Source organism: Phodopus roborovskii, unplaced genomic scaffold (genome assembly GCF_943737965.1).
Source record: "Phodopus roborovskii unplaced genomic scaffold, PHOROB, whole genome shotgun sequence".
Taxonomy (NCBI): Eukaryota; Metazoa; Chordata; class Mammalia; order Rodentia; family Cricetidae; genus Phodopus; species Phodopus roborovskii.
In genome coordinates, this window is record NW_026126407.1 from 30128949 (window position 1) to 30199800 (window position 70852).

At 48.8% G+C, this 70852-nt stretch overlaps 2 protein-coding genes across 2 annotated transcripts; both read right to left on the bottom strand.

Annotated features, from left to right (window-relative positions):
• Nucleotides 1–1770: 1770 nt before the first annotated feature.
• Nucleotides 1771–3288, bottom strand: Scgb3a1 (secretoglobin family 3A member 1). The gene is made up of 3 exons (XM_051180842.1): nt 3234–3288; nt 2359–2594; nt 1771–2015 (listed from the first exon to the last, which is right to left on the bottom strand). The coding sequence occupies exons 1-3, from the start codon at nt 3286–3288 to the stop codon at nt 1992–1994; spliced, it is 315 nt and encodes a 104-aa protein (XP_051036799.1). The 3' UTR covers nt 1771–1991.
• Nucleotides 3289–13774: 10486 nt separating this feature from the next.
• Flt4 (fms related receptor tyrosine kinase 4) lies at nt 13775–56892 on the bottom strand. The gene is made up of 30 exons (XM_051180834.1): nt 56735–56892; nt 41815–41911; nt 41086–41330; nt 40734–40846; nt 40480–40642; nt 40077–40216; nt 39617–39785; nt 39217–39334; nt 35787–35941; nt 35531–35693; nt 34231–34357; nt 33121–33229; nt 31951–32313; nt 31508–31654; nt 31276–31407; nt 31022–31128; nt 30586–30721; nt 30002–30106; nt 29572–29685; nt 29291–29379; nt 29015–29165; nt 28494–28588; nt 28021–28143; nt 26566–26677; nt 25367–25466; nt 24176–24281; nt 23293–23441; nt 21840–21960; nt 20187–20272; nt 13775–15596 (listed from the first exon to the last, which is right to left on the bottom strand). The coding sequence occupies exons 1-30, from the start codon at nt 56790–56792 to the stop codon at nt 15398–15400; spliced, it is 4092 nt and encodes a 1363-aa protein (XP_051036791.1). The 5' UTR covers nt 56793–56892; the 3' UTR covers nt 13775–15397.
• Between the last annotated feature and the right edge of the window lie 13960 nt (nt 56893–70852).

The window sequence follows — 70852 nt, forward strand, 5'->3', positions numbered from 1 at the left end:
ACTTCTATAATACTCTCATGGTTACAATGGCAAATTAGCAATGTAAAGTTTACTTAAGAAAATAAAGCTTTATAGATCTTTGTTTCTGATTGAGTTCAGTAGGTTCCCATTTTAGCCTGTGTTTTGGTTTATTTTAACAGAGACGCCTTTCTTAAACCTGTGTCATGGTGAGTTTTCTGAGACACAGGTTTGTGTGCAAGACTTCTGTTGGAGAAGATGAAATGGTGTAACCTTTGAAAGATGAAAATTGGAAGCTGGAAAGATATATGGTTAAGAGTGTTTGCTGATATTCAGTTCCCAGCATCCAGGTCAGGCAGCTTATAATCGCCTGTAACTCCAGCTCTAAAGAATCAGATGTCTCCTGCCCTCCTTGGACTGTCACATCTGTGATTGTATACGTACTCATATAAACAAACCATTTTTAAGGAAAAAGGGAAAGATGAAATTCAGGCATTAGGTTACAGATGACACCCATGTGAATGGGGAGCCATTCTCCAGAACATGTTATTAAAAATTCTGTGGTGGTATGGAGAAAATGAAGGAATTAATATTGGGTGAAGGGGAAGCTGTGAGATAACAGAATCATGAAGTCCTCAGAGGATTCCACGAGGAAGACCCTGGTCCTGTGAAGACCCTTCAGGTTTGTTCCCTCTCGAAGCCAAGGCTTCAGGTCTTTATGACCTACACCAAAAAGCTGGCAACACAGAAATAAGTAGATCCCACATCAACCAGAATGCAGACTTCCTCTGGATCAGATAGTGACCTTGCAGTTCTTTGAGGGCAGTTCTCAGAAAGCAATTAAGCTAGGTGCTGTCAGTGCCAACACTCAAGAGCTATGGAAAGGACCTCTTGAAGGGGAAACTGGGTGACATGTTGCATTCAATATAGCTCACCCCTTTGCACTCTCCACACTTCTCAAATAACAGATTTGAGGACTAGGATTGTGCTGGTCTAATTTCCCCAGGGATTTGCAGGAGCTGATCTTGGGCTTTTAGTCTTAAGGTCCTGTAAGCATTTCTCTCTCTCATCCCAGAGGAGAACCCACAAGTTAAGGAGGGTAGCAGATCTGGCTCAGAATGGCTCTTTTATCTGGCACACGCCTGCCCACTCTCAGTTCTAGTGAGCTTCTGGGTGTACAGTATTCCCATGTAACTCAGGGCATAGTTATCAGACAATCTACAGAGTCTGGACACGTTATTGTAATGCAGGGACATGTCAGGGTGTCCCCACCCCTTTCACCAGAGAGGAAAACCAATTCGTTTTGTTACCATTGGTAATTATTCAGACCATTGTCTTCCACAAAGATCCATACCCCTTGATAGTCGTAGGGACAAGGTATTGAAAATGAGATTCAAACCTCATCTGAGTCCAGATGGCTTTTCCCTCTATTTTGTGAGTGCACCCCCCCCCCAAAAAAATTGGAAAGTTTAAATTCCTGATTATTCTTATCATAATAGGAATGGAAAAATCCAAGCCCTATGTTTTAGTGTTAAAAAAAAAAAAAAAATCCAAGTAGCTTCAATTTGTAGGTAGTCAAATGAGTGAAGCCCTTCCCAGAAAGCATAATGCAGTTTTTAATGAAGTTTACTGATGCACTTCCCTTGATGTGGGTATCAGTGTCCGAATTCTATGGGGCCTTTCCATGGACGTTAGGGTCAGACCATCATGGTTCTCTTTGGTAGAACAGAGAATGGAAGGAATTAAGATATCTGAGCAAAGACACCAGAAACCACAGAAGGCAAAAACATTCTCTCTCTCTCTCTCTCTCTCTCTCTCTCTCTCTCTCTCTCTCTCTCTCTCTCTCTCTCTCTGACACACACACACACACGATGCTTTTGACTTCCTATAGGGATTGACTTTGAAGCAAGAAGACGTCAACTGCAAAGCTGTTCTAGCCATGTTTATTAAGGTAGAGGAAAGTTGCAAGCTCTAGGGTTTCCATCTCTCACCAAGGAGTACATCTTGTCAGGCAGAGTCATTCCAGATTCACCTCAACCAAATGCTGTCAGGGTCCCCTGGGAAAGAAAAGCCAAGCTTGAGAGTGCCCTTACTGCTACCAAGGATTGCTGAGGAGAGGACCTGGGCACCTGAGGTACTCAAGACAGGCATGGCTGCTGGTTCTGTGGAGGGGGCCCTAGGACAAGTATCATGGCCTACTGGCAGCCACTTATGAAAGGTGTACCCCAATAAACTCCTTGGGCTCTTCACAGGTTGGTTAGGATATGGCTTGCTGGAGCAGAACAGGAAGCGAGGGTTCCCTGAAGCTCCCTGGGTTACCTCCTATACAATTATGAAGGTGACTGGGGAGGGCTACCCACACAGGGAGGGAGAGCCATGCAGGGAAGATGCCCATATTACCAGTAGTGTCTTCACAGCCCCTACAGCTTCAGGGCCCAGCTCAGTGACACACTTCCTGGAACCTTCTATGAGGGGATCCACTGGAATGCCCAGGCTGGCCAGGATGAGCCTCAGGATGCTAAAGCGGCTTAATGGTAGACTAGGTACAGCCCCGGCCACAGCCTCTGCAGCTGGGGCAAGGTCAGCCACGGGTTCTGCTACAGATTTGGCCGCTGAATTTACGAAGAAAGCAGTACCTGCAAACACAAACAGAGAACCTAGGGCTTTTCAAGGATCCTGAAGACCTAACTCCTCCAGGGAACGGTACCCAAGGCAGACTTCATAGCCACCCACCTACTTCCTGATTGGTGACTGCTATATGTCCAAGAAGACACCAACAGAAGTGATAAGAGGTGGCCTTGTAGAGGACCCAAGGAGGAGAAGGCTACAGAGAGAGTCATAGGAGATGGGTAGGGTTTCAGAGTTGGGTCCATTCTTACTGTGCCATGATGAATAAGGGGACATTAATCAGGTTTAGAACAGATGGGATGGGCATTCTCAAGCCAGGGCTGGCCTTTGACTCAGTCATCAGGCTGGTGAGTGAAGAGAAGAAGCCAAAGGTTGAGTAGGCATGTGAGAGGCAGCTGGAAAGCTCAGGTGGGCTTGACAGCATAAGGCTTTGAAGACCACAGGAGAGAGAGGGAACCCTTGAAGGGGCAAGTGGAGGAGTATCTGGCTTCCTCTGGAGGCATTTCTGTTAGAAAAACTACTTTCAGCAGCCTAGTGCACAAGAGTGGGAGGCTATAGGGCCAAAGGCAGCTAGAGTAGGAATCAGGAAAGAGCAGATAGTGATAGCAGGTCCTCCATTGGGGATGCCAAGGCCCAGGGGAACTCACCAGAGTCACTAAGCAGAGCCATACAGAACACTAAGAAGGTGGCGGTAAGCTTCATGGCGGAATGAAACCCAGAAGATGCTCCTAAGACACTCTTCCTGGAGCCTGACCCTGAGGGTCTCATATATCCATCGGTGGAACCTCACCCTCCTGAGAAATGTCTTGTTTGCTCAACTAATAGGCAGAACTTCAGCCAACTTCCTCCTCTGGGCAGTAGACCCTAGGAGGACTGCACATCCCACCTCTGTCCTGGGGATTTCCTCTTGGCAGTGTCTCCTGAACTCAAGTGCTGGGCCTTTTTTCCTGAGAGCAGGAACTAGGGATGTGCTTTGTCTCCCATAGAACCCACCCAGGCCTACACCTAGATACTGTGGTCTGACTCCACCTCAGCGTCATCACAGCCCAGGTCTGGGGCCCATGCTTGATGGGAACGGGCTCCCCATAGGTGTGAGAGGGCTGAACCATTATGCAGGCTCTGGGGCTGGAAGCCTGAAGAGCACAGTGTGAATCAGCAGGTCCCCAGGACCCCAGATCTTTCAATGACTTATTGGCCCCCCAGTTCCAGACTATGGAAATGTCACAGTGGCTATGTTCCCAGCTCCTGCTGGTCTGGGAGTGTTTGAGGCAGAAAGCAAAGCCCTGTAGCCTGGCAGGGTGACCATTCCTTACTCTTGATTAGTTGGGCCACAGGTAGCTGATAATGTGAAAATAAGCGGGGGGTGGGGGGACTGCTGGGACATTTCTCTGTCTTTGAAATCACTCCCAAAGGCGGCAGATGAGCTTGGTGTATTTAGAGTTTCTCTAAAAGCCCCTTCTTCTCTGCTGCCTGCAGAAGTGTAGCAGAGAACAAAGCATTGATAGCCCTCCAGTAGGCTCATTAACAGTGAGATCTGACTTCCAGGATTTTCAAATGCCTCTACCACAGCTGATGAGGCATGCCTTGGCCTTCGTAGCTGGAGAGGAAGCGTCTCCAGCTGCCCTCTGAGCTGATGTGACGACCCACGGTGGGCAAATCCCACCTGTTTTCAGCCCATGGCTCCTTGACACGGGCCACACTCAGGTTGGCCCTGCTCATGCCTTACATCTTTCCTTGCTGTTTAATCCAGGAAGCTTTTATTAGTCATCGTAGATGGAATTGCAGTGGGAAGCGAGTCTTGAACTTGTGAGGTTGCACCTCCTTTTGGTGGGTTTCCTGGGAGGAATGCTTGCGAGACAGTCAAGAGCATCTGTGTTACTGTGATAGTAGGTCCCACTGCCACCCCCGGAATACCCTGAACCTCTTCCTCAGAGGGACACATCTGGGAAACAGACACTGTTCTGACCAGCCACCTTCCTGAAAAGCCAAGCCCAACTGGCTTGGCAGCAGTGTCTACCTTAACCACGGCTTCACTTGCTCTGATAATTATAGTCTGAGAAAATTACACAGAGAATTCCATGAGTAACAATTCTCAACTCTTTTAGGATTTTTGTCAGGTGAACCTGCCTTCCTTTCTTCTTTTTTAATCTTTAAATTTATAATTCTAAATACAGGTTGTCATATTGGTGGGTTTCAATGTGACATTTCCATGTAGCATGTATAATAATGCATTGGCCAAAACTCTTCCAATGCTCCTCCATGCCCTCCCTCCTCTGCCCAGCCCCCTTGCTACCCTACTATTGCCTCTTCTGCTTCCAGCTCTGTGTGTTGTAATTCTGGATTCCATGTATGAGAGAAAACATGCAAAGCAAAACAAGCAAAACATGAAAAAGCACATTACTTAGTCTGTGTGTATATTTTTTGTTATGTCTCTTGCTGTTGGTTTCTGATTTTAGTCCATTATGATCTATCTGATCAGATGCAAGAGATTATTTAAATTATTTTGTATTTGTTAGGACTTGCCTTAGAGTGTAAAAGACCTATTTTGGAAAACGTTTCAGGAGCTGAAAAAAAAAAATGCAACATGTATGTTCCTGATGCTAGATGGAATATTCTGTAATATCTGTTAGATCTAGTTAATCTAATACAGTGGTTCTCAACCTGTGGGTCGTGGCCCCTTTGAGGGTTGAATGACCCTTCACAGAGATCGAATACAAGATATCCTGCATATCGGATATTTACATTACAATTCACAACAACATTACAGTTATGAAGTAACAATGAAAATAATTTTATGGTTAGGGGTCACCACAACAAGAGAACTATACTAAAGAGTCACAGCATTAGGAAGGTTGAGAACAACATCTTTCATATACTGTATTGTCCTCCTTAATTCCCTAGACTAATCATAGTCATAATCACTTGTTTTTTTTTTTTAATACATGGATCACTTAAAAATATTCTGAGTTCATTCTTTGTCCAACATTTCATCCGCTTTGGTATCTTTTGATTCTTAGTTACCAGAAAGCAATGAATTTTTGGGAGAGACATGTTAGCCCCCACACCAGTTTCTTGTGTTTCTGTGCTGAGATTTGTGCATATGTTGGGGTGGATAATGTCCACTTTTTAGTGGAGGTCTCAGTGACTAGCTTCCTGGAGAACTCCGTCCCCAGTACTGTCCAAAGAGGAAGAAGTGGCAACAACAACCCATTAAAAACAAATCAAAGGGCTGGAGAGATGGCTCATTGGTTAAGAGCACTGGCTGCTCTTCCAGAAGACCCTGGTTCAATTCCCAGCACTCACATGGCAGCTCACAACTGTCTGTAACTCCAAGATCTGACACAGACCTACATGTAGGCGAGACACCAATGCACACAAAGATACAAGTAAAAATTATTTAAAAATCATATAAAGTGATATACTTTCAAAGTTAAAAAACTACTTTTCCACTGCTAATATTAAAGAAAGGCAACAAAATGTATAATAAATGAAAAATTAAAGTGATACAAAGTTGTTACTAATGAAGAAAAATGTTAGGGGGGGAAGAAAATAAGGAAGAAGCAAAATTGTAAACAGGAATAAAATTGAAAAAGAGAAGAGTTAAAGGAAAAGTAAAAGATCCTTCCTAATTTTGTGCAGCCACAGAGAGAGGTGAAATCATGTTTCAGGAACTGGATGCAGCTAGAAATCACTGTGTTAAGTGAAATAAGCATATAGAAAAAAAAAAAAACTTCACGTTTACTCTCATATGCAGATCCTAGCTGTAAATCTGTGTCCCGGTGTGTGGTGTGTGGTGTGTGGTGTGTGTGTGTGTGGTGTGTGGTGTGTGGTGTGTGTGTGTGTGTGTATTGGGGAAGGGTGGCTGTGGTTGTCAGTAAACTAGAAAATGGATATCTTGAGAGGTGAGCAGAGTGTAATAGATTACAGGTAATAAAGCAAAGGGAAACATAATGGGGTGAAAGCAAACAGCTGGAGGGGGAAAGGACGGGTGTGAGGTAGCACATATGTATAAAGATGCCATATGTATAATTACTCTGGGTGCTAATCTAAAAATTAAGTTTAAAAACTACCACGGATCTAATTCACATCACATAGATATCTGTGAATGCCCTTACATGACTTTTGAAGGCATGACTCCAACCACAGTCCCCACCTCTCTCTAGAACCCTTCATCTTACAAAGCTGAAACCTGTGCCTCCTCTTCCTCTCTTCTTCTTGGTCCTTGAAAATCACCATCCTGTCCTTGTCCCTAGGTAGCTCTAGATCCTGCTATAACATGATGGATCATGATTCCAGGTAAGCAGGGGCTGCTGTAGGTAGGAGTGGGGTCGTTGGATCATCCCGATTGTCAGTTTTGAAAAATCACCAATCTTTTCCACAGTAGCTGTTCCATTTTGCATTTCCACAATCGGTGCACATATATTCTCATTGGCACTCTGCATTCTCTTCCGGCAGGATCCCAGTGGTCCAAGTGATCAGAGTGAACTTGGCTCACCTTTTCACTATGCTGGCTTAGAATCAAGTTCAGGCAAAGCCCTGAATGACCTAAGAGGCCAAGAGGAGGTGTAGGCCTGCCATCCTTAAGGCTCCAAAGGCTTGTGGACTCCTGGTGTCAGTCCAATGGCCTCCCTGCACACCCTTCCTGGCATTCTTTATCTTTAAAACAGCCTTCCAGCAGGATGTGGTGTTGCATGCTTGGGCTTCATAATAGTACCTCGTGTAAAACAAAACAAAACAGAACGGAACAAAACAAAACAAACCAAACCTTCCTGGGGCTGAACGGTAGCTTACTGGCCTCACAAGAGGAAGGCCCTGGATCAGAGCTCCAATGCTGAAAAATGACAAAAAACAAAACAAAACAAAGCAAAACCAGTAACTTCCCAGCCCCCTCAAACTCCTTCCACTTTCCTGATTCAATAGGTTGAGTGATCTCTTCCTGACTTCCCATGAGCCTTCAGTGTGACCACAGGCCTTCTTCACATGACCAGCCAAATACATCCTCACAGTATGTCTGCCATTATAGCCCCCTCCTACACACTTTCTCCAGTTGCAATCATCAAAGCCAGGACTTAGCCCAATCAGGCCCAATCCTTCACCTACCACTGGCTTTTAGAACTGCCCTTGCAACTACCCTCAGCACTAGCCCATGGGGATAGTTGAGATCTGCCTGCATCATGTGGCCAGATGAAGTGCCTCTGAATTATATGGAGGCTGCTGTCAACACCTTCCGGTGGCTGAAGATAGTACACAGTTACTTGCTCACTTTTCTGGAGGCCAGAAGTCGAGTCTCACGGGGGTGAAAGCCAAGTGTTTTCAGGACTGCATTCCCTCAGGGGCTCTATGGGAAGATCCATTCCTAGCTTCTCCTAGCTCCTGGCATTCCTTGGCTCTGGCTACATCCTTCTAATGTCTGCCTCTGCCATCAGATTGTGTGTGTGTGTGTGTGTGTGTGTGAGAGAGAGAGAGAGAGAGAGAGAGAGAGAGAGAGAGATATCTCTTTGCCACTCTATTATGACTACATGTGATTACACTTAGGACTGACCCAGATAATCCAGGAGGATTGCCTTGTCTCAAAATAATGAACTTAGCTGTATTGCCAACCCTGGCATTCAAAAGATTTGGCGATTCGTTTTACCGTGTACCTTGTCCTTCAACATCTGTGTTGTTTTCTCACAGGCCAGTAGAGTGTCTCCAGTGGGTATTAAAGCCTACCTGGCGTGGGGACAGGGAGGGCGATGAACAGGGTGGTCACTATCCACTCTGGCCCTTCTCCACCCAGTTCCTGTATTCCTGTCCCCTGGTGGCAGAGTGCTGGCTATGATACTGAGGAAGTGCTTGGCACTTCTTCAGATAACAGGGTCAGCTTGTCCCAGGACATGTTTGCAGGACATCCTATGGGCCAAAACAAACATTCATGCCTTGCCTATCCTCTGGGAATTCAGGAAGTGCTAGATGTAAACAGTGACTTTGAAGGCTCTGAGCCTTCAATGAGCCAAATATCCACTTTGGATCTGTGGAAGGACCTTGAAGACCTCAAAGCTGGGTGCTCAGCCAATGGGGTGCTCCAGCAGATGGGGCCTTCATCCTGGTTCCTGGCTTCAAGAAGCATCAAGGAGAGGTTGTCCAGGCAGGGTGCTCAGTGCTGTGCCCCAGGAAACGAAGACAGCAGGTTTCAGGGACTGAGCCTGTGACAACAACAGAGGCAGAGGCTTTTCTTCTCCTTCAAGGTCTATCAACAGTCCCCATGTCTGAAAATCCCCTAGGCCCAAGCATTCTTTCCTCCATGCTCAGATTCCTATCCCAGGCCCAACCCAATGCCCAATCTGGCTCCAGGGTCTGCTTGGTCCATGCTTGGTCCATGCATAGTGTGCAACCATTCTCGTGTACACACCTGGGCCCAAAGTGTGGCTGCCATGGGCATGCAGAAATGGAGCTTAGATGTGGGCTGAGACTGCCAGCAAAGCAGCTCCCTGAGAAGAAGGTCTCTTCTTATTTTTTCTACTTTCCTTTTTTGCTAGTCACTTTTTTGCTAGTCACTAAATCTTGCCACTCTGGAGGCATCTCTGATACCCAAGCTTAGTACATTATTAGCCAAACAATAGACCCAATTCCATCTCTCAAGAGTATGGTAGAACAGCTTCTTTGACCTTTAGGCCAGGCATCTTGATCATTACTCATCATGGGAGTTGTCTGGGGGTGTGTGTGAGACTTCCATGATGACCTTTTTACTTTTTACCACGACTCATTGCCATGTTACCTTGCTGTGGACTAGTTAGGTGAGACCTCTGTTTTGTGATTATTATGCACTGTAAGATTGGTCTTATAGAAATCACTCCCATCGCTGTGTAAAACTGAAGCTTACAAATGGGCTGTGTTGAGTTTCTCTTTATTCCTTCTCCATTCTTTTCCCATCAGAAGGAGGATGGACAGCCTCTGAGGTGAGCCAGTGTGTAGCCTCTTCCCAAGGTCTTGGGCCCCTTCTTAAGTCTATGTAGATGTCTGATCCCAGGTTCCCTTCAGGGATGTCATCATCCTGGGTCGTGGTAGTTGTATGGCCAAGGGTTGGATCCTTCTATCTTTTTCTTGTTTGAATAATCACAAGGCCAGGTGGGCACATCCAGGATGTCCTGGCAGCTAAGATGAGGCCACCACAGCAGAGCCCTGGACTCTGTTTAACACCAGGTAAAGGCAGCTTGAGGAAGATCCCAGAATCTATCTGGTATGGCTGGGACCACTAGTGGGAATCCCTGGCTCACCACCAGGTATATAGATGTGCTGTGCCCTCCTTGAGGGCCACTCATGAATCTCTGCCAGCGTGCCCTCCTCATTGGCCTCCTTCCTCCTTCCTCATAGTTCAGCCACTTGGGCCGTGGGGTTCACAGCCTTGTCTGTAATGTGTCTTGTTGGCACTTGGACCGATGCCTTCACTTTGGTCAATATTGATCTGGCTCTTTCAAGCACTTCAATTTTCTTCTTCCTTTCCCAAGGCCCCCTACATAGTGGAGAGGGTGGGACGATACTGTCAGCATGGTTCTCACTGGGAGGGCTCAGGGCATTGTTGAAGGTGGCAGAAATACTGACCCACATGCAATAAGCAGTGACTGAAATTCCAAGGAAGGATCTGCCACTGATCCAAGCTCAGCTGATGGCAACAGGACCTTGCATTTCTCAGCTCTTTGTCCCTGCTTTTCAGTTTGTCCTTCCTGGGGTGACAAGTCAACAGCCAGGAGATGCCAAACAAGAGGCAGTGATTTGAACTCAGGAAAACAAGACCTCCTTCTGTCTTCAGGGCCCTCCCTGGAGGTGTCAGTGGCTCTCACTGCTCTGAAGGGCTGTGTATTATTTTTGCGTGGGCTAGGATGAAGTCCTACTGAGTTCCTGGACTGAATGTAGAGCTCACAGTGAGCTAGGATGAAGTCTACTAAGTTCATGGGATGGAGGTAGGGCTCACAGTGGCTCCTTAACTGGCATGGGGAGTGGTGAGGAGCAAGTGTGCTTACCTTACTATGTACATGAAAGCACAGCAAACATCAGTGAGTTGCCTGAGGTTCTCTGAACAGGGTCTGCATCAGGGCTAAGCTTGCCTCATGCCCAGTACCCTCATAGGGCAGGAAGGGGCCCCATCAGCTAGTGCCCTCTGCTGCCTCCACACGCTAGGACCTACAGCCATATGAACTAGTGCATTAGGTAGCTGGGGAAATCCCATCCCAAACCCTAGCCCAATGTCCTGCTCACACCCAAGATGGAGTGACTGCTGTCCCAAAGTGAGAATGATATAAGAGCTAGAATGTAATAGCTCAGTAGCAGCTCTTTGGTTACTCTCATATCTTATTGGACACAGATAGAAGGGGTAGAATGTGCAAGTTCCAGTGGTCCCCAAGCCCAAAGCTGCTATATCCTATGCCCAGGTGTGCGAGTACACACAAGAGGCTCTCAGGAGGCTTCCAACCATGCCTCAGCAGCCAGACAGGATCCCAGGAGCCACATCTACCTAGCTACCTGTCCCCTCATTTGCAGAGGGTCTGTCTGGCTTTTAGAAAACTCATCCAGCTCTAACTGGAAAGTAGAGTGTTCTGCATCCTTCTGTACCTGTGACCAGTGGCAAGGTGGTGGAGATATTTTGGTCGAGGACAGGAAGTAAGTTGCCCCCCCCCCCACTTTGGTGGCAGCAGTCACTCAACTCTAAATTTTTCTAGGTTAGAGCCAGTGACTGCAGGGCTCCTGGTTTTGTGTAACAGGAGGGCTACAGGTCCTTCTTTTAATATCAGTTTCACCCCCAAGCTTCTAACCCAGGCTTCCTGCCCCTCCCTGCAAGACCCTCTGTTGCTCTCAGTGGCTGCAGCCTCCAGAGGTCTCTCTGTGATCACTTGGAGGGTTGTTGTGGGGGAGAAGAGAATCCCATTTACTCTGATGCAGGAGGGTAGTGACTCATTTGGGTTTGCTGTAACACATGACCATGGACTTGGCTTAAACACAACACTCATTCATTGTTTGCAGTTCTGGAGGCTGAAAGGTCCAAGATCAAGAAACAGGAATGAGTATGCATCTGGTGAGGGCTCCTTTTTGATTTGTGGATGTGTCTTCATATGATGGGAAGAGGGTGAAGGAACTCTGTGGCATGGTGTGTGTGTGTGTGTGTGTGTGTGTGTGTGTGTGTGTGTGTGTGTAGATGTAAGAAGTCACCCTTGAATGCTGTTCTTCAGGTGTCATCCACCTTGATTTTTGAGACAGGGTCTTTCCTGGTCTAGGGCTTGTCAAGTATGCTAGGCTGGTTGGTTAGCAATCCACAGAGACTGTCTGCCTGTCTCCCAGGGCTCAGATTATAAATGCATGCAGCTTCACCTGACATCTTCACAATGGGTTCTGGAGATTTAACTTGGCCCCTGAGCTTGCAAGGCAAGCCATTTATTGATTGACCTATCTCTTCATTCCTTGGTGTAGTAGGCTCAAAATTCGAATCAGTGCAACTGTTTGGGAGGGATTAGGAAGTGTGGCTTGGTTGGAGGAGGTGTATCACTGGGGAGAGTCTTTGAGGATTCAAAGGTCCATGCAATTTCTGGTTTTCTGTCTCGGTCTCTCTGCCTCATATTTGTAAATCAGATGTAAGCTCTCAGCTGCTACTCTAGTGTCATGTCTGCCTACCTGCAGCCATGCTCCTTACCATGATGGTCCTGGGTTCTAACATTCTGGAACTGTGAGCTGGAATTAAATGCTTCTTATGGTGTCTTCCCACAGCAAAAGGAACTAAGACACTTGGCTTCTAATGGGGGGAAAAAACATTCCCTAGGGCTCCACATTTTGGCCTGATTCCTTCCCAAAGGCTCTGTCTCTCTTAAAATAAGGGTCTTGAGGGGGTCACAATGGTTCAGCCCATTGCTGATGTCTACAGAGATGAGTGTGTATGTGATGGATAATCTTATCAACTTGATTGGAATGATGTCTACAACATCAGTAAAACACACCTCTGTAGGTTCTAGGATGGTTTTGTCTAGAGAGAATTAACTAAAAGGAGAGATTTATGTTGACTGTGGATGGCATCTTCCAGAAGGCTAGGGTCAAGATGTAACAAAAGGGAAAGAGGGATGGGACCTACCTACCAGCGTACATGACTTGGTGGGACAGGAGCATCCTCTATGATGTGGTCATTTCCACCACCACTGTTTTAACCAGAGCTCTCAAGATGGCAAAGCTTGGTGGGACACTGATGGGCACTGAAGCACCCAGGCTCACCCAGCTCCCAAGAGCCACATATGGTCACTTGCCTTCCATTCTCAGCCTTGCACAATCCCACTGTCCAGCCTTGCCTGGCCTTTCTGGCCAGTGAGAGAGGCGATCTAGTTCTGGGGACAGGCTTCTGTCTCCGATTCGGTGACCAAATGCAATTGATTATAACGCTACAATAAGTGTCAAAAATATTTGTGTTTAGTGTGGATGTTTTTTTCCTGTTCAGATTTAGATCTATTATAGAAGCCATGACAAAACAAAGCACTCCTACCACCAGCAGGTGCCTCTGTGGGAGGGGCCTTTCCCACCAGAAGGATGAAAACCAGGGTACAACAGGAATCATGGTGCAGACCCAGCATGTGCAGCTGGCTCACCAAGGTATTGACCTTGTCTCTGGCCTTTGCTGGGCTCGTTTCTGTTCCCTTGGGCGAGGGGCCCATCCGACTGTGCTGTTTGCCTGTTCTTGGGTGTTTAAGTCCACCTCAGCCTGGTCTAGCTGACAGGCATAGCTGGCTTTCCCTCCTGGGCCCCTGTGACATCTGGCCTGGAGACAGCCTCAGAAGTGTGCTGGACCTGCTTCCCCAGTGAGATCGGAAGAGGACATAGAGAGCAGCTGCAGAGGACTTGGCTGGAGCTGAGCCATCCGTGTCTGCCACTGCTGGTGCTCAGGGGACTACATGAGACTTTGGTAGATGGCAAGAAAGTGCTACTTTACATTATAGATGAAGTAGGTATTAGGAGAACATGTGTGTAGCAAGCTGGTGAAGACAGACCAGATGAAAGCTTAGCAGGCACCCTGACGCCTCCTCTGCGCCCTCTGCTGACATGTTCGAGGAATGTGAGCTGAATTAGGGATGGATGGGATTAAGGCTCAACAACCTTGTCAAGGGGACCATGCCATGTTTCCTTTGAGCCCAGAGGTCTTCTTGGACTGTACAGTTAGGACCAGAATTTGACAGAGATCTTATTTATAATCCATTCATTATACCTCAAAGACTGGCATCAAATTTATTATTATCTTTCGTTAAATACCTTAGATCATTTCAGAGAACACTGCCTAAAAGGGTAGAGTATGCTTGTCTTCCCCAGTACATTTTGTATGTGTGTAGTTACAAGTCAGGAGAGGTGACACAGACAGGTGATACACACGTGGGGGAGGTTGAGGAGGGCTCTGCGCCCCCATTGCAGCCTTTGGTCCTCCGCGAGAACAGTTTCTCTGCTTCTACGAGGGGAGCTTGAGACTCAGTCCCACAGTCAGGTTAGATGCGGAGGAATGGGGGTGGTGGAGGGCCACAGGGAACAAAGAGGACTAGAGTCATACATGCATTCAACGTATCATAGAAGAACAATACACTTAGTGGGGTGGGTCTGCTGAGCAAGCCCCTGCTTGCTGTCTGGTCGCCTGTCCTGCAAGCGTTCTTGTTGAGGGGTGGGGCTGGGGGGTTGATGGGACTCATCTTTGTGCAGCTTTCTTCTGATAGTGATGGTTGGGCATTGTGACCTGGGCTGGAGAGGTTCTGGGCAGGAAGGCCCCAGCTTCCATGGAGCGGTCTCTCAGGACAAAGGTTTAATTTATTCAGGTGTCAGTTTCAGGTATAAGTATAGGGTTAGCAGAAAGCAGGGGCTTCCAAGCAGCCTGTGGACACAGAATGATGGATGAATGACCCCAGGCCGTATGTCCTCTGTACCAGCCCCAGAAGCCTTCTCTTGACAGAATCCACAGATCCTGGCTCTCGAGGAAATTCCCAAGCAAGGAAGGACCAGAACACCAGCTGGTTTCTCAGGTTCTAGGCCATGCATGCGGAGCCTGGGAGCCTTCAAGAGAGAGACCTGGGGCTTTAGTGGCTGGTGTGCTGTGACCACCCTTCAGATGTTGGGGAATGAGATTCAGAAGGGCTGTCCTTGGGCTTCTTTCCCACTGACTCTGATGAGCAAATTCTTCACAGCAGTGCCTAATCTTTTGGTAAAAAATGGATCTTCTCAACACCTGGGGAGGAGCTGCTTCACCGTGATTTGTTGTTGCATACAAACAGCTGCCAGGAGCTAGTTAGGTGTTTAGAGGACCCCCCTCCTCCATTCCCACTTCCGGGCTTTGAGACAGATGCAGAAAGACCTCTCTTTCTTCAGCCCCAGAGGGCCAGGAGAAAGAGGCAGGAAGACAGAAGTGGGGGACTTCAAGTGGATGGGATTGTGTTTGGGAAGGACATGGAGGCTGTGGGCTAACTTTACCTGTCACCCACTAGGGTGACAAGAGTAGGTGCTGGAGAAGGGCTCTCTGCCAGGGTGCTTATTTGAGGTCCAGCATCTGTGAACGCTATTACCAGGCAACTGAATGTGAGGGTGAGGATGACTGCCAGATGAAGGGCACAGGAACAGTGCAGACAGAGTGCAAGGGAGCCCTTCCGTCCAAGTTTGACTCCTTCTGGCTAGGGAGGCTGTGGAGGGGAATGGAAAACTCCTCCAGGGCTGCAGCCAGAGATGAATTCCCAGCCCCGGCCTCCAGCCTTGCCCTGATGAGGGTGTCCTTCCTGCCCAGCTGTCAGAGCTTGGTTTCAGCAAGGGGTAGGAGGCCTTGCCGAGTGTTTCCTTAGTAGCTGCTGTCTGTGAAGAAGGGGGAGCCAGCAGACGGGGAGCAGTCGCCTTCTTTACATGGCTGGGAAACCTCCCCATACTCGCTGTTGTAAAACACCTTGCCTCCTTGCGCCCCTTGGGTGGGTCGCCGACGCCTCCCCTGGGGGTCAGAGTGTCCTCTGGGAATATCCATGTGCTGGCCAGGACCTTTACAGCTGCCAAGACAAGGAGGATGGTCTTAATAAGCAAAGTGAGAAGACCCTGGGTCTGATTGGAATCACCAGACACAAGCAGAGCATGACGCATGCACAGAGGCTCTGAGATGCAAACAGATTTGACATTAGCCACACAGCTGACTGATCTGTTGTGACAGGAGCAACTTTGCTGCCGCAAACCTGGACGCAGACTCTTGGAAATGGCCAACTTCACCCCCTCAACCCTGCTTCTTTAGACCAAGTGAATCTACTTGCCCTGGGCAGGTGGGCCTGATGCGTTCATCTTCTGAAGGGTTTTAGGAAAACCAGTATAGAGAATAGCGCCCTCTGCTGCTACCTATAGGGAGGTTCAGGGTCCTTGGTAAAAAGGATATATATATCCTCTTTGAAATTTTGATACTCGCTTCCTTAGGATTCTTATTTTCCCTCCACTTTTGTCTTACCTCACCACAAAGCACTTAAGGTGTAGCACAGCCTTCCCGCTCACGGCCCACTCTGAAGCGGTGGGCTCCCAAGATAGCTGTCGGCTGCGTTATCCATCTCAACAAAGGGTGTCAGTGTTCTCTCTAGCTCCTGCCAAGTACCTGGCCCGTGGACCTTGATTGTCCTCAGTTTTCATATCCAGTCCATACAGAGGCCCTCTATTTTAACTGAAAATTACCTCCACTGTCACCCGTATACCCCCAGACCCCTACTCCAGGGTAAGCGTCACTGTCTACTCAGCGGTAATTCCCCTGGCGTATGTCCCTACATCAATTCCCACTTCCCTCCTGGAAGGTATTCAGAGACATTGGGGTTTCCTCCTGCCACCACCTCCAAGGGTCACTCTTGGGATGAAATCCTAGCTTTGGGGCCCGGGGAAGGGCTCAGTAGATAAGTGCTTGCTGTGCAAGCATGAGGACCAGGGTTTGGATCCCCAGCACTCCTGTAAAAGGAAATCTTGATATCTTTTCTTCATCATAGTAACTTGGTCTCTATTTTTTACATTTATTTGTTTAGTGTGTGTATGTATGCATGTGTGTGTGTGTGTGTGTGAGAGAGAGAGAAAGAGACATATAGACAGACAGACACACACACACACACACTCACGGATATTAGAGGACAGCCCGTGGTTCTCTCCTTCCATGTGGGTCTTGAGGGTGGAACTCAGGTCTTTGGGCCTATTGTCCTTGTGTTGACTAAAGCCATCTCCTGGCCCCAGAATATTTATCTTTAAAACCACATTGTTCTAATAGGAAATACCTCAGAGTTTACTCTTCTAGGTAAACTTATTTAGGTACACTTAATTTTTAAATTAAAAATTTAAATTTGTGTGTAGTGCATGTATATGTGCGTTTATGTGTGCTAAGTGTGTGTATGCCTTCAGAGTTCAGAAGCGAGCATCAGAGTCGCTGGACCTGGAGTTACAGAAGTTATGAGCTGCCAGACGTGGGTGCCAGGAACAGAACTCAGGTCCTTTGGAAGAACAGTAAGGATGCTGCACTCCTGAGCCATCTCTCCAGCCCCCAGGCACACTTCTAATATGTAGATTCATGTCTTCTTTCATTTATATAAAATGAAAAGTTGTTCTTGGCTTGCAAGTTTAAGACATATTAATTTATTCACACTGCCCACAGTTTCTTTAGGAGGCTCCAATTTTACATATACCACACGTCTGCTCATCTTCTACACCTATTTTTTTCTGATTCTTTTATCTCTTTATGTGGTTTAGTTTAATTTTATTGGTTCTTTTTTTCTTTGAGGTAGGGTTTTTCCTGTGTGGGCTTGGATCTCCTGGAACTCTCTCTGTAGACCAGGCTGGCCTCAAACTCATGGAGATTCGCCTGCCTCTGCCTCTGCCTCCTGAGTGCTGGGATTGAAAGCTTTTCCATTACACATCTGGTCATTTATATTGTCCTGGAGTGCCTAGGTCTGTACTTTAAGAGGATTTTTATCTCTCACTTTCTTTCCTGTGTTACCCATTTGTATTCTGAGCTATAGAATTTCTGATTCTTGGTGCAGTGTTTGCTTCTTTACATATTTCATTCTCATTGACATATTGTGTTTGATTTACTCCTTTAAGATTTTTTTATTTTATTTAATGTGTATGAGTGTTTTTCCTGTATGTATGTGTATACTGTGTATGTGAAGTGCCCATAGAGGCCAGAAGAGAGTGTCAGATTCTCTGGTACTAGATTTACAGATGGCTGTGAGCCACCATGTGGGTGCTGGGAACCACACCTGGGTCCCCTGCAAGAGCAGAAAAAGCTCTTAACCACTGAGCTATCTGTCTGTCTGGCCTCAGCATTCATTTCTTAATGAAGATCCTACTGTGTTCCTGTTTTAGTTTTTGCAGTAACTTCATATGGAATGTGTGTGTGTGTGTGTGTGTGTGTGTGTGTGTGTGTGTGTGTGTTTTGTGATTAGTCATGCTGGAATTTCCTACATCAGAAGTAGCAGGTTTACCCCTTGCAAGGGTTATGAATTCAAAAAAATCCTCCACAGTTCCTCAGCTAGGGAGTCAGTCCTCAGTGAAACCATGTGGCAAGGTGATTAGGTTCATGTAATGAATTAATATCATAAAAACAGTCCTTTCCACCCTGTTCTAACCATTGCTGCGAGGTCATGCTCCAAGACCCCGGCACCTTACTTTCAGACTTCTCAGCCGTGAAGGACATGAGTCAGCTGCTCTTGCTCACTGTCACCCAGGCTCAGGCTTGTCATCACAGCAGCAGAAGGCAAACTAATGCTGGCGGCTTCCTAGATTTCCTCATCCAAAAGTGTCATTTCAGGCACACATCTTTGCTGTCACCTCAGGTCCCCTTAATCACATCCTTTCCAAAGCCTCTCCCCCATCCTGCTTTAGACCAGCACCCACAGCCAGCCTGTCACTTTTCCTGCAGTCATGCTGTCCAATCCGAACCTACATTGTTCAAGAACTCCTTCCACACATAGGCTGGAAGAGCATGCCTCTGCAGAGTGTGGGGGTCTGCATCCTGAATGGTTGCTTGAAAAAAAAATGATATAATTGGAATTTGATGTCCCAAGGGAAGAGTGTGGTCCAAGGGTTAAAAGAGGAGGGAAGGACCTGGGCAAGTCAACTCCCTCTTCCTCCCTGTAGACTCTGCCCACCCACAGCCTGTCATTCATCAGCACCTGCCCCATGATTTGACCTTCCTTTCAATGGCTTATCATGATGCATTTCCAGGGAAACCTGTGCAAACAGCAGCACCCCCTGCTGCTGTCCTGGTGAGGTGCGGTTTCTGCAATGAACAAATGCTTTCCCCTTCTCCTTCTCTTCTAGCCTCTTCCTCTCCCTAGCTTTCTCTGAAGTATGGACATTATCTTACTTCTGTAGGGTCATCATTATCTTTTCTTCATCACCAAACAGCAACCCCTTCCAGCTGACCACCCTATCAGAAGCAACGCTTTTCCAAGATAGCTGCCTCTGGATCCTCAGACTTGTGCCAGGGTCTTTGCTCTTCTCTGTTAAGCTTAGCTTTCTCCATTGTTTACTGACTGTGTGGCACATTGCTTTCATGAGATAATCCCTAGCTAATCCTTCCACTGTGGCTTAGGCTTGGTTCTGCTCAGCATGATATGTCAAGAACACGCACGCGCGCGCGCACACACACAGATACACACACACACACAGATACACAGACACACAGACACACACACACATACACACACACTCCCTCAGGTGCATCAGATACACAGACAGAGACAGACACACAGAGACACAGAGACACAGAGACATACACAGACACACACAGAGACATACATACACACATACAGGCACACACACACAGACACACACACAGACAAACACACAGACACACACACAGACAGACAGGTACACACACACAGACACACACACACACACAGACAGACACAGACACACACAGACAAACACAGAGACAGACAGGTACACACACACAGACACACACACAGACACACACACACAGATACACACAGAGACATACATACACACATACAGGCACACACACACAGACACACACACACACACAGACACACACACAGACAGACAGACAGATACATACATACATACACACACACACAGACACACACACACAGACAGACACAGAGACATACATACACACATACAGGCACACACACACAGACACACACATAGACACACACACACACAGACAGACAGACAGATACATACATACATACATACACACACACACACAGAGACAGGTACACACACACAGACACACACACACAGACAGACAGACAGACACACACACAGACAGACAGACAGATACACACACACACACACACACACACTCCCTCAGGTGCATCACAGGCATTAGCTGAGTGTCTCCATTCTAGCTCCTCAAGGAACTATTTTTTAAGGAAGAGTGGAGATTTGGATTTCCACATCGGTCATCATTCATGGTGGTGCATGGTGGGTGGTGGGGAGGGGTGGAGCACTGGGTGGAGAAGCTCACTTTGAACACACAGAAAAAATAGGAAGGCACAAACTCTTCTGAGAGCCAGAGCACTGCCAGGCCCTGGCTGCATCAGCAGGCTCCCGCTCAGGGCCCTCCCGAGGATGGCGAGCCCACTTCTGGAGGCCCTTACCTGAAGCTGCCTTCTTGTCTATGGCTGCTCTCTATCTGCTCAAACTCCTCCGAGGCCAGCACCATCCCACTGTCTGTCTGGTTATCCTGTGGGGAGAGAACCAGCCAAGCTGTGGGTCACATGTGAGGCTCTTCTGCAGGGCAGCTGAGTCCCAGCCTGGCCAGGTGTTGAGGAACCTGAGCCTTGCTGGTCTTATACCCATGGAGACCGAGTTAGGGGAATGGGTTCCAGCCCAACAGAATATGCAGAGGGCCACATCTCTGGCACAAACGGAGAAAGTATGGCCTGATGAAACTATGGTCTGGAGAGGAGGAACTGTGTCTGGCCTATGGGACACACCAGACTGGAGGGCAATAGGATCTGAGATTCCAGTTCCTGAAGGTTTTCATTGAGTGCGGGGGACATAAATCTAGGTATCTGTGGTCTGCCCAAGGGTCCTGCCCTGATGGCCTTATCACTCGCCCTCTTTGGGCCACAACTCACTGACTGAGTCGAGGATCCCTGCCCCCTATTGGATGAACTTAGATCTGAAGCTATAGCATTGATTCTAAGCCACTGGCCACCTGAGCTCTTTCTAGCCTGGGGAGCCAGTCTCATCACTCACAGACACACTTGCTAAGCTTCACTGAGCTTCACTATGTGTGACCTGACCTGAGGACCCCTGCGAGCTTCCTGTTCCCCACACACATCCTAACCTCTTTCAGTGACACTCGTAGCTCTCCGGGTTGGTGATGCCAACCACCACCCACGGGGTCTTTCACATACACACATTCATATATATATATATATATATATATATATATATATATATGGATATATGTGAATGTCACATGTGTGCTGGAGGTCAGAGAACAACTTGGACTCAACCCCTTCCACCATGTGGAAGGGAAGGGATTGAACTCAGTTTGTAAACTTATCCACTGAGCTCTCTCACAGGCTCCAAGTTCTCTCTCTCTCTCTCCATCTTTTTCCTTAAGAGCTATGGTTTCTACCCAGCTGGGGTAAAATGGGCAGGAAGGCCAAGTGTGAGAATGACCAGCTGCTGAGAGAGGATAGCTTGGCATGACCACTAAGATGCAAAGGAGCTTAGGGTGTTCCGTGGAATGTGATATTTTCAAGGGCTTTCCCAAGGAGACACCTCAAGCCTGTGTCTTATGGCCTGACTCACAGTAGGTGAATAACTACCAGCCTAGGTGCCGGCAACAGAGGATGGGACAGGAAAATGTGGTGAATGCACACAATGGGGTTTTATTCGGCTGCAGAGAAGAAAAAAAAACAAAACAAAACACTGTTTTGAAGGGAATGTATGGAACGGGAGGATACCACATTAAGTGAAATAAGCCACATGGAAGGGTGATTATGGTATGCTCTGTCATGTGGAAGCTAAAAAAATAGTTGCCTGGAAGTAGAACAGCCATTAGTAGAGGTTGGGAAAGGGGAGAGGAAGTGAATAAAGGGAGGCTGGATTTTACTGGTGCATCCTAGATGCATGTCTTGAGATATCATTACATCTGTTAATTTGTACAATTTATACATCAATACAAATTAAATGAAATACTTTAGAAGTTTTGCTTGCTTTTCTGTTACTTGTGTTGGAATACCCGAGACTGTCCCCCACCTCTTAGCTTCCCTCCTCCCTCCACCTTCTCTTACCACGGAGGCTTTGTAGGTTGTAGGGGTCATGGGGAATTCTTCAAATGTCTTCATCCTGGAGGAACCTGGAGTCTGAGTCCCTCTGGTCAGGCACCCGGGAAAGGACACACAATTGTAATATCTGTGGGGAGGACACAGAAGGTTCTGATTAATTCATCCTAGCCTCCCCCACCTCTCAGGCTGCTTCTCTTCCTGATTAGAAAGGCCTTCCAGCTGGGGGCAGAGTATGGGTGGGTCCATGGTCTGGACTGGTCCTCAGATCCCATACTGGTGTCCATCACACAGCTCAGCTGACCTCGGTATGCCCCTCCTTGCTTCTTCCCTTCACTGCATAAGAGAACTACAAACCACTGCTGCAGTAGAAGGAGAGTGGGTAGCCATCCCCGGTCTGAGCATGGTGTGGGGCATGGACCAGAGTGGCAGGTATGACCTTCTCCTCAGGATGGGCCACTGGGACAAGGCTGGCCATTTTCCTGCTATTAACCACTGACTGGCCTGCCCGCATATGCACAAGTGTCAGTGTGCACAGTGTGTTGAGGGCTTGGTGAAAGCAGCAAGGACCAGTTAGCTGTTCTGTCCCAGGCATGTCACTGCCCTGAGCACATGGGACAGGAGATGCACACGGGACAGGAGCCCTGGAGCTCCAGCCTCTCTGTCATGCTGGTGAGCATGTGGATGGTTTAACATATTAGATGTGTAAACTGCCAAGGGTAAGAGCCCTGGATCCAGAATTCTAGAAACAGGCTGTTTCACTCCTGAATGCAGTGAGTGTGTGGTTTTCACTGCTCTTAGGGCCTTGCCTGTGGTCCTGGGGACATGCTCTGGAGGGGAAACAGCGATTGACCCCAGCCCACTCAGTTTGTGTCCCCTAAGGAAAAACGCTAAGGATGGGTACTGCCTTGAAAATGGGGTGAAGGAGAGAGAAGCAGAGATTTGCGGGAGGCCAATTGCTGTGGTCTGGTATGGTAGGAGTGTGCCACCAAGGTCCATGTGCTAGAAACTTCATCCTTCTGGTGGGGACACTAAGCTGAGGCTTAGCGGATATGAACATCAGTCTCAGAATGGACAAATGACCCTGGTTGGTTCTCAAGAGACTGATTGTAAGAAGAGTAGTGAGGGCCTCTGGCTTCCTCTGGCTTCCGTTCTCACCATATACTTTCTTCTTCCTGTGCTTCTGCTGTCACAATGCCACCTGCCACAATACTCTCCCCAGAGATAAGCGAATGCTGAAGCCATGTTCTTGAAGCTCCATTGATGTGAACTGAATGGACCTCTTTTCTTTGTAAAGCTCTCAGCCCCAGGTATTTTGTTACAACAATGGGCTAAGACACTCATGGGAAGAGATCTCTCAAGTCACTGTAAGTTGCTTTTCCCCAGGACTCATAAAAGATGCTATCTCCAAACTGCTGTCACCACTAGACCTGTGCCCAGCCCTGGGGAGAGGGAGACTGACCTGGCTGCCAGGCTGTGGCAATGCACACTGGGTGGGCTACTCTCAGCGTCAGCTTCGGTGATATGCAGCGCTGTGGTGGACGTCTGCATGAAGCCACCCTCCTCTGAGCTCTGAGAGCTGTGCAGGGCCATGCGCTCCTCTTCCTCCTCCTGGAAGGAATGGGAGAAGCTTCCAGAGTCAGAGGCTACCACATGCCCACCTTCAGTCTTAATGCTGCACTCAGGACCACTGTGGTCCTGACCCTGGTGATAGGTCAGGATGGGTTGTATGTGATTGAGTACTCTGAGAATTTAGTGGGCCCACTTTAATGCTTACAGCAGGCCAAGCATGGAGGGTGCTAAATGCCTGCTGGCCTGGCCTTGTTCAGCTCTTCTAACTGCCCCACCAGGTCCTGGCAAGTGGGACAGGAAAGGTCTCAGCTGAGCATCCTCAATTCAGGTCCTTGAGCATGAAGTATTAGCCCCAAGTTGTTACCCTCAGGAAGAACCTCTGGGAAGGGAGACATGGAGGATACACAAGTCCAGTGCTTTTGTTCTCAGCAGTGCTGGAAGGTAAAGGAATTTACTGCCATCGTGTCTGATGACAGCATTGCCTTGCAGGCTCTGCGTGGGCTAGCCTGGGACTCCTTGTGGGTAGAGATGACCTTTGACCATCTGTGTGGCAGCTAGAGTAGACTTTGGTGGTGTTTGCCCAGCTTCATATTGAGTGAGATGGGGCTCTGGGCAGTGGGTGGATAGGCTCTTGGGCCAGGAGTCAGACATGTGTGACCCTTGCTTGGTAGCTGACAGGTGAGCAGTGCTTAGAGGGGCTTGGAAGGACAGACAAGGCAGGAACCCAGGATTGGGCCGTGGGTTGCAGCAGCAAGGGCAAAGATGGAGCTCACCTGCCAGCCTCCACCCTGAAGCAGGTCTCCCAGGATCTCCACTAGCTCAGAGAAAGCAGGCCTCGCTTTAGGGTCTCCAGACCAGCAACTCTGCATGACGTGGCGTCTGTGGGGTGCAGCTGGCTGTTTACCTTCAGCCTGAGTGCACCATGACCCTCCCACCAGCTGACCCCATCACTCCTGTATCTCCTGGATCACTATGGCAGTTTGGCTAGGCAGTGTGTTCCCTAAGGTTCATGTGATGGAAGCTTGGTCCCTAGAGTGGTTGAGGGGATGGACCTGTCAGAGATGGGGTCCATGGACAGGTCAAGGGGGCTTATGACTGGGTTAATGCTGATCCTGAGGGTGGAATCTCCTGAGAGGAGGTCGTTGTATATAAATCCCTTGTTTCCTGTCTCACTATGTGTTCCTTTCATGGGTTCCCAGCATGATGACATGTGCTATCATGGGGTGCAGACAGAAGGCCTTCATCAGAGCTGAGTATACAGAGGAGGGTGTCTGTTCTTGAACTTATGAAGTTGAGCTAAACAAACTTTCCCCTCCCCCATAAATTGTCCTGTGTCCAGTATGCACAGAAACACAAAATGGACTAAAACCCTGTCCATCATACTTGTTCTGCTGTGCCCACTTCAGATTTAGTCCTGGCTGTTCCTCCCGCCTGTCCCCCATCATTCTCTAGCTGTCTTCAGTCCCTCAAGTGTCACTTCAATGCCCTCTCTTCCCTTGACCACCTGACTTTCTAGAGCTTCTCAGGTGCTCCCAGGGTGTCTGTGTCCCATCTCATTATGTGACTACCATCTTCCTGTATACTCAGGGGCAGGGACCTGGCCTGCTCTATGGGCTCCGAGGCTGGCACAGCAGTGGGGTCCAGATCGCGGGGAGCATGTTAGTGGATGAATGGATGGAGCAGTGTTGGAGTGAGACAGTGTCCACCCTAGATGTTATGCCCCTGTGTCATCTCCTGCCTGTCCGCTCCTTCTGGGCTTGAATACCATCCCCTGCCCACAACTCCACGACCCCCTTCCCTTGAGTGTCCCCATGCCTGCACTGAGACCTTCCTCCATGCATGTAGACTTCACTTTTCTGCCTTCCATCTCATGATCTGCACCAGCTCTCCCTATTCCCCAGGACTGCACACTTATCTCTCGATGCCTGTCCCCCAACAATTGTGTGGCAAGCCCAGAGACTCACATGGCAGGACTTGCTAGCTCTGGGGCCCTCATTCGAGTACCATCCTTCAGCCGCTGGCAGAACTCCTCGTTGATCTGCACCCCAGGGTATGGAGAAGCCCCTGATGGAAGAAGGTGGAGGGGTGGGTGGGGAACAGCCTGCCCTGCGTTCAGCCCAGCCTCTCTTGTCCCCTCTTCTCTTTTACATTGCTACCAGTGTCGGTAATGCTGTCTTCCCAGGGGCTGGGCTAGCTGCCAGGTGCCCTTCCTCCATTTTGTTCATCTAATTAAAAAAGGCTGGCTGGGGCTGGAGAGACATCTCAGCAGTTAAGAACACTTGCTGTGTAATCACGAGGGCAAGAATTCCCATCCTATGTGACAAGCTGGGCATCTGGCACATGTCTGTAACCCCAGATCTAAGCAGGGCAGAGACAGGAGAATCACTGGGGATTGCTGGCTTCTAGAATAGCCAAGAAAATGCCAGCCCCGGTTCTGGGAGATACCCTGCTTCAGAGGAACAAACAGAACACCTAACACCCTTTTCTGGCTTCCAAGTACATGTACACGGGCACATGTACCCCTCACACAGCTGGGCACATTCTCTCTCTCTCTCTCTCTCTCTCTCTCACACACACACACATTAAAAAAAATAAATCCTTAGAATAGGCTTGGTGAAGTTACTCATTTGGTAGGATACCATGAACATCCACATAGCCAACGTGCATTTGTGAGACTAGTTCCTGGGACAGGGGCACAGCCTCACAGAACCTGTCCAACAAAGTCCCTTTGCATCTCCTGATCATTCTGCTCATAATTTACCTACTTGCAACTCACAAGGACCACTGTCTTGGTGTCTCCTTGATCCTCCTAGGCTACCTGCCTCTACCCCACCTGTCTATTGCTTATTTGTGCATTGTTTGTGTTGTTAGAGATAGAATCCCCTAATACATGCTAAACCCACTGAGCTGCACTCCGGCCCTTCTTCATGTGGCCTGGCTCCTTCCCAGTCCTTCTGGCTCACCAGCAGACCAGGGGCCCCTGAACATCCTAGAATCTTCCTGACCCTGTTTATAGTAACAGTGTTTCATGGCTGTCATTTGGTGACATTTATGTTTTGTTCATTGTCTTCTTCTCCTCTTCTTGAGCTACAGTTGTGTGACCAGCCCCCGGAGGCAAGAGATCCCCTCATCCTCCTGGATGGGCACTTTGCCCTTTACTCACCCAGGGAGAAAATCTCCCACAGCAACACTCCAAAGGACCACACATCGCTCTGCGTGGTGTACACCTTATCAAAGATGCTTTCAGGGGCCATCCATTTCAGAGGCAGTCGAGCCTGAGTGGCAGAAAGAGATAGATCTGCTGGTGGAGTAGAGAGGGCTAAAGCCAGACACCAGGATACCCACAATCCCAAGTTCCTTCTGTGAGGATTCAAGGTGTCTTCTCAGTAGTTGTCCTGAGTGCCCAGACCTCCCTTTCCATCTCCTTCTCCATTTCCTCCTCCTCCTCTCTCTCTCTCTCCCTCTCTCCCTCTCTCTCTCCTCTTCTCTTTCTTCCCAACTCCCCTCCCCTCCTCTTCTTTCTCTTTTCCTCTCCCCACCTCTCTCTTTCTTGTGCACCCCAGACTGGCCTTGAACTTGTGATCTCCTGCCCCATCCTCTTTAGCTCAGACAGGCATCCCCACAGCCTGCTCCTGAGGGTGGATCTTGGATCTGATCCTCCAATTGTAGAGACTTAAATCAGCCTCCTGTGGTAGTGTATCCTTGCATACCACCAACATCTCTTCTTGACAAACACTCATCAACTCCATTTGTCTCCAAACTAGATGAGTTCTCATTCCCTCTCCCTTCCTCAAGCTCTTCATGATGCTTTCCCATCACCTGTCTCCCTCCATCCTTACGGCCTCATCTGGGAGCCCTTCCAGACTGGCCTCTGCTTCCAACCTAGTGCTCCCAGTCCCTTCTCCCGACAGCTTATGGGGGGGCGTGTCAGAAATACACACCTGCTCTCTACCTGCATTTATTTCCCACACCTGTGAGTCAGCATGAATGACAAAAGCCCTCTGTCTCACCCTGATCTTTTCCTCTCTCCAGCCATCTTCCTATTTTCCTTCCTTTCCCTGGCATGAACCCTTACTCAGCTATGGTCACTCATTCAAGCACCCTTCTTTGAGCTTTGCCAGTAGACCCGCCACTGTGTCTGGACCTGTCTATAAGGATTACCTAGAATAGGCTAATTGAGACAGGAAGACCCAGCCTAAATGTGGGCTGTGCTATTCTGTGTTCTTGGGTCTCAAGCTGAATAAGAGAAGAGAGAAGCCTGGCAGACACTGAGGATTGGAAGGAAGTCAAGTTGGGCAGAACACAAGCATATCGTTCTGTCCTTCCTGACTGATACCACACGAGCAGCAGCCTTATGTTCTTGACACTGTGCTGTCTATGCCATAATATACTGTATCCCCTGGAGAATTTAGCCAAAATAAACTCTTCCTCAAGTTGATTTTCTCAAGTGTTTCATCAAAGCAACAAGACAAGCAACCAGTACTCTTGGTGAGCGCCTGTGAACAGTGAGTCTCCCAGCAGCTGGGCATAGAGCCTGTCAGACCAAGTGGACAGTTGGTCTGTGGTTTCCCTCTCCCCACCCACCCCAAGTCTTCTGCCCCTCATTGTCTGCACTCACACTGCCCTTTCGGACATAGTCAGGGTCTTTGTAGATGTCCCGGGCAAGACCAAAGTCACAAATCTTCACTATGTCACTGTCTGACAGTAAGATGTTCCGAGCAGCCAGGTCTCTGTGGATGCACTAGGGGTGAAGGAGGGAGGTGATAATGAGTTTAGGTTCAACTCTCAGGATGACACCTCAGCCTAGATCTCTGAGGTGTCCTAGGGTAAACCCTGCTTTGCCTATATCTTGCTCATTTGGAGAGATATTAATGGGAGAAGGCGTGAAATGAGGACGATGCAGTGAGTTAGGGACTCAGACATGCTGATTCCACGGCCAGTGCTTAGCCTGGAGAGCTGGAGGAGGAGTTCCCTCCAAAATGATTTGATCCCAAGGCCACTGTGGAGTAAAATTATGACTAGGCACATCTATACCAAGGGGTGTGTACCCTTCGCCTCTGAAAAGGACCTGGTAGGGTTCTGGGGACCTACCTTGCGGGAAGCCAGGAATTCCATTCCTCGGGCCACCTGGAAACTGTAGCAGACAAGGTCTTCCATGGTCAGTGGGCTCAGCCATAGGTCCTCAACTGCACAGAAGGAGGGGAGCTCACGAGGTGCTTCTACTGTAGCTCCAAAATTAACATTTGTGCACTTACCCCTGGCCTCGGCTCTCCTGGCCAGGCCCTTGAGACCCCAGACACCAGGGCCCCTGTCTATACTTGTTACCTTCATGCACTCTGGAGCACCCACTTCTGCACCTGCTATTTGGCTTTGTATTCCCATCCCCGACCCTGCCTGCAAGGCATTGCTGTTTATCCTGTGATACGCAAGTTAAATAAGTTAAATTTCATTGCCTGCCTCTTGGGTGTCTTCCCCTCGTGAAGCAGAGTTTATTGCAGTTCTCCCATTGAAGCCCTTGCACCCAGAGTGGCAGGCTAGGTTATCCCTGGGTGCCTATTGAGAGGCTTTAACTGGGCCAGACAGGCACTGGCAAGAGAAAGCCAGGTTCTTACCTTCTTGGACAAGGGGGGCCCTCCGTGCACCTCCCTTGCCCATCAGGAGCCGGGTGAACAGGGCCCTGTCGCTGCTTCCAGGTCTCTTCCGGTCAGCCTTGGCGCTTTCTACCATCGCACGGAAGCGCCTGCGTTGTTCGGGAGATTTCTCCTGCCAAAGCAAAGTACAAAGCTGGCCTGCCTCTCTTCCCACCCGCTTGGGGACTTCCCTAGCCAATCCTGGTGCCCATGCACTCTCTAACTGCGCTCCAGCAACAGGCTTGTGTGCCCACTTACCGCGTAGGGGCTGAATGCCTCCCGTTTGGCTCGCAAGAAGTTGGAGAGGTTGCCGTACTTGCAAAATTCCACGATTACCATCAGAGGGCCTATGACACGGCGGAGCAAAAGCCAGGCACTTGGTGATGCCAGCAGCGCAGTGTTTCTGGGGTCCATCCTTCCTGCACCCTGCCAGGCTCCAACATGGGCCCACCCCAGAACCTGTATGACTCCTCCCACCCGTAGTGAGAGTGCCTGCGCCCACTGCCCGGCCCTTTCCCCAGGGTATATCATTTCCATACCGTTGGGCTTGGTGCACGCCCCCAGGAGGTTGACCACATTGAGGTGGTTACCGATGTGAATTAGGATCTTGAGCTCTGACATCAGAGCACGATGCTCGCTGGCAGTAGCGCCCTCTGCAGGAGACAAAGGGGGTCACAGCACGATGTCAAACATGCCCTGGTAGTTTTCTCAATTTGCCCAACCCTCCTCCAGAGCAAAGACTTGTTAAGCACTGGTGCTGGGAGTGCGGGCTGCGCTGGGTCCCTGAGCACATGCTGCTGACCCTACAGAGGCAGAGGCTTGAATCCGATTCCCTGTGCCTCTCTGTCGAATCGTGGCTGGGACTGTAGCTCTGAGTGTTTTCCTTCTTGCTTTTGCATCACCGTCCCACCCAGAGCTCCCGACCCTCCCTCCAGCTGCATAACCCCTTCTGCCGGAGAGTCCCCACACCTTTCAGCATCTTCACGGCCACGGTGTCACAGCTGCTGCCTTTATTGATGCCAAAAGCTGAGGCTTCCACCACCTTCCCGAAAGCCCCATGGCCTAGCACTCTCCCTGTGGAGGCAGGGGGCCAGTTCCAGGTGAGCTGTACAGTGAGGGGTGAGGATGGAGAAGGGTGGACAGCAGGGGTGACCTGTCCCAAGAGCTTGGGGCAGGGGGAAAATGGAAGCCTCTCTGCCAAACAGGAAGGGAATGGGGAGTGTAGTCTTAGAGAGGGAAAGATGGAGAACAGAGGAGAGGCAGACAGGAAGGCCCCAACATCCTCTCCAGGCAGGTGGGACAGGTCCACCCTGCTCGGAGCAGCAGGAAATGACCTCGGGGGGGCCTGGGAACTGGGAGCGCTGGCTGTGGTTCTGGGGACTCAGGCCCAGCTGGAACTGGTCAGGCCAGGTGGGGGCCAGGAGGGTCATCCTGGCACAAGTTCTAAGAATGGAAGGATTTCTGTCACTTCAGCCTGCTTGACCCTGTGGCAGCTGACACTGTCTCTGCCAGGCAGTGCGTGTTGGGTGGGGCAAGCTGGGTGCTGGCCTCACCGAGGTGTAACCTTTCCCTGGGGAACTCCCACTGGCTGGCGTCATAGGACAGGTATTCACACTGCTCCTCCAAAGGCACCTCCCCGGGGTCCATGATGATGGACAGGTAGCCCGTCTTGATGTCTGCGTGGGCAGGCTGGGGGTGGGGGTGGAGACAGCTCATTGATTTGGACATACCACTGTGGCTTGGATATATTTTGCCTAGGACAAGTGGCACTTGCTTCTGAGTTCTCAATCAAGGAGGGGAGCAGGCCAATAGACCACCTCTGCTCCGTTTGGAACCCAGCATGGAAGGGTGGGGAGGATTCCCAGGGCAGGGCATTGGCAGGTGAACCAAGATGGGAATCTTAAGGGCTTGCTGGGATGAGAATGGAATGGGGAAACAAGGCCCCGGTTAGGTGATGGAGAGAACCTCTGGCATGGGGGAGACCCTCACCCTTTTCATGTTACAGAAGATGAGGAGGAGGAGGACCCAGAAGAAGACAGCGATGACGCCAGTGCCAATGAGTATCACAATCTCCATGCTGCCTTTATCTTCGGAGCCTGAGTGGGTAGATAGTGGCTGCGTGAGAGGAGCATGCACCCAACAGGAAGTACCCTTCGTGCTTGGGTATCACTTCACTAAACGGCCACAGCAAAGTGCCAATTGGATGTGTGGGTTGGGCTGAACGGAGCCAGGCAGGGACGCACCTTCCACTGCCACACTGGCAGAGGAATTCACACAGCCTTTAGCATTGCACACACTGCACAGATAACGGCCTGCATCCTCCTCGCGCACGCGCTGAATGCTCAACCTCTGATTCGAGTCTGCCAGGTCGATTCCTGCAAGCGGTAGGATGAAGGTTTCAGCTCAGGTTGGTATAGGGACATCAGCCTCGCAGACCTCTGAACCCTGCCCGTCATTCAAGGCTATCTCCCCTACCAGACTCTTTCTCCAGGAGTCTTTCATCTTTGTACCACACAATACTGGGCACATGGGCTCCAGCCACCGGGCATCGCATCTCCAGAGAGTCGCTCACGTTCACCAGGAGGTCTGTCAAATTCTGCGTGAGCCGAGGGGCTTCCAGGGCTGGGGTAAGGTAGAAAGGGGATTAAATAAGGGCACAGAAACTAAGAAGGTTCCTAGAGATGGTGCTTTGCGGGGCAGGAAGTAGGGAAGGGGTGGTGGCAGATGCAAGGATGAGACCGGTGGTATGGAGCAGAGGGATTGAACAAGCGAAGAATTGAGCACTTCTATGGCTTGGCTGGGCTGGGCAGGGGTGCTCCTGTAGACCCAGGCTTGTGCTGGACCAGGTTGCAAAGGTAGAAGTAGCAAAGGCTGAGAAGCGTGGCCCCGCCCTCTCTGGCTTGCCTCGCCCACCTCACCCTGCACGGACAGGTACTTCTTGTGGCAGTGCTTGTCCTGGCTGCGTCTATCCTGCACCTCACACACGTAGTCACCCTCGTGCTCGGGCGCCACTCGGGGGATATTCAAGCTGAGGGTGGCGTGGCGGGCCCCAGGCTCCGCCTCCTCTAAGTTGGCCGCTAGGGGCGTGGCATACAGGTGCACGTTCTTGCAGTCGAGCAGTAGAGGGTTCCCTTGAGCATCGTGTAGTGTAGAGAGGTTGAGCCGGTACCAGCGCAGATGCTCGTAAGTGTAGTTGTCTGCCCGGCAGCTGAGACGCACGGACTGGCCTTCTAAGGGATCCTCGGAAGGCTTTGATTCGATACTGAAGCCGTCCGGGATGGCTGGGGAGGAGAGAGGAACCCGAGAGACACCGTTTCCGTGTTTGCTCACCTACACCAGCTGTAGTGTGGGTCTTCTGCTTCACTATTGACCTTGCAATCAGTTCTCAATCAAGGGTGTACATAGTGTGTATCCAGGTTTTCACACTGTCTAGAGCCTACTTCCTCTCCTTTTTCTTCCCCTCCTTGATCAAAGATACCACCGTGTCTTTGGAAGTCAGCCCCACACATTGGTGTTAGGCCCCTTCTGCATCCCTACCTTTTGGATTCTTCTAGCTATGGTCCAAGCAGGGAGCTGTCCACACACTTCCAGGAGGAGGAGCCCGTTCTCTTTTGCTACTGACCACACCCTGATCCTGGCTTTTCCTTGGAATGATTTCATTAGCTTTTGCTAGCGCCATTCTCTCGATTTCTACCTGCCCTTTCAGGTGACTTCATACATATTCCTGAACCCAGTGTCCCCTACTGTGACCCCTTTCTTTCTAGAAGTCACTAACCCATTTGAAAATATGAGTGAATGATGAGAATTTTTCCAAAATGCACACATGAATCACAGGACTCTAAACTGAGAAAGGGTAGGATTTCTCTTTGCTGAGGGTAGAGGGTACCATTCCATCCCACTGCACCAACCCCTAGTCTATAGGCTGAGCATCCCTAATTTTATCTCTTCCAGTCTGTGTCATGGTAGTGGTGGTAGTAGTCCCATGGGCTGGGTGCTCCCATGGTCACCAGAAACTCAGTAAGTTCATTCCTGGCACCCAGGCCTGTCTAGATGATGTGGTACTCCCTGGGGACAGTCTGGTTACTCACTGGTCACATAGAAGTAGATGAGACGTTCGTCCTGGCCCACTTTGTTGAAGACAACACACTTGTACATGGCTGACACGTTGGCATCCTGGATGACCAGCTTGCTCACCGTCTACCCAGAACAGAGGCAGAAGGCTCCATTGTCTACCCAGACCCCTCTTCCTCTTCCAAGAGGCTACTGTGCCCACTAGTAATGGGGAAACAGGTTTGGGGTGAGAATGGCCAAAGTCTAGAGACAGCCTAAACACGGAGGCAAGGTCCTTTGGCAGTAGACAGGTGTCACCGCAGAAAAGCCAAGAAACAGTGTGTGGACAGCTGGCCAGAGCAGAGGGTTTTATCTGTGCTATGTCTCAGATTGTGGCTATAGCCAGTTTGGTGACTGGGTCTCTCCAAGCGAGAGTTCACATTCAAACTGTAATGAGTCACAACAGGGCCGGCTTCTTCTAAATTATGGCCTAAGGTTAGTATCTGGTCACTGTTCAAGGTCTTTGTGATGTGCCCACATTTGTCCAAAGGCACATCCCATTTCTTCAAGGTCCAGGGTAGTAGAGGAGGCATGCATATGTATGTGTATGGAAGTATCCCAGGATTCTAGAAAAATTCTGCCCTCAGGGAGTAGGAAGTTTGAAAAGTAGGGGAGGAGAGAGGTCCATAGGCCCTGCCTACCATCCAAAGACCCCCCACCCCCACCCCAAGCTGGGCACTTCCTGGCCAGGCCTGGAACAGGAAGAGGCTCTGGAGGTGTGTAGGAAAACAGGAAGTGACCATAGGAAGTGGGTGCCTTTGTTCAGTCCCCCTCCCCCTCCTGGTCAGCAGCTCACCAGCCTTCTATGGAGACCTAGTCAGCCCCCAGCCCCATCCCCTTCCAGTCTTGGGACTTGTGGGCAGCTGGGTTCTCCTCCTGGATCTTAGTTTCCTTGTCTGGGAAGGCCTGGCTCACATGCAAGCAGGGAAGCTGGGGCCCAGAGCTGTCAGCTGCAGCTCCCTGAGCTCTGCAGGCCAGGTGGAAACTGAGCACAAGCAGAAGGCGCTCGCCCAGCCTCCCTCCTCTTAGTCCGCTCTCACTGCCACACCTTTCTTGCACCCGGGGCTTTCTCTCCATATGGTCTGTACCTTATTCTTCCCCTCCACAAACTCGGTCCAGGTGTCCAGGCTTTCAATGGGGTTCACAGCATCCTGAGTTATCACCTCCCTCCAGTCTCGGCACTGTGGCATACGATCCCGCTGCTGCCTCCTTCGGCTGCCATGGACCAAGAGAGGGACAAGGGCAGATCAGGAAGATGGACAGGGAAGGCCTGAGCTGAGGGTGGGGGCTACACCTTTGCTATCCTCAGGCACTGTCTCACACTACAGTGGCTAATGGACAGCCCTCAGGCTGGGAACAAGGGCGATGAGGGGCTGGGCCGTTGTTGCAGCCCTGCGATCCGTCCTCCACCCCATTCTGTCCTACTTCTGCTGCGTGCCTTCCTCCAGAGTCCAACTTGGATGTGCTCACCCAGCTTCCAGGAGGACAAAAGTCACACTCAGCCCCCCCAACCCCACCCCAGCTGCATCTCCTTTTCTTGCCTCCTAGGCATGCCCAGTGTGTCAGTCTTCTGCTGAGATGAGGCAAGGAGAACAAGAGATCTTGTCTGCTCCTATCTGAAGAGTGAGGAGGGAGCATCCTAGGACTGTCATTGGACACAGAGCATACAGTGGCTTACTAGAAGGGGCGAAGATGAAGGTACCAGGGTGAGCTGCAGGCCATGTGGTTCACAAGAGTCCCGTAAGGGCCTTGCATATGTCAGGCTCTCCCAGGCCCACAGGCCACTTCTGGGCTTCCCAATTGAATGCACTGGAGCCTTAGCTCCTGGGCCAGCAGGTGGGGCTAGACTCCTTTCCTGTCTGGGTTCCTGGCTTCTGTTCATTCCCTAGCATGTGACCACTGAATCTTGCACTAAATGGCAAATCTGACTTGTCATTCCCCTGCGGAATGCCTTTCACTGGCTCCCTAATGACTTCAAAGTTCCTGCTCATGTGGCACCCCCTCCTCTCCTGTTCTTTGTATGTCTCTTCCCCAAATGTCCTTCCAGGTTCCCCTGTCCATTTTGTTTTCTGTTATTCTGGCTTTGAGCTCACTATATAGCCAAGATGACCTTCAATTCCTGATCCTCTTGCCTCCACCCCCCACAAGTGTTGGGGTAAGGCATGTGCCACCGCACCCACCCAGCTCCTCTTGTCCTTTTGACATTGAGCTGGGTGTAGGGAGCATGGCTCAGCCTTTGGTCAGGCTCTGTTGCTTACAGCTTTGACCTTGGGAAATTAGTCTCCCTTCTCTGGTCCTGTTTCCTCACCTATAAAGGGATGACATGGATGAGCTAAGATTTTGTGTGTAGTATAGAGGAGCATGGGGTGTGGTGGGGGACATACTCACAGGCTGCGCTGGGCAAATGTCTTGCACGGTGTCCAGGGCCTCCAGTGCCACTGGACACTGAGAGGCTGGGGTATCCCATAGGCGGTGCAGGTGAGGGTCTGGCGGCTGTGGCGGGAGTAGATGCTGGGTGAGGAGGCTTCCTTTTCATGGATGTGGGGAGGCACTGGGGGCATAGGTAAACAGCCAGTCAGCTGGCTCCCATCGCCACCCCACACACTCTGGGACTCATCCCTCCTCCCATCCTTCTAGCCTATACCATTCACCACCAGCTCCAGGCTGATGTTTTGCCTCAGACCAGCTGCAGAGTTCCACAGGGCGAGAGTGTAGATGCCGGCACTGGCCTCGGTCACCTCTTTGAGCACCAGAGCGTGTGGATTGTGGCGTCCAGTCACTGCCTTTCTGTCCTTGTACCTGGCAAAGGAAGAGAATTGAGAAGCTCTCTGGACCCCATGCCAGCTCTGTGCTGGCATATGTAGGTCCTCCAATCAGAGGGGTTCTCGGTTTCTTGTTGGTCACCAAAATCTTTAATGATCAATCTGAAATACCTGATCCCATCAACAAGAATGAATTTTGTCTGAGGGTGCCATAACAAATCCTATACTTTTTATATGCTAATTAAAATAAACAAACCAAGACAAAATAAAACAAAAATACTCAAAGTTCAAGTTCCTTCTGTAAAGTAGCATAGAATTTGCACATAAGCTATAGACACTCCTCTATAAATCATCTCGAGATGACATCTGATATTCAAGACACTGTTACATAAAAGGGCATGATATTCACATGCTCAGGGACCATGACAAAAACAAAAGGTCCAGACTGTCACTATGCTTGCTACACATTTGAGGCCTCTCCTGCACCAGATCAAGGAGGGCAGCAGGTGTATGGGGTGGATAGAAGTCCCCGGTCTCAGAAGAGGCAGACAAAACTCAGGACTAGGCTGAATCAACCCATTGTCATAACTTATGTGGCCAGCTCAGCAATGTCACTGATCTTTAGGACCACATGACGTCTGCAGTGGCACTTCTGGACTCACCCTTAAATTCTCTGACATCCCCTTAACCCCCGGCAACCAGTTTCTGCTTAGGGCAGCTACCCTCTCTTTATCCTATCTATGGCCTGGGGATGAGGAAGGCAGTTTGCTAGTTATCTCATGACATTCCTCCACATCTGCTGGCCTCCAGCATCAGAGACTGACTACAATGTCCTCCGTGGGCCCCTCTTCTTTCTCACAATGTGTATCAGCGACAGCGAGTACATGGTGTGGCAATTGCCTGGTTCTCTGACACCGGCCTTTGGATGCTTCCATGAGCTCCCCTGACACAGAGCCTTCACAGGGCTTTTGACTTACTGTTATACTAATTTGGATGGTCCTTCCTGTAGATGACAATTTGCATGGCTCTCTCCTTCCTTCACTGGGGCTGGGGTACTGGTTCTTCAAAGATAATTATGATCTGGCTCTGCCTGCCCTGTTCCTCTTCCTTCTTTCCTTCCTTTTTTCCCCCTCTAGATCAAACTCAAGACCTCCACATTCCATGCTAGTGTTCTGCCACTTAGTTACACTCCTGACACACTGAGTTTGTTTTCCTTCCTTCCTTCTTTCCTTCCTTGTTTTCATTTTTCGAGACAGGGTTTCTTTGTGTAACAGTCCTGGAACTCACTCTGTAGACCAGGCTGGCCTCAAACTCACAGAGATCCACCTGCCTCTGCCTCCTGAGAGCTAGGATTGAAGGAGTGCACCATCTGATGGTCAACTCTCCTCTCACTCAGCTGTAAGTTTCAGTGAGGACAGTGACAACTCATTGCTATATCCTGTTTACATAATGCCCCACTGGGCATGTGTGGTCACTCCAGACCTTTGCTGCATGTACAAGCAAATGCCTCACACTCTGGACTGTTTCTATAGCCAGAGTCCTGGGCTTGGACCTGGTTCTCCAAGGCCCCTCCCCTCTGGATAGGCTAAGCCATGACTCTACAGCCCTGAAAAGGCACGTCTCCTAGGTAAAGAACCTAAGATAAGGTAGATTTAGGAATCCTACTCTAAACTGTAACAGTAGTCAGGGCTTAGCCTGTGACTTGCCTGGGATCACAGAGCAGGGCAAGCACAGAGTAGAACAGGGGCAGAATCAAGGCCGTGCTACCTGCCAGGCTGTGTTGTAGAAGGCTTCTGGCACCCCAGGCATTTTTTTTTAAATCAGGTATGTGACCCTGGGAAGATCCCTTAACTGTCCCAATCCTCAGTGTCTTCATTTCAAAACTGGAGCATCATACTTGCAGTAATTTCATAGGCTCATGGAAACAGTACCAGCACTTTGCTGGGCACATTAGGCCAAAGACCCAGCCTGCCTGCCTGCCTACCTGCCTGCCTGCCTGTCTACTGGGCCATCCATCATTCACTGACTTAGAAATTCCATCATTATGCCAGTTGAAAGTGGTCACCTGTGGGACTGTGATGAACACAAGTGCCCTGGGACAGCTGTACACTTCTGAGAGAAGGATGCTGGCTAAATGGAGAGAGAAAAGTCAGAGAAGGTATGTTCCTGTGGTAAGTACACTGACAGCAGGCTAAGCCCTGCTGGCCTTGGGTCAGAGAACTCTAAAAGTTGCATTTATGCAAGACATGTTTCTCGCTTCATCAATGCCTCAGGACCTTCCCTCAAGGCTTCTGGTACTATGCCATACGGTACTACATGGCCTAAAGCTATGGCCTTGGATTGAGGACGATTCAGGGTCACAAGGCTCATGACTGGGACTCTGAGCCTTCCCAGAAGCCAGCTTCCAGCCTGTGGCCAGTGGGGCCTCTGCTTGTCCTGAGAACCTCTTACCAGGTGTAAGGTGCCCCACGCTTGGAAGGCCAGGGCTGCTCTGGGTTGACAAGAAAAAGACAGAACAGGGACTCCCCCTTGGAACCCTGGGGCTCAGGTGGGAATGCTTGTCCCTCTTCTGGCCCATTTCCTTATCTGTACAATATAGATAGAGGCTGCAGTAGAATCTATCATGATTGAAGCAAGGCGATAGCTCAGAGTGTAAGGGATGATTGGGAAGATGCTGTAGTCTCCTGGGAGCATCTAGAAGGATGCAGCCTTCACAGCCTTCACTGAAGGTCCCTTCTGTGCCCTGGGCACAAAATGTAGGGAAAGCCTAACTCTCCGTTCTCCTGCAGATCTCTCTCACTACTGTGTATCTCAGAGCCAGGCTCCATAAAAGTCTATCAGTGTCATGACATCTCAAATTTGTGGGTCAGAAAGTCCTCGGAGAGGAACCCTTATAGGAAGGAAGCCCAGAGAACAAGTCACTACAGGACAGGCCCTGAGTTTGCTCAGTGTGGAGATCCAGCTGGCCGGGCCTTGGAGAAGTTTGGGGGAATGCAGGAAGCAGGTATAAAATACCCCATATTGTCCATTACACTCCACATACCAGAACCTGGTATTTAAACATTTTGAGGTTTAGCAGCTCCTGAGTGAACCTTCCTTCTAGCTGAATATGTGTATTTCCTTTAGGGGTCCTGTTCAGTAAGGGTTCCACCTGGATTTCAGGGTGTGCAGGGCCTTATGGGCAGGGACAGAGCTCCTTCTGAAACCTAGGACTAATGATCTGATGGGGAAGGACATTGTCCTTCTCACTCTTTGGCCGGTCCTTGTGTTAATCCTGGCAGGGCAGCAAGAGGAGGGGGCCCAGGCTGTTACCATTGGAACTCTGGTGGGGGATATGCTGCCAGCTTCACAGGCAGCTTCACCAGCTCGTCACCAGCGGTGGCTTCCAGGATGGGTCCTTTGAGCCAATCGACACTGATGAAAGGCTTTTCTGCCAGACAGGAGACAAGAGTATAAACGTGGGGCTGAGCTAGCATCCACCAGGTTTCCCATCCTCCCCCTGCAGACTGGAGCTTGCCCTGCTGGCCAGCTGGTAGAAGCTGGGCAGGGCTTCCCCTCATAGCCCTTCCTTCCTTTTGGCTGGCCGCTGCTGCTCAGGTGCATCATGACCTCTGACCCACACTGCACAAGGATCCTTGTTCTGCAGTCTCTACGATACTAGACCCATCCCACCCCATGCCGGGCACAATGACCTCAGCCTCCCAGGTCATACCATGCACAATGACCTCTGTGCTTTCCCGAAACCGCTGAATGCCATTGTTGGCCTCACACACATAGGGACCCAGGTCATGCTGGCTGACATTGTGGATGGTCAGGATGCTGGAGAGTTCTGTGTGAGTCTGCTGGGAACGCCGCTCAGGTACCCACTTACCCCGCTCTGCCTGCCACACCCAGGAGAAGCCCAGGATCAGCAGGTAGGCAGGGGCAGACCCAAGCCAGCAAGGGCACACACCCACCCCTGCCCAAACATAAGTAGTTCTGGATGCCCAGTCTCTGAATTGGCTTTAGGATGGAAAGGTTCCCCATCCCATTTGGGTTCCTGAGTCTGTATCTCCTCCACACAGGGGCCTAGTACGTGCCAGTTACCACTAGCATGGGCATGGCGGGTCCCAGGGGTGGTGCCAAGGACAGGGCAGGGGGAAGAAGCTACCTGGCAGAGCAGCTGACCTTACCTGCTTCCCTGGATAATCCCAGTCGAAGGTGACACCCGAGTTGAACTCAGCCCACACCGTACAGTTCAAAATCAGCTTCTCTCCAACCAACAGCTCCAGTGACTTCTTGGGGGACAGCTGGATGTCATAGAGCTCATTGCCTGGTGACACACACAGCGTCACCTCCCACACTTCTCATAGGCCAACACACACAGAGTGCAGAGCAGTGGGCGGCAAGACCACCTGTGATACGGACAGCCCTGCGCCGGGAACCAGTGGCAGTGTGCCTGCCCTGTTCTTGGGGTGCCCCGGGGTGGCAGTGTGCCTGCCCTGTTCTTGGGGTGCCCCGGGGTGGCAGTGTGCCTGCCCTGTTCTTGGGCTGCGGAGAGTGGTGATGGGGTGAGATGGAAGTGGCAGCCCTTACCTGTGATGTGCACCAGGAAGGGATTGGAAAGGAAGTCCTGGCCACCCCACGTGGTCTCGCACTGCAGGTACAGAGCTTCACGCAGCAGTAGTGTGGGTACCCGCATGCCCCGGCGGTCATCCCACAACACCTCCTGCCCATCAGGGTGCAGCACTGAGCTTTGCTGGAGGGACACAGTGACTGTCAGCTGCCTTCCCCAGGGATGGCACAGGAGGGTGAGAACCTGCGGTGAGGCTTGGGGAAGGGAATAGTACCGAGCGCAGTGTGACGTTGAGGCCGGGGATGGACACCAAGCAGGGCACCCACATCGAGTCTTTCCTGTTGACCAGGAGCGTGTCAGGTTTGTTGATGAAGGGCTGTTCAAAGTCTGAGGAGATGGAGTAGGAGTCGGGTAAGGCAGTGGCTCAGGGTGTCTCTGGTTAGGGGTGGGGTGAGGGGAGTTTAGGGGAGCCCCATGGGTCAGGGTGGTGACGCTCTAGCCTCCTGATTCTGGGTGGAGCACGGTAAGGCCCCATATTCACTCCTGCCAGCCTGGTGTCAGCAGGCTGGAGGCGGGGCATAGACACCAGCTACTCCCTCCAGGACCCTGCCCAAGGCAGGCCTTACCTCTTACGAACACATAGGCGCTGGCAGCTGTGGTGCCCTCAATTCTGGCCTTGATGTACTTGTAATAGCAGTGATAGCTGCCCGTGTTGTTGGCGTGAGTCTGGGCCAGCAGCAGCACCTTGCAGTAGGGCCTAGCTTCTGTGCCTTCACAGTCTTGCACAACCTGTGTATCCTCACCGTCCTTCCCACCTGTGGTCAGTACCTCTTGGGCCCCTGGCCAGGTCCACTCAAGGGGGTGCTGCCCCCTAGCAGAGGATAGTAGAAGTAAGGATCTCTCTGACCCAGTTTTAGTTTAGAACCATAGTCTCCAAGGAGCCTCCCTTAAGTGCTAAGAGCTTTGCCCATCATTACTTCTTCCCAAAGAAGGGCAACCCAGGCTTGGGGTATATCCCACAGATCCACTCCCTCAGCCCTTGGCTCCCTGCATGATTCTCGGAGTTATAAATGGGCAGGCCTTCTCTAATAGCCGGTACTGTGAGGAGGCTCTGGGGCCTCAGTGGTAGGCCTGAGGCTAGAGACAGGTAGGTGACCTGGAAGAGGTCTTAGGGGAGGCTGGATGAGTGCAGGGTGCCTTTCTGAGGGTTTCTGGGAGACCACGTCCTAGGACCCCCAGTCAGTCTCTACTCCTCTGTTCTGGGGAGAAAGGGCATTCTCGTTCTTCAACAGCCACCTTTTGTCCTTCGTGTCTAAGGCAGCCTTCATGGACTGCCAGGTAGGAAGGAGCCATACCTGCAGGATATCGATAGGCTGTCCCCGGTGTCAATGACATATGAGTCCTCTGTGATGTTCAGGGTTGGAGGGGTCATGGAGTAGCCATTTGCCAGGTCTGGGGTGAAAGGCAAGGTTACAGTGGTACAACATCATGGGGTCACATGACAGCTCATGCACTGCCCGGGCACAGTTGGGCCCTCTGGGATATTTCCCCAAGGCAGGGCTAGCCCAGTGGTTTTCAGTCAGCTCAGCCTTGTCTCCACACAGGTAGTCTGACTACAGCCTCAACCCAAAGGTCTCACAAACTGTCTCCTTCACAAACTGTCCCTTGATCTGGTCAAGGCCAGCGGTTCCCACCAGAGCCCTGACTCTGTCCACAAATGGAATCCAATCCCAGCTAACTTTGACTGCTCCCCTGACCTCCGACCCTAAATGAGCTAAGCTGCCAGCTGGAAGAGGAGGAACCTCCAGGTCTCCTCCTATGGGATGGGGGTAGCAGAGGACTGAGGAAGAGTATGGAAACCCCCAGTTTTGTCCGAGATCCCACTCCATCCTGAGTACCACATCTATACTGACTGCTTACAAGGGGTTCATGTATCCTAGATCCATGCTCTGCCTGTGATCTTGCACACTCCCAGGTTCCTTTATTCACATTTTCTAAGTTCTCCCAGAGTGGAGTTTCTCTCTGCTCTGACTGACTGTCTGAGCCTCCTCTGGGTTTTTGCCTGCCCAGGTCTCTTTCACATTCTCAGGCCTTCCCATGGTGCTCCTCTCCGGATACACAAGTGAACCTGCTTTGGCCTGTGAACCCACCTTCTGCCTTCCATGGCTAGGCAGATTAGGTGAGGGCTCTCTGCTACACAGGATCCCACCTCTGTGACTCACATAGTTCTGTACTCATCACCCATCTTCTAGGAGGATGTGCATGTGCTCATGCATATACGTGTGTCTGCACATGTGTGCAAGTGTGGTCTTCTGTGTGAACACATCTATTTGTGTCTGCGGGCCTGGGTGTGCAGATATGCATATCTCTGAGTGATGAGTGTGGCTTTAGTTGTGCACAAGTGTGCATGGTTGTGCATCTCCAACAAGGTTGCATATGCACGCACTTGAGGGCATGAATTCCTGATGGGGCCAGTGGGGAGCATGGCCTGGGGGAGGTCTGGCCCTGGAACTTTGGCAGATGCATCCTGCCAGGATCATCCTGAGACAACAGGAAGGGAGGACTGTGTGGCTGGAGGCCCAGGGCTGTGTCCTGTCCCTCCCCTCTATTCCCTGTCCTCCTGGGATGGTGGTCAAGGACCACCCTCCTGACCCTAGCCCCTTTTAGTCCTACAGGCCATGGGGTGTGGTGTAGCAACTCAGACTGCTTTGTTCCTCATTTGGTTCTGTGGTCCCAGATTCCTATCTTATAGCTAGTGGGGAGGGGGAAGAGAGCCTGGAACATTCCACTATGGATGGCTCTACACACCCTGAGGACAAACCATCTGACCCAGTGGTGTGGTGCCAGGAAAACATGCTCCACACATCAGGGTCTCATTTCAGTGTCACACAGACAGCAGGGCCACCAGTCCATACCCACTGGTCCCTCGCTTCTGGTTACAGTTTGGGGCTATTTTCCCTCTTCTATCCCCAAACTTGCCTGGGACCTTATAAAGTATTTAGTCCCATGGTGCAATCAGGGAAACTGAGGCCTTAGTTGGATTGTATTTCTGTCCTATAAAGATAGCTGCTTGCCTGTTTGCCAGCTGCTGTGACTTCTGCCAAGGCCTCCCTTTTGTGCTCAGCTCTTGATAGGCAGTAGCCCTGGCCTTGGGCCATGGCTTTCTCTGAGGTTCTGAGGTGACAAGGGTCTGGACTCTGCAGATTGTTCTCTAAATGAGTGGGTACCTGACCTTCTGTGCAAATCAGCTGGGTCTGAGTCTGTGGAGACATCTACTGTGCAGGGGTGAGAGTTTGCAGAAGGCTCAACTTCAGGACTTGAAGGAATCCCAAGAGGGTCTTTGTGAAGCTAGACTTTGAAGTAGTTCCCCTCCTCCCCCGCTAAGCACTGAAAAATGAATAAGGTCATACTAGGTAAATAGCTGGGCAAACACGTAGGAGACTGACTGGACAGTAGTCTATAATCTGAGCTACAGATGGAGGTGGTGTAATGGGACCTGTGGGAGTGACAGAACTGATGGAGGTCAGGGTGCAGGTGACACACGGCGTAATAAGAGAGCTCCATGGCCAGTGCCCATCTACCTCAGCCCTATTTCAGAGAGAGGACATTCCCCCAGTGAAGTAAAGAGTGTATATCTGTGCACACGGCTGGCAATTGCCAGCCACAGGACTGTGATAATGGAAGCTCAGCTTTCTTTGGTGGCTTTTTTTTTTTTTTAAAGCTTCTGAGACACAGAGGAGCAGGCAACCTGCTGTCTGCTCCTTGTCCCTCTGACTTAAGCTCTTAAGAGGCAGGGGGCATTGCAGCTAGTCTGTTCTGCAGTCTAGGACATTCCCATTTCCTTCCCTTCTGGGGATATCCCTCTTTAGTCGAGTTCAGTATGTCCCTTCCCTAGGGAGCAGTCATCATCATTCAGGCTTCCGCCTTGTCCTCCTCGGGTTCCTGCTGTTAGAATAGTAATTAGCCTGAATTGTGGCTTTCATCTTCTTAAACCATAAACAAAGATTCAGAAGATGGGTGTAGGAGTGGTTGGTGGGTAATAGATGGAAAGAGGATAAGACAAATGGTGGACCATCAGGTGAGTAAATGGGACGGATGGGAGATTGGGTCCATAGATGGATCATTTACACAGATTGATGAGTAGATGAATGGATGGATGAATGGGAGAGTGTGGGTAGATAAATGGAAGGAAAGAATAGAGCCTGAAGGAGCCTCCCCATCCATACCATATCCCCAAAGTAGGAACTCATCCTAATTAAGACTATCCATCCTGTTTCCTCTTGCTTATGTGAAACCTGATTGAGGACACTACTTCCTCTGCTGGGTTCTCTTCCCCACCCCATATTCCAGATGGAGAATGCCTTTTGGCCATTTCCCCTCCCTGTAGCAACCCCTGGAGGCTCAGGCTTTTGATGGCACCATGTTCTCGCCACTAAAGCTGTCATCAGCTTCTCTCCTGCTCACTTCCTTTCATTCTCTGTTGACTATAGCTCCTGGCTCACCATCCTCCTCCCCACTCCAACTCATGCCATTCTCCATGACTTCAACATCCACAGGATGACTCACCCACACCCTCCCTCAACTTTGAGATCCTTTCCTCCTCTCCCTCATAGCAACCGGCTTCCAGGGGCACACCCTGGATATGGTCACCACGAGAAACTGCGCCATCCCGTTACCCTAAGTTTCCTTTGTTCAACTTCCTCCTTTCTTTCTTGCTCAGGTGTCCTTATCCACCATTCATAAATTATCTTCATCAAAAACATCCATTGCCCCATCTCCTCTCCTAGCTCTTCCCCTGTCCATAGCCCATCACTCTGATTGTCCTTTTGCCTATAATCCTCTCTTCCAAGCCAAGACCACATTCCAGAGAAACTCAACCCTGCTTAGTGAAGCCCCTCACACTGGCCATGCCCCATTGATTTTACTTCTTGCAGAGCAAGCAGGTGAATATATTCAGAATGTTCTTCCTCCCCCACTCTCGGCATTCACAAACAAGACACCAGATGGAATTCTTTACTGCCCTTCATCGGAAGCCCACACCTGCCTTATGGAAGGCTTCCGGAACTCCTGCTCTCAAACCACACTCACTGATGCGTTCCAAACCCTAACTCCCTAGACCCGAATATCACAGATAACACCTCCCATCTTCACACAAGAAACACAGCAAAGCATTTCTCCACTTGCTTCTGGCTACTGTTCCTCTTTATATTCTCCTTTGTGGCCAAAGCTCCCCTCACACCCTCTTGTACACTTCTTGTGAAGCCCCACCACTTCGGAGTCCCATACTTCAGATCCAGTGGGACACTTGCTGGCTCCCCTGATCGCACCCTCTCCTGGTCTTCTTTAGTCTCCTCTGCCTACTGCTGCCTGCGTTTACTCTCCCTTCTCTAAAGGTCCAGATAACTAAAAAAAACTATCTTCAGCTCAGATCATTTTTCTCAACTCAGCTAAAGGTGTCCAGATGTGCATTGGATTTGGCCCCACAGACACTATAGCTTCCATGTTCCTCATCTAAAGGCCGGACTCAGGCTCCACTATCCCTGGCAAAGGCTTCTTCTTCTAGAGTCTTGGTGTCTCCAAAGGGGAATCATGGATGGCCACCTCCTTTTTCCTACTTCAAACACCATGATGCCTGTTATGTCCCATGCACTACGTATTTGTTCTGTGCTCACCTTCTGGGGGCCTACCAGCTACATTTGCCCCAAAGTGGCCTCCTGGGCATTCTCTTGTCTTTCTCAAGATTTTCTTCATGCATTTGTTAGTAATATTAAAAAATGCATACAACGAGGGGCTGGAGAGATGGCTCAGTGATTAAGACCACTGGCTGTTCTTCCAGAAGACTGAATTTGATTCCAGCACCCACATGTTGGCTCACAGCCATCTGCAACTCCAATTCCAGGCGATCTGGCCTCTGTGGACACCAGGCATTCAAGTGGTACAAAACACCCATACACATAAAAATTACATATATTAAATATAATATAAAATATACTTTATAATAACATATGTCTGATATATATTTGTGTGTGTGTATCACAATGCAGTCATATCACACATGCCCTTGAATCTTTTCTGTGATTTCACACTGCCTTTCTGGGGAAATCCAAACTCCTGATGGAGGCCTGGTGCCTGCTCATCCTCTCCTGCCACATTGTTCAGCAGTATGCCATGCTCCTTCCTACCACTTTAGGGCCATGTCTGTGCTCTACACAAGTTTTCTCTTCGTGCTCTGCTTATCTCCAGACCACAGCTTAGTTGTGATTCCCTCACTTTTATAAAACCCGAGTTCCTTCTTCGAGCTCCATTTCAGCCCTGTGCTTGCTTATGATAAATTGTGAACATTTGCTTGTCCTTGCTTTCCACTGTCCTCCATTTGAAACAAGTTTCAGTGGGTGAGGAACGAGTCACTGTCTTTTCTATCTCTCCCTGTGTCTAGTTCAGCACCTGGCAAAATAAACTCTTGCTGAATGACTAAGTGGATAGGTGGATGGAAGGATGGGAGGGACAGATGGATGAACAGACAGACAGGCAAAAGTGAGGGTGGGTGGGTGAGTAGATGGATGGATGGATGAGTGGATGGACGATACATAGATGGAAGGACAGTTTGCTGTGGGAACAGATGAGTGGGTGAACTGATGAATGGAAGGATGGACAGGTTGATGGATTGGAAGACATAATTGAAGGATGAATAGATGGGTGTGTTGACAGAAGGGTGAGTGGGTTGATGGATAGATGGAAGATGGCTAAACAGACCTCAGCGTCATTCTTTGGGCTGAAACTATGTGGGACCTTACTGCTTTTTTGTAAGAGGTGCTTCCAGGTTTGAAGGGGTAAGAGAGCCCCAGATTACTCAGCATCTGGGCCCGAGAACTGCTGTGTCCAGAGGCTCTGTGGCTACCCAACCCCCACATGCAACCCTGACAAGGGTGCATCCTTCCTGCTTGGCTGTTGTCTCTGCTGTCCTTCCTTTCCCGCAGCAGGAAGCACTGTCATCCTGGCCTCTGCTGCGCTCCCCCTGCCTTCCTGTTCCTGACTCGGGAACTGGCTTCTTCCTCTCCCGGCCAGTAGGTCCCTGGCCCCAAGGCTGCCGCAGAGCAGTAGGGGCAGACACCAGGCAGGGGTCAGTAAGGCCAGAGTGCATACCTCCTCTTCCCTGTGCTGTCAGCGGTCCTGGGGGCACCCTCCAGCCTTGGGTCATGGTAACCCTGGCGTCAGGCTCAAGAGACTGTGGTGCAGCCACTCCCAGGGCAAAGTTGGCATCTATCTAGCTGAGGGTCAAGCAGGTGGTACGGAAATCTTCTAGCAGATAAGTGCTGGGCACTGGCCAGGCAAATGGGCAGCTGGCCTGCCTATTGGCATCTCACTTAGTACTCACACAGCCTTAGAGGGAGGGGAGGATCCTGAATCCAGTCAGTAACAGGAGACAGAGGTAGCAGGTAACAAATTTAAGGTAGCCCCAATCTGGCTGAGCCTAGGGCCATCCCTGCTTTGGAGCCTATGGCAGCTGGCAAATATCCTCTGGCCAGAAAGTAGTGCTTTCCCTTCCTCCAAAGCCCTCACCTAAAGCCTTAGAGACCCCCTCGTAGGAAAGCCTATGCAGGAAGCCATGTGGTCCTCAACTGCCAGCTTCCCCCTCACTCTTTTTTTTCTGCTTTCTGTCCATCTAATTCTTTAGTTTCAAAGCCCAGTTTACGTCCAGCAAATCCCTTTAAATCACCAACCAGTCCCTCCTCTTCCTTTTCAGTCAGGGTTTCATGTAGCCAAGTCTTGTCTTAAACTCTCTATCCTCTTGCCTCAGCCTCCCAGATGCTGTGATTGCAGCATGTAACTCCATCCCTGGCCAAGATACGTTTTCAAAAGCTCCTGCCCAGAGGGACAGGGAAACTCAATCAAACACAAGAACTGCTGAGAACTAGTGCAAATTCTTCCTCTACCAGGGCTGTTCCTGGGCTGGGTGTGTCCCTGAGTTCTACGGGTGGGGAGGTGGGGGATGGGGGGGGAGGGCAGAGAGAGGATACTGAGAAAATATGAAGGATGCTAAGGATGTCAAAGAAAGGACTATGAGACAAAGAAGTCTGGAGCCAACGGAGGAGATAGTCATTGACTTGATGAATGTGCCCAGGAGCTGTGCTAGGACTCCAGAGGGTGAAAAGTGTTGGTCTTTGTTTGCAGAGGTTTTTGGGGAGTTGCTGTACAGGTCTTGGGATGAGGCCAAGGAAAGTTAGCATGATGGAGTGAGGTACCAATGGGCACACACCTTCGATGCTCTTCCTTAAACCTCTGCTCCTTCTCTCCTATTACTCTGAACACTGACCTTATTCCTCGATGTCCAGTAGCCTCCTTGGCTTCTAGCCTGCTTCTAAGCACAGAGGGACATCGATGCTTTGGGGTCCTGTCCCTGGCTCCTATAGGCCATCTGGAGCTGTGGATGTATATCCCGAAAGGTTGCATTTCTCTACACTAGGCTGGTCTGGCTTCAGGCAGTGTCCCTTGGCCCCTTGTCTACACCTGGAGAATTGCAGCTGCTCTAAGGCCTGTGCAGCTTCCCCAGTAGTGAGGCTTAAAGTAAAGACTGCAGCTCAGCCCTGACCTGAAACTCCAGGAGGGTTTGCTTCATGCAATGGTGCCTAGAGTTGGGAAGTTAGTAGCTCACATCTAGGTCCTCAGGTCTAGTATGACTGACGTGGAATGATATCAAGATTTCTGCCCCTGGGCTGACTTTGAAAACAGGCTTGCCCATGTCAGAGTGACATGCACTCTCTTATGCAGCTATGCCCAGGAGGACAAACATGGCCAGATTGTTGACTACTGACAAGCTGTGGTGGAATGTCATGGGGCATAGCTGGCTGGCTGGAGCTCAGGTTCTAGACATTGTTCTCAGGGCCGCCCCTGTGCTCCCCCAGCAGTGCGGACACCTGGCAGGGAGATGGCAGGAGTGTTGTACCCTGGAGCCCTCCTGAGCTGGCTGGCATCCTTTGCCTTCTGAGCACAAGGGTCAAGTAGCCATTACTCTCCAATTCCCCACCTGTAGAACTGGAGCTGCCAGGGCTAGAAGGTCCTGTACGGTATTCTTGGAGCTGGCTGGTTCTGCACCACAACGGCCTGGACCAGATTTCACTTCCCCTCTCTAAGCTCCATATTGTCCCCCTCTGAGATGTGGATTCCTCTTAAGATTACTGTTAGTGGCAAACCACAAATACCGAAATACATGCCCAGAACTACTACAAGTTTAGAATAAATAGTGACTGACTCATTGCTACCATCTGCCTGATGAGTGCTTGGCTTATGGTTGCTGTGCCCGCCAGTCACTCTGTGCTGAGTCGGAGCACGCAGGGAGGGGGCTAGGGACAGCCTTGCTCAACGGGGGCCAGGGTGTTTTTGTGAGCTCATTTGCAGTTTGTTGACCTAATGGGAAATTACTGCCCACATGGTAACTTTGAAAATCAGGTGGGTGGGATATATACAGAGAGAGCATGATGTGGGTGATGAGGGCATAGAAAAAGGCCCAGGACCCAGTCCTGCTTACTGTCCTCTGGACAATGGCATACCTTGGGGACATCAACACTGTTCTGTGTTCCCTGACCCTCCCTGGAAGCTCTCCTGCATTTCTGTCCTGGTGGGACCCTCAGCCATCAGCCCCAGGCCATGTCTAAAATCAGCAGGACACACAGGAGCCTGGGAACACATGAGCGTCCGCTCATCTGATGACCAAGACTGAAAGCCAACACTTCCTGGGGTTGGCAAGGATGGGAAGAAGCAGTGGCTCACACAGCAATAATGAATGTTCACACACTCTGACCCCCAAATTCTGCTTATACCAATACATCCTGTTACAACAATAAAAGCAAATGCATATTTAGCACTTTCTGTGCACTGGTTCGGCAACACGCTATCCTCATTCATATACTCCCCATGCCGGTTAGATACAGCTATCACCACTGTACATAGGGGAAGCTGAGGCACTGTAATTTCATAGCTAGTAACTGCCATTGGGGATGGGATTGTGTCAACTTTCATGTCAGTATTACTTGCACTTGCAGTTTACGAGAGAGCCAGCTTTCTCCCGTCAACTCCTCATCCTCTGCTTAGGCTGGTGGTCTCATGACTGTCACTCCACCAGTTGTTGGTAACGATAAATCTCCCACAGCTAATGGGTCTCCATACCACATCTGTTCTCAGAGCTGAAATAGGCTTTGTAGACTGAGTAGGACCTTGCTTGCCCAGGAAGAGGACACCAAAGTCAGCAAGACAGGGATACCTGGTCCCAATCCTTCCTCCTCTTATGCCAACAGATGTTTGTAGGGCTGGCCTCTCCATCATCTCCTCTTGTCCACTATGTTGTCTGGACTAGCTCTAGGCACCAGCACCAAACCAGCATATTCTCATCTGCCCAGTGGCCAGAGGAGTTTTCTGGAGCACAACTCCCTCTCCACATAAAACTGTCTCGTGCCTCCCTACTTCTTGGATGCTCTTGGCTTCCCAGTCACACCAAGTAATATATGGGCACATGCAGAGGGGAGGGAGGTGACACCTGGCAAAGTGGAGATGCCATGCACTGAGGTGTGCACCTCAGGCCAGAGCTAGACCTGTGGGAAATATAATCCCCGTCACTGTTTGAGGACATGCTGAGTGACAATGTCTGAGGGGTCAGACACTTCGGAGTCCAATAGCCTTCCTTGCCAATGCTGTCCCACCTGCCCTGCTTGCCCCTTATCTCTTTGGCCTCCATGTCATCTGGGACCAGATACCTGCCACTTTCTTGTAACCAGTTCACTCCTGGTGTCTAGCGTTTGGTGAGCCATTTCACCCTTATGGCCTTAATTTCCAAACTTCCACAATGGGTGCATTGATGCCTACATCACAAGGGTAAGCTCTCCATACACTCTGATGTGAAGAGATTTGATGAATCATTTCTGAGGTGCATAAGTTCACTCCTAGACGTGTGTGTGTGTGTGTGTGTGTGTGTGTGTGTGTGTGTTTGTGCGCACTCATGTGTACTTGGCATGTGGTTTAATACAGATGAACCTGAACTTGGGAGCAGCTATGGAAGCTTTGAAGCTGATACTCTGGGCTCTTTTTTTCCCCCCTTGTTGTAAATACCCTTTTATTTAGTTAGCCCTTAGCAAATCATTCATGGCAAGTCTTTCTTTCTTTCTTTCTTTCTTTCTTTCTTTCTTTCTTTCTTCCTTTCTTTCTTCCTTCCTTCCTCCCTTCCTCCCTCCCTCCCTCCCTCTCTCTCTCTCTCTCTCTCTCTCTCTCTCTCTCTCTCTCTCTCTCTTTCTTCATGTCAATCCCAGTTCCCTCACCATCCCACCCTCCCCTATCACTCCCACCAAACACCAGCCCATCCCCTTTCTGCTCCCCAGGAAGGGTTACACCTTCCATGGGGAGTCTTCAAAGTCTGTCATATCATTTGGGGCAGGGCCTAGGCCCTCCCCCATGTGTCTAGGCAGAGAGAGAGAGTATCCTTTATGTGGAATGGGCTCCCAAAGTCCGTTCATATATTAGGGATAAATACTTATCCATTACCAGAGGCCCCATAGACTGCCCAGTCCTCCTAACTAACACTCACATTCAGGGGGTCTGGGTAGGTCCTTGCTGGTTTCCCAGCTATCAGACTGGGATGCATGAGCTCCCCCTTGTTCAGTTCAGCTGATTCTGTGGGTTTCTCCAGCCTGCTCGGGGCTCTTTCTAAGCCCCACATGGCAGCCTGGAATCTGTACTCTTGGGCACTCAGAGAATATGAATGAACACACCCTGGTGGACCTCTGCAGTGGAAGAGATATCTTTCTGAGCTTCCAGCAGCCCTCTAGGGGCCTGTTTGTAGCAGGAAAGGATCATCAATATTGGGTTAGGTGGGTGCAGGCTGGATGCCTGTGGGTCTGGGTGGGTGCAGGCTGGGATCTGTGGGGTTAGATGAGTGGATGTTCCTTAGGCCAGGTGCCCTTGGAATCCAGAAGTAAGAGTCTGCTCCACTAGCAGGAGCTAGTACTTATATTTGGGGGGCTTCTGGGAGACTCCAATTTATGTGTCAGAGATGTCCCTTGGGAAAGCACCATGACAAACATCTGGGAGGTGCTAGACATCAAGAGTCAGGGATGAGATTGGGAGTACAGACTGTCTCTATATTCTGTTAGGGTGCTGAAGAAGATGGAGGGGACTCTAGCAAGTCCTGAGCTCTGAGCACTGGCTGGCTGTGGTATTGCCACCTGTGCCAGCCAGTTGTCCTGGACACCCCTGGGGCCAGGTTTCTGCTCAGTGGCTGGCAAGACAAGCCACTTTATCACACAATCCAGCTGGCTCAGAGGTGGCTCCCCAGCGCTGCTAAATCGGGGCCACAAGCTCCTGCCTCAGGAAGAGGGAAATGCAGGCAGGATGTCCTCTCTTGTGGCCGACAAGTCCTTTCCCATGAACCCCTGCTGACCTTGCCGGCCACGTGGCAGGGGGCTCCCCGACTTGCCACCAGAACCTGTGCCTGCCCAGGCAGGCCTGGCCATCAGGGACAGGGTGGCAGCTGGGAAGCAAGGGCAGGGGGTGTGTGTGACTGCTACTGGCACCACCCAGAGGGGCAGGGTAGGAGCCTTGAGCCTCGGAGTTGTCTCTGGTAGAGTACCTGCACCTTCCTGCTCCCAGACATGTCCCCTCAGTGTGACCGGAAAACTGAGATCCCAGAGGAAGCCAGTGTCTGAAAAGGACCAAAACTCAGCAATCCCTGGCTCTGGCTGGGACATGCTGGCTGCTTCTCTATCAGAGATGTCCCGACGGAGGGCAAGAGGGTCTTTGAACATATCTCCCCACCCGCCTTTCTCTCCCAGAAGCTTCCCAGAAGCTGTGGGGGTGCAAGTCAGGCTGTAGTAGAGAGACATCTGACCGCTAGAGGAAAACACAGGACAATTAACTAGACACAGTTTTCTTCCTTCCCTCCTTGGTGTTGCACTCAGGCTCTCCCAACTTTCCTTCCTTATCTGACCTGGCTGCATGAACTGGCATCTTCCAGAAAGTCAGAAAGTCAACTGGGAAAGAAGAGAACCATGTTTCTCCATGCCTTTCCCTCCTGCTGGGGTTCCCCTCAGATGGATGACCTTACCCTTCACCTGTTTGCTTAAGCCAGCCTGAGTCCTGGAGCACAACCTCCCGCCTCCCACTTACTAATGTCCCGTTCACTTGTAGGTCCCTGCCTCACCTGGACAGTCATCGGTTGTTGATGGCTCCTGTCATCTCATCTGCCACTCTCTATCCAGACATCCCAAGCTCTGGCTAGCCTCAGCTCAGCTGACCATTCACTTGTCTTCATCTCAGAGCCTTATTCGAGGGGCTCCTCACTCTGCTTAGAATTCCCTTTCCTGGCATTAAATCTCTCCTAGAAGCCCCTAGATAAGTGCTTCTCAGCATGTGGGTCTCGACCCTTTAGGTCCAATGACTCTGTCACAGGGGTCACCTAAGATCATCAGCATATCAGATATTTACATCAGGATTCATACCAGTAGCAAAATTATCGTTATGAAGTAGCCTCAAAAATAACTTTATGGTTGGGGTCACCACAACACAAGGAACTGTATTAAGGGGTCAAAGCATCAGGAAGGCTGGGAACCACTGCCCTAGATGGAAATGACATTGCCTACCTGTACAGCCCACAGGCAGCAGCTGGGTCTCTCTGAGCACTTTCACCCCCGCACTAGGATACTCAGTGCCACACCAGAGTTCCTACCAGTCTGGCGCTTGGGAAACCCCTGCAGGATGGGGCCATGCCCCTGTCCATTCTGCCATGCTGAGCAGGTGATGCATGGCTATGGCTGCACAGAGCTATAGTCTTCTTCCCTGAGACACAGGGGAGTTTGCAAGACTGTCTACCATGCCACCACAGGCCGGGCTCTGATGAGGGATCAGGGCCTTTTCTGCTACACTGGTTCGGAGAGACACTCACATTTCAGCTCCCAGAGCTCTGAGCTAGGCCCAAAAGGCCATGTGCACTTGCAGACCTCACTGTTCTGGACCTGGGTCATACATAAGAGCAGAGAGATAGGTGGCCATGTTTGATATGGCCACAGCAAGGCCAGCACAGCCTCCCAATATTCTCCTAGTCCTCAGCTAGCTTCCCTCTAGGCTAAAGTCCTGGGATAATGTTTTTTTTTAAAGCTGCCAGCTGCCCTTTCTGCAGGAACACTGCTGGGGTCAGCCTTAAGGGACTGGATCAAGACACCAAGCATCCAAGTCTAGCTCAAGTCCAAGAAGCCCCTCCATGTCTACTTGTGTGCCCACAATGCATGCAGAAATATTGGTGCTGAGTGGAGGCAGTAGAGCTCAGGCCACAGTTTGAGGACTTCAGGGCACAGATAAGAGAAAAATGTGAGTCTACTGCCTTTGAGGGCTTCATTTTAGGGTTCCCAGGCTTTACACAGGTCTCCTACTCTGGCTTGCCTACTCTTAGAGGATTTTCTTTCTATACTCTGCCCTCTGCACATGTTCTCGAAGTAGCATCCCCCACCGGACTGGGAGCTCCTGGGTCCTCTCTGACCCAGCAGTGGGTAGAGCTAGGCACAGGGCTCAGGGAGGCTTGGTCTCTGTTTCCATTGGCAGCCGCCTCCTACACTGCCATCCATCCTAGAATATTCTATGGAGCCATCTCCTCTTCTTCCCTTCACAGCCCACATGGACAGAGTCATGGGTACTTCTTCAGTGAATAGCATCACCCCCTTCCTACTGGCCTCTACTGGTCTTCACATCTTTACAAAGTATCTGTCTGCCAAGACACCCCCTTCCTTTCAGGCCTCTTGCCTCAGGATTCCAGCAGTGGGGAGGGGAAGAATTTGCACAGCTTACATTCCAGCTAACCTAACCTCCTAGAACGTCAGATACCTCTTTTGCCTGAACATAGAGGGGTGGCGGGGGGGGGGAGGGTGTTTGTCTCGTGGGCACAGGGAAGTCTCATTCCTCACCCTTCTGGCGCAACCAGAGCCCCATTTGTTTCTCCCACACACTCAGTCGCTTTGCAAGCAAGTTGAGAACATACATGAAAAGCCTGGTCCAGGGTTGGGGCTGTGGAGCAAGAAGTAGCCAAAGAGCCAGTTATCCTTCACTGTCTATACACAGGTTCACTCACATCTCCCTTGACTTCCCTATCTGGCAGCACAGAGTGGGAGCTGAGACCAAGGCTCTGATAGTCAACCAACATTGATTAGTTCCTGATCTGCCCATGCCTGAGGACCTTGTGAGGTTATACGTTTTCCCCATATATAAAAGAGGTCTCACATTCTGTGGGAATAAGAGATGAAACATGCGAAGTCAATTTCTGTAGAATACAGAAACGTCTCTCTTTTTCCGAGGCCTCTAAGCACTCCTCCATCAAGCATCAGGGGCTCTGTGATGACCCTGCCACCCTGGATTTCCTGGGACAGCGGATCCTGAGCGGAAGCCCCCTCATCCCATGCCTTATCCCCATTGTTTCCTTCCTGGCCCTCCTCGCAGCCACTCGGCTACTTTTCACCACCGCAGAGCCAAGCTCTCAACACAAACTTGAACCTGCCCAAGACTCCTCCTTTGCAGCCTCTGCTTTTTATGGTTCAAGTCTTCTGTCCCTTCTAACCCGGAGGTCCCCTCAAACCCCAAGAGCCCAGACCTTTCACCTTGACACGGGCTGGTCTGGAATTATGGACTCAAGATTCGCCTTAGGTTTCATCTTGCACACAGGATTACCTGGGATGGCGCTAATGTTGGGTGCCTGGAGTGGGGTGCGGGGTGGGGTGTCCAGAGTCCTCAATCCCAGCCCAAGAGAAGTAGACACCCGTCCAGAGCGCCCTCTGGGGGATCTCGGGGTACCAACCTCCAGTGCAGACGCAAGGCGTCGGGAAGTGCGCACCCAGTGCGGGGTCGGGCGGGGATCAATGGGGAAATGATTCACGCCGGAGGATCGGGACCCAGAGGTGGTGCGCCCTGGACCCCATGGGGAGCGAGGAAGAACCCGAAGGAGTCAGGCTAAAGATGCGGTTCTCTCAGGACCGTAGACCGAAGACTGGGACCTAGTCTTAGTCCCGCCACCCAGTCCGTGACCCGGCTGCAGTCCCCGCCCGTTGTTTCCTGCTCCCCGCGGTCTGGGCTTTCAGCTCCCGGCTCACCCCTGGCTCCCCAGGCTCCAGAGAGCGTCCGCAAACCCAGGCTGCCAAGCTGTCCGTCCCTCCTCCCGCCCCGTCGGTGCGGTCTCACCACTGGCCCCAGGCGCGCGGCGGCCGCCCGGCTGTTAAGCGGTGCCGGGGTTAGGGTTGTGGTCCGGGTGCTCACCGTGGAGGAGTCCGAGGCAGAGCCACAGGCGCAGGCTCAAAGGGGCGCCCGGCTGCATCTCCGGCCCCTGGGCGCGGGTGGGACCTGCGTGGCCGCAGCTCTGGGCTGGGAGTGAGTGAGAGCGCGCAGAGGCGCCGGCGGGGCGCGGACCGGGCAGCGGCCCGGGGGCGGGGCTGAGGCGGCTCGGGGCGGGGCTGGGGGGAGGAGGGTCACCGTAGCCTCAGCCCGCCCCTAGCCCCTCCGTCCCTTGCCGGCCGCCCCGGCAGAATCCAGCCCCGGTAAGGAGACCCAGCGCCCACTTAGCGCAGCCTATGCAAAAGGCTCCCAGTTCCAAAGCAGTCGCCACCAAGTAGCCCCTCCAGGGCCACTGCCAGCGGGCGATGCGCGCAGGTGACTTGCACTGTCCTTTGTGCGCGTTGTGGCTCCGGGGACTAAACAAAACCGGGCAGTGGTGTTTCCTTGCATTTTCCTTCTATCAATGAACAAAGTGGCAACGAATATAAGGTTAAAGTAGCTTTACGTTTAAGTCTTAGCGAGCACCCTGCCAAAGCCTCTCACTCTCTCTAGTGTAAATGGAGCCAGGCACCTGAGTAACTGCCTCCCCACGCCCTCCGACCCTGGAGAACTGGCTTTTGCTTTAACTTCCCCACCAAATACTTTTGCTCTGAGCTCATTCATAAGTCTTTTTTATCAGGTGACACTTCACTTTCTGTTTTGGCAAACACTCTCGCACAGACTTCCTTTCTCTTTGTGGTCTTTTGCTAGAGTTTTCCTATATTTCAAAATAAATTCGAATGACAATGACGATTTCAACTTCTCCTGCTTTTATTTAATCTGTTCACACTGTTCCCACGCTCTCCACCTCCCAGCCCCGGTCATCCTTGCCAAAAATCAAGGCCAGTCTGATGATGATGACCACTTTAAAGTCTCCCACGCGCAAGCACAAGAAAACTGAATAGGAATGAAAATGCTGTGTATGTATGTCTTCAACGTAGGCAGCCACGTTCATTTTATTTAGCTTGTACTGGAATTCCATTATGATATTTATTGGTTTTTCCCTAACTGCCACTGAGGCTGAACACTTTTTTTTTTTTTTTTTAATAACTGGTCTTTTGGATTTCAAATCTTTTGCTCTAGTGTCTGTCGTTTTTCTATCAATCTGTAAGAAGGTTTTTTTATTTTATTTTATTTTTAAAATAAATTCTGTTGTAAATCCTTGGTCAGCCCTGTTTACTGTGGCTGTGTAACAATTTACCTCAAAATGTGAGGTACGAAGTGGCAACTCTGTTATTTTTTCTTTTTTTGAATTTTTGAGACAGGGTTTCTCCCTGTAGTCTTGGCTATCTTGGAACTAGCTTTGTAGACCAGGCTAGCCTTAAACTCAGGGATTCATCTGTCTTTGCTTCCTGAATGCTGAGATTAAAGGCAAGACAAATGTCATCGGGCTTCGAAATGACTGCTCTTATCTCATTCTTGTTTGGGTAAAGCAGGAGACCGTAAGAGGCATTTTTGTGAATCTTGATTGGCCTGAGCAAGGGGCGTTCTCCCTGCCTCTTGAAAGGGCAAAGCAAGAAGTGAGGAGTGGGAGATACTGTGGAAGCCATTTTTGGGAAACACACTTGACTTCTGAGGTAGCAAATCTCCTCTCCCATTCGGCAATTATTTTCACTCTTTTTGAGATAGAATCTCACTCTGTTGCCTAGGCTGTCCTCAAACTCCTGGGCTCAAACAGCCCTTCTACCTCAGCCTCCTGATGCGTAAAACGGTCCCAGCTCACTCTTTTAATAGTGTCTTAGAACTGGGGAGACAGTGGTGGTATTAGTTTAGCACAGCACCCTTACAAGTAAATCACTTTCCTTTCTGCTAATATCATTACTATTCATCCAAAGACTCAATATCTCAAAGACATTTACTACCTTTGTCACTGACAAATTCTTACTGTTTTCCTTTATATTTAAAACCCCAAGCACCTGTAATGGCGGTGAAGTAGAGAAGGGTCAAGCTGAAAGGAGTCTGTGGAGAGATCATTGTTTCTGCATTGCTCTCTACTTCTGCCTTGGCTGCAAACAGAGTCTGTTTGGAACAGACTGTTTTGGGGCTTTGTCTCGTTGCACAGTTTCGTACTGATCCTCTGTGGTTGAGCCTTTGCTTCATATCTGGAAGTATAAACCCTCCTAACTGACTTTTCCAAAGTGATTGCTATTCTCTACAAGGTACATCTCCATTCACAGTTCAGACTCATTTCTGACAGTTTCTAGACACTTTTGATATCCTGGGATGCTGATTTAAGTAATTAGTCTATCACCAATTTGGGAAAACTGACTTCCTTTCAACCCACACGTGTTGAATACTGCCCCATTTTAAGATGTATCTGTCAGTCACCTTTTGTACTTTTGTGTGTCAAGCTCTTGAACACTGTTAGGCTTATCTTCAGAGAGTTAATATTCTTGTGTCCCTGAACAGATAAACATACATGGACATTTCATTTTCTAATTATTTGCTGCTTTTATATGAAAATGTTTGCTGTTTTTAAAAGTGGTTTGTTTTCTTGTTAGTAATATTGGACATTTAGACATAAAATATGATTTATCAGAAATATGATTGTGAATGTTATCTACACTTTGTCTTGCTATTCTCTCAAGAGTTTCTGTCTTTTGGGGGAGCTGGAGAGATGGCTCAGTGGCTCATGGCACCTGCTGCTCTTGCAGAAGACCTGGGTTAAATTCCCAGCCTCCACATGTACCTTCTAACCACCTGTAACTCCAACTCCAGGAGATTTGCTCCATTTTCTGGCCTCCGTGGTACTGCATACCTGTGATGCACATGTATGCATACATACATATAATCAATCACTCATACACATAAAATGAAAGTAAATGACTCTTAAACTTTTGTTTGTTGTTGTTGTTTGTTGTTTTTTGAGACAGGATTTCTCTGTATTGCTTTGGAGGCTGTCCTGGAACCAGCTCTGTAGACCAGGCTGGCCTTAAACTCACAGAGATCTGCCTGCCTCTGCCTCTGTCCTGGGATTAAAGTTGTGCATGCCTGGCCCTTGTTTTTTTTTTTTCCCCTGAGTCTTAAACTTTTAAAGCCTTTGTTTTTATTTATGTATATGAATGTTTTGCCTCTGTGTATGTCTGTGTACCACTTACATGCAGTGCTAGAGGAGGCTGAGTGTCAGATCTGCCAGGACTGGAGTTACAGATGGTTGTGAGCTGCTGTGGGTTCTGAGAATTGAATCCGAGTCTTCTAGCAGAGCAACCTGTGTGCTCTTAACCACTGATCTATCTCTCCAATCCCAAAGATAAATAAATAATGTATTTTGTAAAGCAGCAGTTTTTGGCTTAGATGAAGTTCAATTAATTGATTTGTTATGTTCTGGACCATAATTTCATATAGGTTTCATCTCCTTGATCCAGACAGCAGCCTTAGACAGAAAGTTGAGATATTTATGGGCCTTACTTGATTTGCTACCCAACATGTAAAAGGCCTTGCATTTTAGTTGTTCACAGTAGAAAAGAAAATGTATTCTGGTCAAAGTGGAAATAATCTCATTTGGCTTTATTTGTATTGACACGTGTGCTAGTTATTGTTATATGTTCTGCCTTGTAGTGCCTGCTCAATTCTTCCATCCACATTCTCCTGGCTTGTCATTCTGCTCTGAATCTGTACAAGTTTCTCATTCAGTCATTCATCACTTAATGATGGGAGGGTGTTCCAAGCAGCATGCTGTCAAGTGATTTTGTCATTCAGGTGTCATGTCACATACTTACACAAACCTCACATCTAGGATCTAGGATCTAGGATCTAGGATATATACAAGGTAGTTTGTTTCTCTTCTGGTCGTGATACCAAAACAACAAGATTAAATCAAGCACAAGAAACTCATGCAAGAAATACAAAATTAAGTAGCTGTTGCTGGTTTACCATGGCCCATTCAGTTTCATGGTAAATGCTTTTACAGATTGTCTTAATAGGGTTTCTATGGCTGTGATGAAACACCTTGACCAAAGCAACTTGTGAAGGAAAGGGTTTATTCATCTTACACTTCCAGATCACAGTTCTTCACTAAAGGAAGTCAAGACAGAAACTCAAGCTGGGAAGGAACCTGGAAGTAGGAGCTGATGCAGAGGCCATGGAAGGGTGCTACTTACTGGCTTGCTCTCCATTGCTTGCTTAGCTTGCTTTCTTATAGAACCCAGGACCACCAGTCCAGGGATGGCACCACCCACAATGGGCTGGGCCTTTCCATCAATCCCTAATTAAGAAAATGATTTATAGCTGGATCTTATGGAAGCATTTTCTCGATTGAGGTCCCCACCTTTCAGATAACTCTAGTTTGTGTGTCAAGTTGACATAAGATTAGCCAGCAGACAGGTGTGGGGTGGCTAATCTTGATTGTCAACATGTCGTAGCTGGGAAGAAGGACCCTCAGTGGAAGAATTACCTCCATTAGATTGGTCTGTGGACATGTCTTTGGGAGCACTTTGTTTTAAACTAATGTAGGAGGACTGAGAACACTGGGTGGTACAATTCCTAGGTATATGGGACTGGGCTGTGTAAGAAAGGTAGCTGAACAAGCCGGCGAAGCAAGCTCATTCCTTTGTGTTTTCTGCTTCCAGTTCCTGCCTTCACTTCCTGGCTTGACTTCCTTGGACAGTGCAACCTGTAAAATGAAATAAACCTTGTCGGTGTTTGTCAGAGCAACAGAGACCAGAACTAAGACACGGAAGGAACACATTACAGTGATGAGAGGCTAACAGCCTTTTGTCATCACTGTTGAGCAGAACATACTTCACAGAACTGTGACTGTTATGCCTCTACATGTGTGGTTGTGTGGTAGGTTTCATTCCCTTGGGGGTGTATGGTCACTTTCTAATTTTGTCTGTATTAGCAATTGCTTTTGAATGTCCTAGTCTTTGACAATTAGCTTAAAAGGGAGGAAAATTAAGGAACTGAAGGAGGAAAAATGCCACCTTCATTTAAACATCCTGAGAGTCAATTCACCAAGGATGTGGGGTTTGCAACAGTGGAAGGGGGGCAAAGATGGCTGCCACCTCTCCATCTGCATCTCTGATCGGATAGAGTTTTCAGCAATCTGATCAAGCATTCTTCATATTTGTTCTCACATTGGCTCTGAGAACTGCCAGTACGTTGCTACTCTGGGTACATGTACATAGCTGCCCACCTCACGACTGAGCTAGGAACTGGAATGGCCCACAATTTTCCATTCAGGCCTTCCATTGGATGTTTTTTCTATGGACTCCAGAGAACCAAAATAGTGACATTAGCTAAGCTCTGCCAGTGCAGTCATCTAGGCAGGGAAACAGATTTCTGGGGCTTCTTCATTATCCATCTCCATAAAATCCTTTGACAAGACGTTCAAGGTCATTAACTGGGGTAAGAAATAGCGTCTTCAGTAAATGGAATTGGTGCCAATGGACAGTCATGAGCAGTTAGCTGGACCTTTATCTTACATAATCCACAAATATTAATTGAAAATGGGCCAATCAGTGTTCTCTAAAGGCACAGAGCTGATAAAATGATAAAATATATACTAAATGAATATATGGTATATATTTATATATTAAATAAACATATAGTGTATATTATTTATATCAAAAGGTAATTTATTATGTTTTTCTCTTCTGTTAATGTTGCAGATTTAAAAAATGTTCACTAATACTCCTTCCTTTGCCCATGGCCACTCACTGATATGGTGATTTTTTTTTTTTACAGTGTCTCCTGCCAAGTGTGGAAGGCAATTTGTGTTTTCTTTGATGATGAGTTGGACAGCTGCCCTACTTTAGCTGTATTAATTCAGCAAAAGTGACACCAAGAAGACTTTCTCTTGGCACTCTTGCAACTCAACAGCCAACATGAGATGGACATGCCTATGGCAGTGTGTTGGAAGTTTGGAAGGGAGGTGGGCCCCCAAGAAGAAATCAACCAGCCAAGAATGAATAAAGTAAATACCCTAAACGCTAAAAGCATTTTGATTGGAGCTTGCTAGGGGTGCTAGATGGTTTTGGTTTGAACTTTGGGAAAGGTCAAGCTTGGAAAGACCACAAAGGAGTAGGGAAGCCACAAGGGAGTAGGGAAGGAAGCGGTACTACCTAAGAACCTGCTCCCACCCTAGCCCCAAGAAAACTGTGCATCTCGCAGGCAGGTAGGAGGGAGGAAATGAGGGAGGAACTAAACAGGAGTCAAAGAGGCTGGCAGTTCCCAGTGCTCAGTCCCTGGCTTATGAAGAGACAGTACAGGAGCAGTCATGGGAGGGTACCTCAAGGTATGGAGGCAGCAGTTTACCTCTGAGGGAGTTGCCAGGAATAATGTGGGCCCTGTAGGAAAGACCACAGAACCAGCTAGCCTGTGTAATGGGCTTAGAGAGATTGCCCAGAATGACAGGCCCAAAGCAGCTTCCCAGAGTACAAGCTAGGAAGGCTGAGGACAAGTCCCTGGACCAGTTCCCACAGTATCCCAGCAGATGTGGCTTGGAGGAGCCACAGTCACCATGGGAAGCTTCAGCAGAGCATAGCTCCAATCAGTGGGCTGCATACCAGTGGTCAAAACCAGAGGAGAGCTCAGGCTGTGGGGCACTGCTGAGGTTGGAGGAGGAACTTTGTGTGTAGCCTTTGCAACATCCACATGGAATGGAAGCTGCAGGGTGGGTGGGGAGGAAGAGAGGGGGAGCATTTGGAAGACCAAACACCTACCAAAGGGAGCCAGAGTCAGCCAGGCAGGACCAGATTTAATCTATGAACTGCTGGAAAATCTATAGATTGTTGGCTCACATAGTCTTCACAAATGGAGTAATGGGTCCTGGCTGTCATTTCATGCAGTTATGAATAGAAACGTGTAATCCTGTGCCTGTAAGTTATAGTGTGTGAATTTCAAAACCTTCCATTTGTATGTGTGTGTGAGAGAAACTCTTGAATTACTTAATAAAGCCACTGTAGTGGTTAGTCCCAATTGTCAACTTGACAAATGAGGATTGTCTAGATTAGGTTGGCCAGTAAGCATGTCTGTTAGGGATTATCTTGATTGCTTTACCTGATGTAGGAAGACCCAGCTTGAACATGAGCAGCACCATTTCCTGGTTTGGGGCCACCTGGACTGTGTAAGATAGATGAGTAAGAAGCAAGCACACATTCATTTTTCTCTGCTCTTGACTGTGGTTGTGATTAGCTATTGTAGGTTCCCGCTGCCTTGACTTCCTGTTATGGTGAACTTTGATCTGCAATTTGTAAGCTGAATAAAGACTTTTTCCCCTACATTGCCATTTTTTTTTAATTAGGGCATTTTATGACAGTGACACAAAGGGAGTTAGAACAGTCACCCAGAGTGGAATACCAGAGAACCAGGTAATGGAATCAGACTTTCATGTACTAATTACATGAGATATCCATGAAAAAAGCAAGAGGCAAAATGGAATGTCCAATGTAACTTATTTTAGCTGAGGGGAAAAAAGACACATCTTTTAGTGTGTTTTCTGTTACTAAAATAAGCAAAAATAATCCAAGAGTGGATAATTTATAAAGAAGAGACATTTATTTGCCTAGCATGTCCAGGGTGTTGGTAAGAGATTTCTTGCTGTGTCATACATAGCATGGTACATGGCACCATCATGTGACAAGATAGAGTAAGTGTGCTAGTTTGTGTGTCCTGTAGGTTCCACTATGATGAATTTGTCATATCAATTTGGGTCTATCTATCTATCTATCTATCTATCTATCTATCTATCTATCTATCTGAGATGGGGGTCTCATGTAGTCTAGGATGTCCTTGAACTCATTATTTAGCCAAGGATGACCTTGAATTTGTGATCCTTTCACCTTCACTTCTTGAGTGCTTGGATTTCAGGCATGAGCTGGGATGGTATGTATTAATGTATGATCCAACAACTGATCCATGTCCCCAGCCACCACCCCTGCCCCATTTCAGGATATGTTTCTTTTATTGGTTGATGAATAAAACACTGGCCAATGAGGCAAGAAGACAGGTGGGACAAGAAAACGAAGAGAATTCTGGGAAAGGTAGGCAGAGGGAGCCTGCCAAAACAGATGCCATGTAGGTTGTCAAAGGAATAACAGGTTCGGACCCTTCTCCTGTAAGCCAAGACTACAGGAAATGCATACATGAATAGAAATGGTTTAATAATTAAGACAGAGCTAACCAATAAAAAGCCCTAGCCACTGTCCAATTTTATAATTAATGTAATTCTGTGTGTGTTGATATGGGGCTGACGTGGTGGCTGGACCAGGCTGGAAGGAAGCTCCAGCAACAGGATACTTTGAAGCACATACCCAAACTATAGCTAGAGGAAATGAGGAAGGGAGACAGACAGGCATGCAGGAACTTTTTTTCCCAAATGAGGGATGAAGCCACTTTCATGTGAAGCTCTGTCATCCAACCTCCTGACTCCCTTTCCAGTCCACCTTCCTATTCATCCTCATTTATTATTCGCTATAGCTGTGATCTTGCTGGCAGTGAAATTGTCCCACACGAAGATGGTACTGCATCTTTTAATATCTAAAAGGAGGCTGGGAAATGGGACTTGATTTCTTCCACCTGGCTCTGAGAGAGACAGGTCTAAGAGTGATACCTCAAAATTTCAAAGCGGCTCTTTTTCATTTGATGTAATATATGTCTGAAGAGTATATACAAATAGTCAGAGCAGATATCAAGACTGGTGTCTCTCTCCCTCTTTCCCTCTATCTGTATATGTGAATAAAGTAGGACGAGGGACTTATATGTATGTGTGTGTATTGTTTCTTTTTGAGACAGGGTCTTGCTATGTAGTCTAGGCTGGCATGAAACTCCCTATGTAGTCTGACTTGACCTCAAACTCACAGATGTCCTCTTGCATCAGCCTCCCAAGTTCTGGGATCACAAACACGTGTTGTCATGCTTGGCTATGTGTCCGTTCTTGGCTGTTGGTCTTACATGTCCATGACCTGTGTCTTCTACCTCACAGATTCTCAGATGTCAATTTTTCATTGTGTCTCTCAGCTCTGGCCCCCAGTGAGGGGCAATCTCAGGGATGAGATCGTCACAGAAAACACATGGGAAGGTTGAGATGCTGGCACAAGAACATACTGATGGCAACAGTCTGTTGACTGGCTACATGGTGCCACCATGTGGCCATATTTTGTCATTTTGTATCATGTATCTTAGATGGGTTATCTCTATCTCTAAAATTATTCCTCCACTTTATTAAAAAAAAAAAAAAAAAAAAAGGAGTGATTCACATTCTCTCTCCAGACTTCATAGAGGCTTTAGTAATGGTATGCTGGTATGCAGCATTCATAATTTGTCTTGTTAAGATCACAGGTGAGTAAGAGTGGAACTAACTAATCACGAGACTCATATGAGCTTGCAGAGACTAAAGCAGCATGCGCAGGGCTTTCCCGGGTCTGTTCCAGGTCCTCCGAGCTTATATTATGGCTTCCAGTTTAGTGTTTTTATGGGACTTTTGTGCATGTGAGCAAGTGGGTCTCTGATTCTTGTATCTTATCTTCTCTTGGGCTCCTCTCCTGTTGGTCTGTCTTGGCTGACTTCAGTATGATAGTTTTTGCTTTATCTTTTTATTTTGTTGTATTCTTAAAAAATAAATAAGATGGGCGGTGGTGGTGCATGCCTTTAACCCCAGCAGTAGGGAGCCAGAGGCAGGTGGATCTCTGTGAGTTTGAGGCCTGCCTGGTCTACAGATTAAGTTCTAGGATATCCAGGGCAGTTACACAGAGAAACCCTGTCTTGAAATCAAAACAAAAACAACAAAAAGGAATGAATGAATGAATGAATGAATGAGTGCTCTAGAGGGGAGCACTCCTTCCTGGAGCTATAGCAAATATTCCATTGAACTGGAAGTTCAGACTTCCCCCTGGCTACTTTGGCCTTCTGATTTCCTTAAGGCAATAAACCAAGAAAGGAATAACAGTGTTAGGAGGGATGATTGATCTAGACTACCAAGGGAAAAGTGAATTACTTTTCCATAGTGGAGGTAAAGAAGCTTATATCTGGAATTCGGGATATCTGCTCTTGGTGTTGCCATGTACTGTGATTAAAGTCAATGGGGGATTTACAATAACTTAATCCAGGCATTAATTGTTTCATTTGAGGTAGGAAGACAACACTTTAAATTTAGGTCACAGGGACCCTCTTTAGGGCTGGAATTTCGTGTGGGGGAGCCTGTCCCTGTGGACTAGTCCATCTGGAGTCTGCCTTCGTAGTGGTCCCACCTTCACCTACGGGAGGGGGTAAGCGTGGGTCTGTTTCTGGCCCTCCTTTCAGGCCCCTGGTCAGAGCCTCCTGAGGCCTGGGGACTGCCCATACACGGGGAACCCAACCCAGCTGACTGGTCTATCCAGAGTCTGCCAGAGTCCTGGTCCTGCCTCCACCCATGGAAGGAGCCCACTTTCTGGTGCCCTGCTTGGAACCTCCTGAGGACTAGGGACTTTGTGGGGTAACCCATCCCAGCAGACCAGCCCATCCCAGCAGACCAGCCCATCCAGAGTCTACCAGCGCCCCAGTCCCACCTCCACCCATTGGAAGAGGAGAGCCATCAGAGTATTGGACCTGCTTGCACCCACCGGAAGAGAACCTTGGTCCTGTACTCACCAGGAGAGGGAGAGACCCTACCAGTATACATTGGAAGAAGGGATGGGTAGACGACAGTATAAGAACACAATCAACAACAGAAAGATCAATATGGTGCCCCCCAGATTCTAGGGACTCTACACCAGCAAGACCTGAACATCCCAACACAGATGAAGCAGAAGAGAACACTAAAAACAACTTCATGAAGATGATAGAGACCCTAAAAGAGGAAATGAGAAAATCCTTTAAAGAAATGGAGGAAAAGGCAAACCAAAAATGGCAAGAAACAATACAAACAAAGCAAGGCTTAAAAGCTGAAATAGAGACAAAAACAAAAAAAAAAAAATCACACACACAGTCTAAGGGAATGCTGGACATAGAAAAACTGGGTAAACGATCAGGAACTACAGATGCTATCATAACCAACAGAATACAAGAGCAAATTTCAGGCATTGAAGATACACTAAGAGAAATAGATTCATTGACCAAAGAAAATCTTAAGTTTAACAAATCCCTAACATAAAATATCCAGGAAATATGGGACACTGTGTGAAAATACCAAACTTAAGAATAATAGGTATAGAAGAAGGTGAAGAAACCCAACCCAAAGGTGCAGAAAAATATATTCAATAAAATCATAGAAGAAAACTTTCCAAACCTAAAGAAAGACATGCCAATGAAAGGACAAGAAGCTTATAGAACACCAAATAGAGTGGACCACAAAAGAAAGTCCCCTTGCCACATAATAATCAAAACACTAAACATGCAGAATAAAGAAAGAACATTAAGAGCAGCAAAGGAAAAAGGCCAAGTAACAAAGGCAAACCTATCAGAATTACACCTGACTTCTCTATGGAAACTCTGAAGGCCAGAAGGTTCTGGATAGATATTTTACCAACACTAAGAGACCACAGATGTCAGCCCAGACTACTATACCCAGCAAAGCTTTCAATCACTATATATGGAGAAACCAAGATATTCCATGATAAAACCAGATTTAAACAATACATATCAACTAATCCAGACCTACAGAAAGTTCTGGGAGGAAAATTCCAACCCAAGGAAGTTAACTACACCCATGAAAACATAGGCAATAGATAATCTCACTTTACCAACAGCCAAAAGAAAAATGGGGAAAAATCCACACATAATACCACAACCAACAACAAATCCAAAACAAACAAGGATTAACAATCAATGGTCTTTACTTTCCATCAATATTAATGGTCTTAACTAGCCTATAAGAAGACACAGGTCAACAGTATGGATATGAAGACAGAATCCATTCTTCTGCTGCATACAAGAAACACACCTCAACTTCAAAGTCAGATGTTACCTCGAGTGGGGTTGGGAAAAGATTTTCCAATCAATGGACCCAAGAAACAAGTGGGCATAGCAATCCTAATGTCTAACAAATTAGACTTTAAACTAAAATCAATAAAAAGAGATGAAGAAGGTAATTTCTTATTCATTTCAAGATTAGTCTCAATTCTGAACATCTATGCCCCAAATACAAAGGCACCCACATTTGTAAAAGAAACATTACTAAAACTCAAAGCTCACATAAAACCTCATATACTTATAGTGGGAGATTTCAACACCCCACTCTCAACACTAGATAGGTCCACCAGACAGAAACTTAACAAAGAAACGAAGGAACTAACAGAAGTTATGACCCCATTGGTTTAACATACATTTATAGAACATTCCATCCAAATGCAAAAGAATATACCTTCTTCTCAATGCCACATGGAACCTTCTCTAAAATGGACCATATGCTCAGCAATATAGCAAACCTCAATAGGTACCAAAAAATTGGAATAACCTATGGTTTACTATCAGACCACCATGATTTAAAGTTAGAATTCAACAGCACAAATTGCAGAAACCCTACAAACTCATGGAAATTGAGCAATGCACAATTGCACCATTCCTGGGTCAAGGAAAAAATAAGAAAGAAATTAAAGACTTCCTAGAATTCAATAAGAATAAAGACACAGCATACCCAAATTTATGGGACACTTTGAAAGCAGTACTAAGAGGAAAGTTCATAGCCCTAAGTACCCACATGAAGAAACTGGAGAATAGTCACATTAGAGAATTAACAGCACAACTGAAAGCTCTAGAACAAAAAGAAGCAAACTCACCCTGGAGGAGTAGATGCCAGGAAATAATCAAATTGAGGGATGAAATCAATAAAGTAGAAACTAAGAAAACAATACAAACAATCAATGAAACAAAGAGTTGATTCTTTAAGGAAATCAACAAGATAGACAAACCTTTATCCAAACTAACAAAAGGCAAAGAGAGAACATGCAAATGAACAAAATCAGAAATGAAAAGGGGGGCATAATAATGGACACTGAGGGAATCCAGAGAATCTTCAGGTCATACTTTGAACCTGTACTCCACAAAATTTGAAAATTTAATGGAAATGGACAATTTTCTGGATAGATATTACTTATCAAAATTAAATCAAGAACAGATGAGCAATTTAAATAGACCTATAATCCCTAATGGAATAGAAGCAGTCATCAAAAGTTTCCCAAACCCCCTCCCCGCCAAAAAAAGCCCAGGGCCAGATGATTTCGGTGTACAATTCTACCAGAAGTTCAAAGAACAGCTAATACCAATGTAAGGAGTAAGGTTTTTCCTCCTGCCGCTGGTCTTGTCCTGCCACCGCGCCAGCCCCAAGTAATGCACAGAGACTCTGTATTTGATATAATGCTGTTGGCCAGTTACTTGTTTCTTATCAGCTAGCTCTGTCTTAAGTATTAACCCATTTCTATATTTCCACATGGTCTCATGTTACCGGGGAATATGGCAGGCAGGCGTCTCGTCTCCCCAGCATGGCATCTCCCATCATACCAATACTCCTCAAAGTGTTTCACACAATAGAAGCAGAAGGGTCATTGCCAAACTCTTTTTATGAGGCTACAAATTACCTTAGTAACCAAGCCACACAAAGACACACTAAGAAAGAGAACTACAGATCAATATCCCTCATGAACATTGATGCAAAAATACTCAATAAAATACTGGCAAATAGAATCCAAGAACACATCAGAGAAATCATCCACCATGACCAAGTAGGCTTCATCCCACGGATGCAGGGATGATTCAACATATGAAAGTCCATCAATGTAATCCATCATATAAACAAACTGAAAAAGAAAAACCACATTATCATTTCACTAGAATCTGAAAAAGCCTTTGACAAAATCCAACATCCCTTCATGATTAAGGTCTTGGAGAGATCAGGCATAACAGGAACATATCTAAACATAATGAAAGCAATATACAGCAAACCAATAGCTAATATCAAACTAAATCGAGAGAAACTCGATGTGATTCCTCTAAAATCAGGAATAAGACAAGGCTGTCCACTCTCTCCATATTTTTTCAATATTCTACTTGAAGTTCTAGCTAGAGAAATAAGAAAACAAAAGATCAAGGGGATACAAATTGGAAAGGAAGAGGTCAAGATTTTCACTATTTATAGATGATATAATTTACATA

Coding starts and splice junctions, on each gene's coding strand:
- Flt4 (XM_051180834.1), bottom strand. CDS start 56,792: ATGCAGCCGGGCGCCCCTTTGAGCCTGCGCCTGTGGCTCTGCCTCGGA. Junction 40,847..41,085: donor CGCCTATGTGTTCGTAAGAG/GTAAGGCCTGCC, acceptor CCATCTCCTCAG/ACTTTGAACAGCCCTTCATC. Junction 24,282..25,366: donor GAGCTAGCAAGTCCTGCCAT/GTGAGTCTCTGG, acceptor TGCACCCCACAG/ACGCCACGTCATGCAGAGTT.
- Scgb3a1 (XM_051180842.1), bottom strand. CDS start 3,288: ATGAAGCTTACCGCCACCTTCTTAGTGTTCTGTATGGCTCTGCTTAGT. Junction 2,595..3,233: donor GGCTCTGCTTAGTGACTCTG/GTGAGTTCCCCT, acceptor TTGTGTTTGCAG/GTACTGCTTTCTTCGTAAAT. Junction 2,016..2,358: donor GGGCTGTGAAGACACTACTG/GTAATATGGGCA, acceptor TTTCTTTCCCAG/GGGACCCTGACAGCATTTGG.